The 72089-nt window shown below is 42.1% G+C and overlaps 1 protein-coding gene across 1 annotated transcript; it reads right to left on the reverse strand.

The window, feature by feature from the left end:
• Positions 1 to 4860: 4860 nt before the first annotated feature.
• atp6v1c1b (ATPase H+ transporting V1 subunit C1b) lies at positions 4861 to 54790 on the reverse strand. Its single transcript, XM_060904752.1, has 13 exons — positions 54630 to 54790; positions 46185 to 46345; positions 46014 to 46081; positions 45842 to 45927; positions 40372 to 40466; positions 39084 to 39175; positions 26063 to 26161; positions 19267 to 19335; positions 15036 to 15128; positions 12914 to 13007; positions 5999 to 6096; positions 5795 to 5918; positions 4861 to 5710 (listed from the first exon to the last, which is right to left on the reverse strand). Exons 2-13 carry the CDS (start codon positions 46314 to 46316, stop codon positions 5615 to 5617), a joined length of 1146 nt encoding a protein of 381 aa, XP_060760735.1. The 5' UTR covers positions 46317 to 46345; positions 54630 to 54790; the 3' UTR covers positions 4861 to 5614.
• Between the last annotated feature and the right edge of the window lie 17299 nt (positions 54791 to 72089).

Raw genomic sequence — 72089 nt, forward strand, 5'->3', positions numbered from 1 at the left:
CATCAAAGACAGCATTTCTGATGTCACTCCACAAATTCTCAATCGGATTGGGGTCTGGAGATTGGGCTGGCCACTTCATAACCTCAATCTTGCTGGTCTGGAACCAGGATGTTGCCCGCTTGCTGGTGTGTTTGGGGTCGTTGTCCTGCTGAAACACCCATTTCAAGGGCATTTCTTCTTCAGCATAAGGCAACATGACCTCTTCCAGTATTCTGATCGATTCAAACTGGTCCATGGTGCCTGGTATGCGATAAATGGGCCCGACTCCAAAGTATGAGAAACATCCCCAAACCATTATGTTTGCACCTCCATGTTTTACAGTCTTCACAGTGTACTCTGGCTTGAATTCAGCGTTTACGGGTCGTCTCAAACTGTCCGTGGCCTTCAGACCCAATAAGAACAATCTTGCTCTTATCTGGCCATAGAACGTTGCGCCACTTCTCTTTAGGCCAGTCAATGTGTTCTTTGGCAAACTGTAACCTTTTCAACACGTCTTTTTTTCAGCAATGGTACTTTACGAGGGTTTCTTGCTTCACGTAGGCGTCTTCTGATTGTTGCAGTACTCACAGGTAACGGAAGATCTCCTTTGATTTCCCTGGAGCTGATCGTTGGATGCTTCTTTGCCATTCTGGTTATTCTATGATCTACGCGGATGGTAGGATTTCTTTTCCTACCACGTGTTTCGGGTTTTGTTTGCCATTTTAAAGCATTTGAGATCATTTTCGCTGAGCAGCCAATTATTTTCTGCATGTCTTTACATGTTTTCCCCTCTCCAATCAACTTCTTGATCAAAGTTCTTTCTCCTTCGGTACAATGTCTGGAACGACCCGGTTTACTCACTGAGCAAGGGCTAAAACCAGCAGCTACAACATTTGCTGCCCTCCTTCTTTAAATAAGGGCCATAATTGACACCTGTTTCTTCACAGAATGAATGTCCTCACTAATTGAACTCCACACTGCTATTAATTTGAACACGCCCCTTTCATTAAATGAGTCAATTACACCCAATTAGCAGAGTGTATGTCATGACTGTTGTTGGCCATTACTCGGCTACACCTATTTTTCCCATGCTGTATTACCTTTTCTGCCAAAATCAGTAATTAAAACACATTAGTGATGTTAGACTGCTATTATTTTGCACATAACTGTATACTGTATTGTGATTTCCATCAGTAAATAATAATAAGCTTATATAAACATTTATCTTACTCCAAAGAACGCAAGTGATATCATTTCCACCGATAATCACAATGACAATTAGCTGTATTGTTTTTTGGATCAAAAGTTTCTTCGTCCCTGCATTTTTCTTGTTAGGTAATTCATTTCCAAGTTGTCGGTCTTCAATAGCAAGATCATTCTAAACTGTTAGTTTGTAATAGTATATACAGTGCTCTCCACATTTATTGGCACCCCTTGTAAAGATGAGTAAAAAGGGTTGAAAAAATATCAACATTTTGGTGAAGTTGCTGCAACTCATACTGAAAAAAAATGAGGGGGAAAAGAGGAAATTCAACCTTTAACTGAAATGAACGTATTCAGAGAAAGACAAATCCCTCATCAACGAATATATTTTTCAACAAAAACGCGTGCCACTATTATTGGCATATCTGGCAAGGGCGCAGATAGCAAGGGGGACGGTGGGGGGGGGACATGTCCCCCCCCAGATTTATAGTGACCCCTATCTGTCCCCCCCACCCACCGTCCCTACGTAAAGCACCACACATAGGTAGAAAAAGTGAGGATTAATGTTCCGTTAGTTAGACTAACTTACACTGCAGCACAAAGTTGAAATGGCAGCAGCAGTAGCCTTGTCAGTGATCAATCCACATTACACCGATTCAAGAAGGGGAAAGGCTGGAGTCGATCCTTGCAGAGTTGGGAAAGCAAGGTGTTCATTTTCCACGTAATTCTCGGTTAATAACACTGCACAGCTCATCCATTTGATAGCAGCGGTGTTTCTGCTGCGATTAATGGTGCGTTCAGTTGTACTCGTAAGTTGGAAGTTTGAAGTCGGAAAAGCATTGAAATCCAGCATCTCCCAGCATAAACGTTGGGGTTTTCATTTCATTTCATTAACTGGCCATTTTTTTCGAATTCCATGTTCCATGATGTCCCAGTTTTTAAACTGGGAGGCGCTCAGTTCTGAGGTTATGTTGCTCGGAGCTCCAAGTTCCAACTTCCAATGTAAATGTAACGCACCATCTCGACCCCGGGGTCCTAAGGGGAGCTGGGGACTTTGCCTGTCGCGGTAACCATAGTGATCATAAACAACTGTCTAATGACTGAGCTGGTGATCTTTCTGCCACATTAAGCCAGAGAAGAGGAAAAAAAATCACAGCGTTTGTTTCAAGAACCAAAAGATGTAAATATCCTATGCCTGTTGCCTGTTGCCTTTCCCAGATGTGACAAATACTTGTTTTGTAATGTTGAGTAGCTAGTCTGATAATAATAAGAAGGAATTTGGACTTACCTGAAGTAGGCGAAATGTAAAATAACAGCATGCTAGGCTGTAGGTGAATATCTTTTAATGTTATTTTTATGTATAATGTTATTTTAGTAAGCAGCAACTGTTAACTGAAATTATGAGATTCAAGATGTTAACATTGTCCTCCTGGCCTGCAGGCAATCCCTGGTGGGGTCAACAATGAAAAAACAAAAAACAATTAGCTACAGCGTTTTTTCAAAAACCGAGCAATGTTGACCAGGTAGGCCTTTGTCTACCAATGTTCATTCAGTTAGAAAACTCACAATTCGAATGTATATTGAAGCTTCAGTACACACATACATACATATACGTACATACACATATATATATATATATATATATATATATATATATATATATATATATGCATTTACACAAAATGGAATCATTTGCTGACAGCTCAGTCCCCCCCAGTTGAAAAATCCTATCTGCGCCCCGATGTCCGGAAATTATAGTGAACACAATGTCACTGAAGCATGTTTTCCATTTAAATTGTACAGTATTTTTGAGTTGACTGGAGTGTGTAGGAATTTTCAAGCTGTAATCCATGACTTCCTGATTAACTGGGGGACAAATATGAGGTGACACGGAGGCCAAATTCCCTTAGTCATTCATCAACATGGGAAAGATAAGAGACACACAAACCAAATGAGGGAGAAGGGTGTTGATGTTCATAAGTCAGGGAATAATTATTTTTTTAAGAAAAGTTCTCGCCTGAAAATGTCCATTTCGACTGTTAGGGCGGCAATAATAAAATAAAATAAAAAAGTGGACACCAACTGGAACTGTTACAAACTTACCTGGAACAGGGCCCAAGTTTATTTTGCCCCCAAGTACAGTGAGGAGGAGGGTAAGAGAGGTAATAAATAAATAAATAAAAATCCCCAAGGATCACCGTTGGTGAATTACAAGAAAAAGTAAAATCTTGGGATTTCCTAGTGTCCAAAACCACCATCAGACTCCACCTCCATGCTAACAGATTATTCGGAAGGTTTGCCAGAAGAAGGAAAAGGGAAAAAAGCTTTTTCTGTCAGTTAACGACAAACATAAGTACATGAAGTTTGTGAAAAACACGACTACAACTTTGACTGAAACCATGTTCTATGGTCTGATGAAAATGAATGAATGAATAATAAAAAGGAGATTTTGGGCAATAAGCACTTGAGGTGGGGGGCGTCGTGGCTTGGGTGGATGAGGCGTCATGCCATGGGTCCGGGGACCCGGGTTCGATTCCGGCCCGAGGTCATTTCGCGGTCCCTCCCCGTCTCTCTCTCCCACTCATTTCCTGTCTCTACACTGTCCTATCCAATAATAAAAGGTGAAAAAAGCCCCAAAAAATATTTTTTAAAAAAAATAAGCACTTGAGGTGGGTTTGGTATAAAAAGAAGGATGGCTATAATGAAAAGAACCCGATCCCTACTGTAAAATGTGGTGGAGGTTCTGTGATGATTGTTTTGAGGCTGTTTTTCCTCCAAAGTCCCTGAAACCTTGTTCGGGGCCATGGCATCATGGACTCCATGAAATACCAGGACATTTTAAATCAAAATCTGACTCCTCTGCCAGGAAACTAAAACTGGGTCGCCATTGGATCTTCCTTAACGTGTCTAAATCAAGACAAAAATGGTTAACTGCGCACAGAATTAAGCTGGTTTTACTGACAAAGAAAGGCTGTACAAAGTATTAAATGTAGGAGTACCGCACTTTTATTTTTGTTGTTGTTGAAAATATATTTCTTGATGAGGGATTTGTTTTTCTCTGAATAAATTTTCCAATTAAAGGTTGGAGGGCGGCACGGTGGTGTAGTGGTTAGCGCTGTTGCCTCACAGCAAGAAGGTCCGGGTTCGAGCCCCGTGGCTGGCGAGGGCCTTTCTGTGCGGAGTTTGCATGTTCTCCCCGTGTCCGCGTGGGTTTCCTCCGGGTGCTCCGGTTTCCCCCACAGTCCAAAGACATGCAGGTTAGGTTAACTGGTGACTCTAAATTGACCGTAGGTGTGAATGTGAGTGTGAATGGTTGTCTGTGTCTATGTGTCAGCCCTGTGATGACCTGGCGACTTGTCCAGGGTGTACCCCGCCTTTCACCCGTAGTCAGCTGGGATAGGCTCCAGCTTGCCTGCGACCCTGTAGAAGAATAAAGCGGCTACAGATGATGAGATGAGATGAGATGAGATTAAAGGTTGGATTTTTCTCCTCTTCTTTTTTTTTCCCCCCAGTGCGAGATGAATCGACATTACCAAAAGGTGGATTTTTTTCTAACCCTTTTTACTACGAGTGCCAATAATTATGGAGGGCATTGTATTGTTTAATATAAAAAAATGTTAAGTCTCATCAGGATGTGGTGATATATCAGCCACCTTTGCTATGAAAAAGAACTGAAAATAAGTTTTGAAACATTTATTGGTATTTCACGAAAGCACATAATCAATCACGTTATCATGCAGTGGCAAAGGTCAAAACCGACGAATACAGCAAGTCTTCAGACAACAAAACGAAACACAAACACAATTACTGACACTATAAACAGACATGTGTGTGCGGATAAAGCAGGAATCACAAATGGTCATACGACGACTTAAAGCCTGACCAAAACAGCACCTTTATAGAGAACTGTGGAAGAGACAAAACAGGACAGTCATGCTCACGCTGAGAATGTTCCAGTGTAAAAATGTGCACCATCAAGAAACATATCACACAAGCCAGAACGTCACTAAAACCCTGGATTCTATAATTATCATTTGACATTATCATCTGCGATCTGTGGAAGGAAGGGTACAGTGAACAAAGAGAGAATACGATTCATATACTAATGGAATGGTTGAGTATTTTTGAGCCAGAAGATTTTTTTTTTTAATCCACAGTAATTGCGCTTTTACTACAGTTGAGTCCATTTAATCATTTCTGAAAGCTAAAGGAGGAGGTTTAAAAAAAAAAAAATTCCAACATACAGTTTTAAGACTTTAATAGCTACTAATAACCTCCACTATAAACCTCATACTGTCGTATACAGTTACTAAATTAAACCTCAAATATCAAAGTAATTATTGGGGGGGGGGGGGGGGGGGGGGGGACACGCTTAGCTCAAAAGTTCTGAAACATTCGCCTGAACATGAAATTAAAACACGATGGTGTGGTTTTATTTAGAATCAAGAAGGCTGCAGTCAATCTTGTAATATACGTAGGGGTAATATTCCTGCTGGCTCAGGTTCAGACCCGGTATATCCATGGACGCCTAAAGGGAAAGAGACGTTCGTAAAAATGTAAAAGATGTTCATTTTCGACAATGGGGTCCAAAGTTAAATTGGCGCTGACTCACATCAATAATAGCAGCACTGCTGTCCAGATGTTTGTAAAGCTCATGGAGGACCTCACGCAGCTTTTTCATGTTTTTCTTACTGGGCTGCAAAAGCATGGCCTGGAAGTTGACTGGCAAGCCATACCTATAAGACCACAGGAACTACGATTGAAGTTTTAGATTCAGCAAAACATGATGCATTATGATAAACCCACATGATTTTACCTCAAAACTGATTCGGTAAAAACCCGAAGAGCCTTGATATGAATCCATGCGATGAATGCTTCACTAAAATTCACCTTCAGCCACCGTACCAGTGGGCCCTGTAGAAACACAAAGGCAGGTTTACTCCCTTATCACAACACACTCATAATAACCCTAACCACGTTGTCGCTTGGTTACCGCAATGCATTATGGGTGATACCCAGGGTCAGCGCCGCCGTATTGCTCACGTTCACCTTTGTTAAACACTGCATTGTTACTTCTAAGCGGTTTTAACCGTGCCTAAAGTGAATTGCTGTGTGCTAGGGTGCATCAGTTGCCCTCACTTTCATAAAATCTGATGCGTTTTTGTTCGGGTGTTCCTTTTCACCAATAAAGACATCCTGTGAAATTTTTTGACCATATTCAAAAGTCTAATGGTAGCACCATGAGGTTCATTTTTTTTTTTTGCCAAAAAACACCTATTTTATGTTTTCGCGTAAGGTTTGAATCACAATGTCGGACTCCATTTATTGATTTCTTGTGAGCCAGAGATCATGTTAAGAACCTTTGCAAGGGATTGAGAAGCATTAATGTGATTCATAATACATTTGTATTGTTTAAAAGTAGTTGAACAATGATTCAATGAACAGCTAAAACTCAAACTGTGCTTGATGATATATTTAGAATATGTACTAAAAATGTGGATCTAAGATATTTGGTATACTCTATAAGGTGCCATAATGTTTCATGAAAAGTGATCGAAATTGTCATAAAAGTCATAAAATAGCTGCTTTTTCCATAACTTTGAGCTCCTGGTGCCACCATTAAACTTTTGAATTTTGTCAAAATATTTCACCCAGTGTGTTTTCTTACCAAAAGGAACATAAAAACAAAAATGCAGCATGATCAGAGGAACTTTTCATTTTTAGGGGGCAACTGATGCACCCTAGTATGGATAATGTTCAGTGTACCTCACTAGCGGCGTTTATTGAAGTAAATACATTTATACTGAACATGACACGGCAGATCAGCGGGTTTCCAAAGATTTTTTTTTTGTAACGTTTCCTGATATCAAGTTTTATTTAACTAATCACTCATTTATAAATGTTTTGATAAGACATTCCGAGATTTGATGATGTCGTACAGTGGGCGGCACGGTGGCGTAGTGGTTAGCGCTGTCGCCTCACAGCAAGAAGGTCCGGGTTCGAGCCCCGTGGCTGGCGAGGGCCTTTCTGTGCGGAGTTTGCATGTTCTCCCCGTGTCCGCGTGGGTTTCCTCCGGGTGCTCTGGTTTCCCCCACAGTCCAAAGACATGCAGGTTAGGTTAACTGGTGACTCTAAATTGACCGTAGGTGTGAATGTGAGTGTGAATGGTTGTCTGTGTCTATGTGTCAGCCCTGTGATGACCTGGCGACTTGTCCAGGGTGTACCCCGCCTTTCGCCCGTAGTCAGCTGGGATAGGCTCCAGCTTGCCTGCGACCCTGTAGAACAGGATAAAGCGGCTACAGATAATGAGATGTTGTACAGTGTCGTAGACTCGGTCTGGACTCTTACCTTCTCACCAAGCTTGACTTGGATTCAGATTTTCCTGCTGTAAACCCTTGACATGTTCTCCACCTCTTTAAATCACCAACTTCACTGTCTTCCATGACAGAGCATGGCAAAAATCACTCCTCTCACATAAAATTAAATCTAACATCCGCTATGTTGCCCAACTACCGATCCCGGCTATCCCTCATAATGCATTTCGATAAACAAGTGATGACATAGTTATGCTTGGGGGTTATGTGGTCTGTAAAAAAAAAAAAAAAAAACCACAAGTGTAACCTATTACATTAGACACCAACGCTCCTTAACGGTCATGTGATTTTCACCAGTTCATACAGAGTATGGAAAGACGGAGCTTAGAGGAATCCAGGGGTCAGTATATATGTTCCAAGTACGAGTTCCCAGTAAGAGCAATGTGCAGAACTACAGTTTCAGTTGAGTAACAAGTGCAGAATATAACAGGAGCTCATCAGACTCGATACAGTGGGGAAAATAAGTATTTGATACACCGCCGATTTTGCAAGTTTTTCCACTTACAAAGAATGGAGAGGTCTGTAATTTTTATCGTAGGTACACGTCAACTGTGAGAGACAGAATCTAAAAAAAAAAAAATCCAGAAAATCACTTTGTATGATTTTCAAATAATTAACATGGATTTTATTGCATGAAATAAGTATTTGATACAATAGAAAAACAGAACTTAATATTTGGTACAGAAACCCTTGTTTACAATTACAGAGGTCAGACCTTGCCTATAGTTCTTGACCAGGTTTGCATACACTGCAGCAGGGACTGTGGCCCACTCCTCCATACAGGTCTTCTCCAGATCTTTCAGGTTTCAGGGCTATCGCTGGGCAACACGGAGTTTCAGCTCCCTCCAAAGATTTTCTTTTGGGTTCAGGTCTGGAGACTGGCTAGGCCACTCCAGGACCTTGAAATGCTTCTTATGGAGCCACTCCTTAGTTGCCCTAACTGTGTGTTTCAGGTCATCGTCATGCTGGAAGACCCAGCCATGACCCATCTTCAATGCTCTTACTGAGGGAAGGAGGTTGTTGCCCAAAATTTCACGATACATGACCCCATCCATCCTCTCCTCAATACGGTGCAGTCGTCCTGTCCCATTTGCAGAAAAGCACCCCCAAAGTATGATGTTTCCACTCCTATGCTTCACAGTTGGGATGGTGTTCTTGGGGTTATACTCATCCTTCTTCTTCCTCCAAACATGGCGAGTGGAGTTTATACCAAAAAGCTCTATTTTGGTCTCATCTGACCACATGACCTTCTCCCATGCCTCCTCTGGATCATCCAGATGGTCACTGGCAAACTTCAGACGGGCCTGGACATGTGCTGGCTTGAGCAGGGGGGCCTTGCGCGCGCTGCAGGATTTTCATCCATGATGGCGTAGTGTGTTACTAATGGTAATCTTTGAGACTGTGGTCCCAGCTCTCTTCAGGTCATTGACCAGGTCCTCCCATATCGTTCTAGGCTGATCCCTCACCTTTCTCATGATCATTGATACCCCACGAGGCGAGATCTTGCACGGAGCCCCAGACCGAGGGAGACTGACCGTCATCTTGAGTTTTTTCCATTTTCTAAATAATTGCGCCAACAGTTGTTGCCTTCTCACCAAGCTGCTTGCCTATTGTCCTGTAGTCCATCCCAGCCTTGTGCAGGTCTACAATTTTGTCCCTGCTGTCCTTAGACAGCTCTTTGGTCTTGCCCATGGTGGAGAGGTTGGAGTCTGATTGATTAAGTGTGTGGACAGGTGTCTTTTATAGAGGTAACGAGTTCAAACAGGTGTAATTAATACAGGTAATGAGTGGAGAATAGGAGGGTTTCTTAAAGAAAAACTAACAGGTCTGTGAGAGCCAGAATTCTTGCTTGTTGGTAGGTGATCAAATACTTATTCCATGCAATAAAATGCAAATTAATTATTTTAAAAAAATCATACAATGTGATTTTCTGAATTTTTTTTTTAGATTCTGTCTCTCACAGTTGAAGTGTACCTACGATAAAAATTACAGACCTCTCCATTCTTTGTAAGCTTTATGAGTTAAACCCATAATAATAATTAATCTCGAGGCTGATTCCTTTTTTGAACTTTTATTTCATTTTATTTCTACTATTGTTTAATTCTTATTATTTTTCTTCCCCAATTATTTTATGTAATTTTATTTTCTATTGTTTACTGTTCTGCTTTTACTTCTGTAAAGCACATTGAACTGCCACTGTGTATGAAATGTGCGATATAAATAAACTTGCCTTGCCTAAGTGGGAAAACGTGCAAAATCGGCAGTGTGTCAAATACTTATTTTCCCCAATGTAGATACTTTTATAACCCGAGTCCCAGATACGAAGAACTAACATGGATAAAAATATATTACCATACTGTATACTGCAATACAATCTTTTCAAAAAATGTCGCTATATATTCTACTTTCATACACCCACTGGCCACTTTAATATAAAGTAGTGCTGTCAAAAATGTCGCGTTATTAACGCGTTAACTTGACTCAATTTTAACGGCGATAATTTTTTTATCGCGAGATTAACGCTCTGTGACATGATGCCACGCCCCGCACAGCCAGAGTCCTCTGCCCTCCCCCGAAGAGCCACGGTGCTCGACTTAAGTTTCGTTTTCCCATCGGCGGCTCCAGCCCCACATTGGTACAACCAGTGTTCGAACTATGCCGATATTTTCGGGGGGTCCCTTTTTTTCCCTTGGTGGGGGTGGGGGTGCTTGCGCTTGTCTCAGAGCGCGGATCTCCATTACGCGCTCACTTCGGATACGCAAATTCTTCCCATTACACACGATTGCTATGTCAATAAACATCATTTTGACAATATTTTAGAGACCCCCCAACATTTCCCAAATCATGTTTTCAAGGGATCTCATGTCTGTTTCAGGGGATCTCGGATCCCCCGAGTACCCCCGTAGTTCGAACGGTGAGCAAGCCCATTCACTTTTTTATGCTGATAAGAGAATTACAATGTTTTTTCATGTGACAAAAATGTGCGATTAAATTGCGATTAATCGTGAGTTAACTATGACAGTCGCGACATTAATCGTGATTAAATATTTTAATCGCTTGACAGCACTAATATAAACTTGTTCTTGATTCGAAGATTCCTGTTCTCGGCTGCAGGAGCGGAACCCAGTGTGGTCGTCTGTTTTCTGCTGCATGCAAAGATGCTTTTCTGCTCGGAGTTACTATATCCTTCCTGGCAAAAAAAAAAAAAGCTCGAACCAATCTGGCCATTTTCCTCTGAGCTCAATTATCAACAAGGCGTTTGTTAACACCCACAGAACTGTCGCTCACTCAGTGCTTTTTGTTTTTCGCACCATTCTGTGTAAACTTTAAAGACTGTTATGCATGAAAACCGCAGGAGATCAGCACTTTCTGAAATACTCAAACCAGTCCATCTGGCTCAAACCAACACCCACAAAAAGAAAGTCACACTTTGAGATCACAATTTTTCCCGTTCTGATGTTTGAAGTGAACATTAACTGAAGCTCTTGATTTGTATCTGCGTGACTGTGCGACGATTGAGGGATTCGCCGATTAGATAACTGCATAAAACAGCAGGCGGATGGGTGTTCCTAAGAAAGTGGCAGAGGTGGACAAAGTACCCAACTTCATTCCTTAAGTCAAAGTACAGGTCAAATGTTACTCCGATACAAGTGAAAGTTGTCCAGTCAAATTTTTACTTAAGTTAAAAGTACTGAAGTACTTGCTTTTAAAAATACATTTTCTGTCAACGCATCGTTGTATTATTGCCACAACGCTTACAAAACCTAACGCCATTACTAAAGACAGAAATGTGAATTCACAAAATGAACGCATGCTGTGCATCATGGCGGTTTAACGTTAAGCTAGCTAGTCAGTGAAACTCCACCTGACATGCTAGCAAACTCTTTTTAAACTCGAAATCATATTGGGTAGCTAACGCTACTAGAAAAGAAAGATTTCTACATTCTGTTTATTTGGCAAGATTATGCTAAAACATATTTCTGAAAGGACTTCAGATAAGTTAACGTTATTCATGTTAGCGTAACTCTGTTTTTACATGCTAACTAACAGCGTCCAAGTTAACTAGCTATGTGTAAACATTAGCCGTGGACAAGGCGACGGCAACTTGGTGGGCAAATCCATAGAAAGTCATTTGACTAACCAGACTGCATAGCTATTGCAACGTTATCGCTAGCTCTAAAAGCACAGACAACTTCACTGCAAGCTTTCTCTTGGAATAAAACGTTTATATCCCTCAATATGCTTCCGCAGGTCGGACGGCGAGTTTTTGTAGGCCGTGATGTGGTTCGTTTTCAGCAAACAAAGCAAACATTTAAAACAAAACAACTCTTTATTCCTTTCAGAAAACTGAAACATGGGTTCATGGGCCATGAGTGCGTGCATTCTCCAGAAGAACTGCCTCCTTCCATTCTGCCATCAACTGATCGTGTTAAATAACGCTGCTGAGAAATCACTGAACTTGATTTTATACAGTCTATGGACGTGACGTGACCCTAGTGATTACTGATAGACTGTCTCAGAGTCACCTGCGAAAAAATCATCACGTTTTAGAAAAGAAAAGAAAAAATATCCACTTTCACGCCTGCTTCATAGTAACGAGTAACGAGGAGCTTGATAGAAATGTAGTGGAGTGAAAAGTACGATATTTGCCTTTCAAATGTAGTGAAGTTAAAGTCATAAGTTTCCAAAAAAAATACTCAAGTAAAGTACAGATACTCAAAAAGTGTACTTAAGTACCGTACTCAAGTAAATGTACTTCGTTACTGTCCACCTCTGTAAAGTGGCCGGGGAATGTATACACAATTAGATGACAAATTAAAGGAAAATACTTTTTTGAGAGAGTCACTGTTACACTGTTGTTGGAAATTTCTTCTCGCATGCTTTGGGTCCATTTACAGATGAGCATCACTACAAATCAATACAAAGTTATTCTGAACTCATTACCTTTATTCCGTAATGAAATATTTCTATCCTGATGGGAGTGGTCTCTTGCAGGATGACCCCGCCCCCATCCACAAAATACAAGGGTTCACTGAATGTTTTCCTGATTATGAAAATGATATAAAATTGTACGCTATGGCCTTCAGGGTCACTAGATCTTAACCTGACTGAACATGTGATTTAGATTTAGAGAGCATTCCCAACCACCACCACGTCACCATTTGAGAGAATATCTTTTGGAAGAACAGTATCCAGTACAGATCCAGAGACTCGCAGAATCTATATTAAGGTGAACTGATGCTATTCTGGTGGCTTACTAACACACAATGCTGTTTTTTTCCCCTTTAATTTGTCACCCATTGGTACTGACCTCGTCATACGGACACAAATAAGTAATGAGTAGTACGGCATCATACAAACTGCTTCTTCTTGTCTGTAGAGAGCCGAGTCATCTCCTCTTTGTCGGCCTTCAGCTCATCTTCGTTGTACTGGAAGTCACGCACAATGAATCTGGTGTAAAGAACAGAAAATTATCTTTGACTCTTTCTTGTATCTAGTTGTTGTATTTTTTTTTTTAAATCAAATCTTTCCACTCAGCCTGGTGTAAATGCTTTGTGATCTGGTAGAATGGCATTCAGGTTTAATGCACGAACATGAACGCAAGCTAAAATACGAAGTCACGGAATTCAGTATTGGCTTCGAACCACTGAATCAACAGATCAGTTGGATAATGAAACCGTTGAGCATCTTTACAAATGCTACAGTATCTTGCAAAAAAGTATTCATCCCCCTTGGTGTTTGTCCTGTTTTGTCGCATTGCAAGCTGGAATTAAAATGGATTGCTGGAGGGGTAGCGTCATTTGATTTACACAACATGCCGACCACTTTAAAGGTGAAAATTGTTGTTTTATTGTGACACAAACAATAATTAAAGATGAAAAAACAGAAATCTGGAGTGTACATTGGTATTCACCCCCTTTCGTATGAAACCCCTAAATAAGAGCTGGTCCAACCAGCTGCCGTATACTGCCGTATACTCCACAGAGTGGGCGGGGCTTTATGGAAGAATGGCCAGAAAAAAGCCATTGCTTAAGAAAACACGTTTGGAGTTTGCCCAACAGCATGTGGCAGACTCCCCAAACACATGGAAGAAGATTCAATTAAGTCACATAATTAGTTGATTAAGATCCGCCTGTGTGCAATCAAAGTGTCACATGATGTCTGTATAAATCAACCTGTTCTGGAAGGACCCTGACTCTGCAACACTACTAAGCAAGCAACATGAAAACCAAGGAGCCTCCAAACAGGTCAGAGACAAAGTTGTGGAGAAGTATAGATCAGGGTTGGGTTATAAAAAATATCCCAAACTTTGAATATCCCACAGAGCACCATTAAATCCATTATAGCAAAATGGAAAGAATATGGCACCACTACAAACCTGACAAGAGAAGGCCGCCCACCAAAACTCACAGACCGGGGAAGGAGGGCATTAATCAGAGATGCAACAAAGACACCAAAGATAACACTGAAGGAGCTGCAAAGATCCACAGCGGAGATGGGAGTATCTGTCCATAGGACCACTTTAAGCCGTACACTCCACAGAGTGGGCGGGGCTTTATGGAAGAATGGCCAGAAAAAAGCCATTGCTTAAGAAAACACGTTTGGAGTTTGTCCAACAGCATGTGGCAGACTCCCCAAACACATGGAAGAAGATTCTCTGGTCAAATGAGACTAAAATTGATCTTTTTGGCCATCATGGGAAACACCATGTGTGGCGCAAACCCAACACCCTGAGAACACCATTCCTACAGTGAAGCATGGTGGTGGCGGCATCATGCTGTGGGGATGTTTTTCATCTTCAGGGACAGGAAAGCTGGTCAGGAGTGAAGGAAAGCTGGATGGCACTAAATACAGGGCAATTCTGGAGGAAAACCTGTTTGAGTCGGCCAGAGGTTTGAGACTGGGATGAAGGTTCACGTTCCAGCAGGACAATGACCCTAAACTTACTGCTAAAGCTACACTGGAGTGGTTTAAAGGGAAACATTTAAATGTCTTGGAATGGCCTAGTCAAAGCCCAGACCTCAATCCAATTGAGAATCTGTGGCAGAACTTGAAGATTGCTGGACACCAACGCAACCCATCTAACTTGAAGGAGTTGGAGCAGTTTTGCCTCGAGGAATGGGCAAAAATCCCAGTGGCTAGATGTGCTAAGCTCATATAGACATACCCCAAGAGACTTGCAGCTGGAATTGCAGTAAGAGGTGGCTTTACAAAATACTGACTTCAGGAGGGGGTTTGAATATCTATACACACTCCAGATTTCTGTTTTTTCATCTTATTGTTCGTGTCACAATAAAACAACTTGCACCTTGTAGGCATGTTGTGTAAATCAAATGGTGCTAACCCTCCAAAAATCCATTTTAATTCCAGCTTGTAATGCAACGAAACAGGACAAACACCAAGGGGGATGAATACTTTTGCAAGACAGTGTATATTATAACTTCCGGCCAAATGTAAAATAGCTCTTGAGATACTCACTTATTTTCTCTGGCTTTGAGTCTGAAGTCATCTATTGCCTTTTGAAAGAGGGTGACGCTGAAGAGCCCACTGTCCTGGTCTTCAAAAAGCAGGCTATGAAAGAAGGATGGGGTGAAAATTTGAGATTTTGAGAATTTGCCCGGCAAAACAAGATGTGAAAGGATAACATCAGGTTTATAATTCACGATTACGCCACTGACAAGGCAGTAACTCCAAGAACAGGTGTGTCAATAATGATGGAAAAAAAAACTTGACGAATGTAATAAATATTACATAAAAACTTTAAAAAATGTAAGACGATGGTGAGCAATCAGTGTCAAAAGATAATGTCTGTGATCAATACATCACAAAACCACCACAAAAAAGAGAACACGGCAAAAGTATGGAAAAAGGAATAAAAATATAAAATGTTCAATTGGACAATATTTTCTCAAGGTTTCTTTTCAATTTTTCCCAATAACTGGGTAGATAACGGTGTGTGCATGCACGTGTGAGCATAGGGCTAAGGTCCTTGTTCCTGTGCTTGTCACCAAGACGACACAGAGGGAGGAGTTTAATTGGTTTCCGCAAATCACCCAGGTCAAGGTGTCTGTTTCCAAGTGACGGATGGAGAAGGTACACAAGTACGAGAGATAGCTTGTTTAATTTCAAGCACAGTTTTCCAAGCCACTGGGAGTTGGCTGAGCTCCAAAAGTCTGACTGCACTGTTTTTCTCAAACCATATTACATCATTCTTTACCAATATACATCATAAAGGTTTGATATGAATTACTGAAAGACGTACAGCAGATATAAAAAGTGTACACACCCCGTTAAAATGATTTTTTTTTTTTTTTTACATCAGAAAAACTTATGAGACCATGATAAGTAATTTAAAAACTTTTCCCACCTTTAATGTGACCTGTACAATTCAATTGAAAAACAAATAAATCTGTTGGGGGGGGGGGGGGACATAAAAAATAAAAAACGTACCATAAGCTGGTTGTGCAAGTGTGCGCACCCTTAAACTAATACTTTGTTGAAGCACCTTTTGATTTAATTACAGCATTCGGTCTTTTTGGGTCGGAGTCTATCAGCCTGCCACATCTAGACTTGGCAGTATTTGCCCACTCTTCCTTGTAAAAGCGCTGCAAATCTGTCAGATTGCGAAGGCGTGTCTTGTGCGCAGCCCTCTTCAGGTCACCGTACAGATTTTCAATTGGATTTAGGTCTGGGCTCTGGCTGGGCCGTTCCTAAACTGTTTTGGAAAGTTTCATTGCCATGCTGAAAGATGAAATTCCTCTTCATCTTCAGCTTCCTAGCAGACACCTGAAGGTTTTGGGCCAAAATGGACTGGTGTTTAGAACTGTTCACAATTCCCTCCACCTTGACTAAAGCCCCTGTTCCAGCTGAAGAAAAACAACCCCACAGCATGATGCTGCCACCACCATGCTTCACCGTGGGGATGGTGTTCTTTTGGTGTTGCATGTTTGGCGCAAAAACCTTTTGGAACTGTGGCCAAAAAGTTCAACCTTGGTTTCATCAGACCAGAACACATTTTCCCACATGCTTTTGGGAGAGTTGATGTATTTTTTTGCAAAATTTAGCCAGGCCTGGATGTTTTTCTTTGACCCTACATCATAGTCCAGACATATGGAGAATACGGGAGATTGTTATCACATGTAATACACAACCAGTACTTGGCAGAAATCCCTGCAGCTCCTTCAGTGTTGCTGTAGGCCTCTCGGCAGCCTCCCTGACCAGTTTTCATCTTGTCTTTTCATCAATTTTGGAGGGATGTCCAGTTCTCAGTAATGTCACTGTTGTCCCATAGTTTCTCCACTTCTTGACTGTCTTCACTGTGCTCCATGGTATATCTAATGCCGTGGAAATGTTTTTGTCCCCTTCTCCTGACTGACACCTTTCAACAATGAGATCCCTTTGATGCTTTGTAAGCTCTCTGTGAACCCTGGCTTTTGCTGGAGGAGGCAACTGAGGAAATGTCTGAACTTAATTTGGGGTTAATCAGAGTCATTTTAATTGATGGCCGATGTGAATCCAGAAAGACTGAATGCTGTAATTAAATCAAAAGGTGCTTCAACAAAGTATTAGTTTAAGGGTGTGCACACTTATGCAACCAGCTTAGTGTACATTTTTTATGTTTTTCCCCCTAACAGATTTGTTTGTTTTTCAGTTGAATTGTACAGGTTATAGGTCACATCAAAAGGTGGGAAAAGTTTTGAAATTATTTATCGTGGTTTAATTTTTTTTACATCAGAAAAATCTATAATTTTAACGGGGCGTGTAGACTTGTGTGTGTGTGTGTGTGTGTGTGTGTGTGTGTGTGTGTATATATATATATATAAACAAACACATACACAGTGGTGCTATATACACAGTGGTGCTTGAAAGTTTGTAAACCCTTTAAAATTTTCTATATTTCTGCATAAATATGACCTAAAACATCATCAGATTTTCACACAAGTCCGAAAAGTAGATAAAGAGAACCCAGTTAAACAAATGAGACAAAAATATTATACTTGGTCATTTATTTATTGAGGAAAATGATCCAATATTACATATCTGTGAGTGGCAAAAGTATGTGAACCCTCTAGGATTAGCAGTTAATTTGAAGGTGAAATTAGAGTCAATCAATGGGATGACAATCAGGTGTGAGTGGGCACCCTGTTTTATTTAAAGAACAGGGATCTATCAAAGTCTGATCTTCACAACACATGTTTATGGAAGTGTATCATGGCACGAACAAAGGAGATTTCTGAGGACCTCAGAAAAAGCGTTGTTGATGCTCATCAGGCTGGAAAAGGTTACAAAACCATCTCTAAAGAGTTGTTGATGCTCATCAGGCTGGAAAAGGTTACAAAACCATCTCTAAAGAGTTTGGACTCCACCAATCCACAGTCAGAGAGATTGTGTACAAATGGAGGAAGTTCAAGACCATTGTTACCCTCCCCAGGAGTGGTCGACCAACAAAGATCACTCCAAGAGCAAGGCGTGTAATAGTCGGCGAGGTCACAAAGGACCCCAGGGTAACTTCTAAGCAACTGAAGGCCTCTCGTACATTGGCTAATGTTCATGAGTCCACCATCAGGAGAACACTGAACAACAATGGTGTTCATGGCAGGGTTGCAAGGAGAAAGCCACTGCTCTCCAAAAAGAACATTGCTACTCGTCTGCAGTTTGCTAAAGATCACGTGGACAAGCCAGAAGGCTATTGGAAAAATGTTTTGTGGACGGATGAGACCAAAATAGAACTTTTCGGTTTAAATGAGAAGCATTATGTTTGGAGAAAGGAAAACACTGCATTCCAGCATAAGACCCTTATCCCATCTGTGAAACATGGTGGTGGTAGTATCATGGTTTGGGCCTGTTTTGCTGCATCTGGGCCAGGACGGCTTGCCATCATTGATGGAACAATGAATTCTGAATTATACCAGCGAATTCTAAAGGAAAATGTCAGGACATCTGTCCATGAACTGAATCTCAAGACAAGGTGGGTCATGCAGCAAGACAACGACCCCAAGTACACAAGTCGTTCTACCAAAGGATGGTTAAAGAAGAATAAAAGTTAATGTTTTGGAATGGCCAAGTCAAAGTCCTGACCTTAATCCAATGGAAATGTTGTGGAAGGACCTGAAGTGAGCAGTTCATGTGAGGAAACCCACCAACATCCCAGAGTTGAAGCTGTTCTGTACGGAGGAATGGGCTAAAATTCCTCCAAGCCGGTGTGCAGGACTGATCAACAGTTACCGCAAACGTTTAGTTGCAGTTATTGCTGCACAAGGGGGCCACACCACATACTGAAAGCAAAGGTTCACATACTTTTGCCACTCACAGATATGTAATATTGGATCATTTTCCTCAATAAATAAATGACCGAGTATAATATTTTTGTCTCATTTGTTTAACTGGGTTCTCTTTATCTACTTTTAGGACTTGGGTGAAAATCTGTTGTTGTTTTAGGTCATATTTATGCAGAAATATAGAAAATTCTAAAGGGTTCACAAACTTTCAAGCACCACTGTGTGTACGTGTGTGCACTGTGTGTACACACACAAAAGTTTGTTACAATTTCATATGGTTTTCCTGAAAATGTGCATGACATATCAAAGGCTTTCAAACCTCTACTTCAGTAGTTTTTGTTCTCATGGGTTAGTTTCATATCTCCTTGAGATATTACCCATGTTTTAAAGGATCCATTTTGAACATTCATTCATCCTCGGATATTACTTACTGTGAAGAGCGTGGAACCACCATCTCCGAGAGGGTTTCATACGACTTCTCCCAGTCCGTAAAACCTGTTCTGTGTGAGTGAACGTTTACAATATTAGAACGTTCAGATCCGCTGCATAGAACATTTCAATTTTGGTGTCTTTAGCAATATCAAGACTGTCTCGATCTAGAATGACTAAATACTAAGTCGTCTTTTTTTTTTTTTGACTGAAAAGTAACATGGATAAAAACATTAACATACTTCCATGTCAGTACCTCAATGCCTGAGAAGCCACGCCTGGTTTGTGTTCTTTCATTTCGAAATAAAATATTACATGATGTTCAAAATGGTTTTTGGCTTTAATATAATATTTACAATATTCACAAGAACCTCTCTAATTTCTCATGCGCCTTTTAGTTCACCATTTCAGATTCATTTTCAACAAACTTTCATTTCAGTGATAAAATTAAGAAATTATCCTGGCAAGGAACACTCACAATGCTAAACTGATTGGAATACTCTTGGACATAGCAAGGAAGACTATTCTCAATTTCTGGATCTCTAAGGACACCCCTGCACTGGACAATTGGGATACGGAAGTACTAAGGGCCCGTTTACACGAGGACGCTGTCGGGTAAAAACGACTAAATATTTTATCGGAAGTGCCTTTCGTCTACACGGGGACGGCGTTTCCGAGGCTGAAAAACGGAAAAAATTGAAAACGCCTTCCAGAGTGGATAAGTTAAAAACAGCCCCCGTTGCATATCCGTCTAAACTACCCAATACGCGAAACTCTGCTCGGATCTGCTCACGTCGGGTACGCGTTTACGTCATACGTATGTCATATACTGTACATGCCAGCCCGGGAAGTAAGAAAGTAAGTAAAAAAGTAAGAGCATGTCTGATTACATCGATCCAACGGACCTTCAAGCTGCTCTGGCAGCTTTAATAAACGTCCAGGACTCCTTCGAACATCTATACCGAATCTGCACATATACCGTTAATGAACAGAAGCGGGTATAGTATGCTCTTACTTTCTTACTTACCATAGCCAGAGTAGTCAAAGTTTTCGCGGCGCAGATGTGCAGATCAGACAAGACGGAAGACGTTGCGGATGCGTGCAGACATAGCGGAGGTCTTTCACAGCACCACCTAGCCGCCTGGCATGCACATCCAATTGAATTCCACACATTTATGCGTCACCGTATAGACGCAGATTTCCTCCTTGAAAACGGTCGTGTAGACGCGGAAAAAAGTGAGAACGAAAACGGACTTTTGCGTTTTTGTTTCAGACCGTCCCCGTGTAAAGTGGGCCTAAGAGTACTTCCGCTGGAAAAACTGACTTACACCCTTCATGACAACGTCGAGGGTTTTACCAAGACATGGCAACCAGTTTTGGACACAGTGGACCCTGCTGGACTGAACTTTGTCTTACCCAATTACGAACATGGGACCTGACTACAGCATGTCTGAGTAATTTAGATGTAATTACGTCAGCCTGGTGGTGTGTGCGTGTTGTCTTGTCTTGATTAGATTTTTTTTGGTCTGTCTTATGCCATGTACACACGTAGCCGGGTATTTTTAAAACCGAACATTTTCCCCCCCCTCCGTTTATAAAAATGTTTTATCCACACCACCTCGTCTTCGAAAAAAATCCCTTCCACACATAACCGAACATCTGCGTTTTCAATCACATTCATAAGCATTCCAAACCTGTAGATGGCTATTTCCCCAAATCCTACCCCCTAATCACATCGCCTGTGCTCTTGGAGCAGTAGTTGGGCTTCTAAAATTAAACATGTAAATAGCACCTGCACAATAATTAACACTTTCAAGGCACTACTCCGATCCATTACTCTTTAGCTAGCTGCACACTACGCCGATTTTCAGCGTACCGAGCCAACTGAAGTCGCGAGTCAGGCGTAAAGACTAGTTTTCGATGGTACCGACTCATCTCACAGCCGATTCGAAAAACTAATCGGGAGCCAGACTGATCGGCGAGAGTCGCTAGCAATAGCCAATCATATCTTTCGCATATAACACGTGACATCATTAAACAATTTCTAGTGCGAGAAATGCGTGTTGGTAGCACCTAATGCAGGTATATACTGTAATTCCATAGACTGAAGCTTTATCCATAGACACAGTGGGCTGGAAAGCCACTCTGCTCAAGTTGTGTGGCTGAATTCCAAATCGCTTTAAGTCCCCTATATAAGTGCACTATTTAAGGTTGGGAATAATAGCTCATGCAGCCTAGATAGTGCGCTACATATTCCATGTTGTGTCATTTGTAATTCAGCCTGTAGCATCTTCAAGTGTTGGATTTAACAGTAACTATATCCAATAGCCAATCACAAAGCTATTAAGTTGTCACGTGTCGCTTCAATCGCGACTGCACTCGTCAACAGTCGGGGGATATGTGCGTGCCCTGTCGGGAGTCGGCTCTGAAATGGGTCGGTTCGGTACCGCGTGGATCGCCGTGGTGTGCGGCTAGCTTAAGTCCATACTTAATCTGGCTTCTGCAGTAAACAAAGGTCGCATGTTTGACGTCAGGGCAGATTTGTTGTCATTTTTTTGGCGCAGATTGTGACGTTCTAAAACGCAAAACTCCGGTTATCTCTGTCTACACGAAAAGGCATACACGGAGTTTTCAAAAATCTTCACTTTGCCCGGAGTTTTTTTAAATATTCGTTTTTGATGTGTTTTCATGTGGATGACAGGCCAAAACAGAGAAAAATATCTTCGATTTAGCAGATACCCGGCTACGTGTGGACGGGGTCTTACTCTTCTTTAGTATTATGTATGTATAGGGAGAGCCCTGATGTGTTTTTTTTCTCTTTTGTTAAATATGTTCAGTTTGGAGGGGGATGACGACAAAAAAAATCAAGTGGTTCTATGCATAGCTTGGACTGAAGTATGTGTATTGACTGTTAGAACCCCAATAAAAAGAAGTAATTAATAAATAAATAAATGAAGCGAGTTTAAAAATAAAAAAAAAAAAAAGAAATTTTCCTGGATGTCTATCAGCAATTACTGTATAACTAGTATCAAGAAGGACAAATTAAAAATTAGCATTACAGCCTAATGTACAGAGTCATCTTTTACTTTTCTAGTGCGTTTACTTATTTGCATATGTTGTTTTTTATTTATGTATTTATTTATTTTAGTGCTGTCAAAAATGTCGCGTTATTAACGCGTTAACTTGACTCAATTTTAACGGCGATAATTTTTTTATCGCGAGATTAACGCTCTGTGACATGATGTAGGTTTTTCATAAGCTTTTGAAACTGCCAGGAACTTGGAACAGAGACTTTGCTTAGAAAACCGATAGCAGCTAGACTGTAATGCCACGCCCCGCACAGCCAGAGTCCTCTGCCCTCCTCCCAAAGAACCAGCGCGGGCGGGGCGCGATAGTAGAGATGGGATTTATGGCTCTTTGATGGGATCCGCATCTTTGTGATCCGTTCTTTGAAAAGAGCCGTTCAAAAGACTGGCTCATTTGGCTCTTTTTAAATATTTATTCAGTTTTAAGAAGACAGCGTCTAAAGAAGCCAGATCCCTCTGCACTGTAAACTCAATGCTATCCCAGAAATCCTTCCTGTAATATGCAAATTTGGCCGCCTCTGATTGGACAGCGCGACGCATCAACAGGCAGAAAGTGTAAAAGTACAAAATGTGTTAAGTGAGCTGAAACAGTAAAGATCAGATTCAATGCAATATTTATCAACGAACAATGGAGATTAAAAAAAAAAAAAAAGATGGATAATTCAACAGTAGATCATTTCACTCATGGTTCTCTTGCTAGCCCCGCACCGGTGCTCAGCTTAGGTTTCACTTTGCAGTGGCTGTGTGAAGACGTGTTATGCTTTGCAATAAAAAAAAAAAAAACATTGGTACAAAGCAAGCCCATTCACTTTTTTATGCTGATAAGAGAATTACAATGTTTTTTTATGTGACAAAAATGTGCGATTAAATTGCGATTAATTGCGAGTTAACTATGACTGTCGCGACATTAATCACGATTAAATATTTTAATCGCTTGACAGCACTAATTTATTTATATATATATATATATATATATATATATATATATATATATATATATATGCTGAGCTGATGACCCCTTCAACATTTCACGACATGTAAAATGTATGTGACAAATAAAAGCATTTGACTTGACTTGACGTGCTTTTTAAAAGTAGCAAGGTAACGAAAAGGTGACATCCTGGCTGAAAAATCAGCAGGATTTTCCAGGTGATGCAATTTAAGAATATATATATATATAAAAAATATTTTTGGGGCCTTTTTCCTTTTTTCACCTTTATTATTGGATAGGACAGTGTAGAGACAGGAAATGAGCGGGAGAGAGAGACGGGGAGGGATCGGGAAATGACTTCGGGCCGGAATCAAACCCAGGTCCCCGGATTTATGGTATGGCGCCTTATCCACCTGAGCCACGACGCCCCCAACAATTTAAGAATAATTTAACCACCCAAAATTTATTTTAGGGTAAAATTATAAAGTATACAACCCAGCCTGCACAATATTCAACTCGTACTTCCAGGCGACGTGTTTGAGCCAAGATGTATTGCACCAGGCTCTTGGTCACATCCGTACTCGTGAATATTTGATCGATTATGTGTCATAAAACAAGTAGAAACAATCAGAAAGGCCTTTTTTTTTTGGGTACAGAGTCAAGAAAAATGATATATAAAAAGCGCTTCCGAATTTTCACATTTTAATTTTGAAAAACAAACAAAACGCAACTTACACAGTTGCATCAGTCATTTTAATAAACTAAAATCCACTGATGAAAAACGTATGATTCTCCCTGTGTCCGAAATCACTCGCCACTCACTGTATAGTGGACTATATAGTGAGTTCGCCATTTTGTAGTGCTGTCCGAATGTATAGTGAGAATTATTACACCCTATACAGTATAGTGCACTCATAGTATCCCACAATGCATCGTGAAAAGTAGTGTACAACCGACGGTCACTAACCAAGCAATACATCCCATCATGCATTGCGGTCGCGCTGAAAGAAAAGCTGTTTCATAAAAACCGTTATGTATTTTAGATTGAGTATAGCAGTAGTTTGTTTTTTGTTTTTTTTCCCCCCTTCTGACAACGTGCACGAGACAAATTTATAAGTTGTGGTGTGAAAATGGCAATAATATTGTCGTGTCTTGGGGGTGAACGGATGGAGGAAGAAACACATTATAAACGGACATTCGAGTACAATTAAAAATAGTAAGAGAATAGAAAATACGCTAAAACAGAATAAGACATAAAATGCAAGAATAAAAGTTATAGTTCAGAGCAAGGAATTAAATCAATCAAAAAATTTGATTTAATAAAAGGCAGCAGCAAAGAAGAACGAAAGGATTCAGCCTCGATTTAAAAGAACTGAAAGACGCAACCGACACACAGTACTTTGTATTGATTAATGCAGGAAATACGCTCAGTATAATATGGATTTATCACCAAAACACATGCGTGTATTTTATTTTGAAAACCCACCAGCCGACTGATCTGGCACGTTTTAATTGTGCGACAGTAATGACGTAAATAACGGCGTAGCGGAGTAGTGTCCGAAAGTGTCCCCCCCCCCCCCCCCATTTTACCAATGAGCTCACTATATAGTCCTCTATATAGTAATTCCCTATATAGTGAGTAGGGAGTAGTGAACGAGTGAGTGATTTCAGACACAGCTTTGGTCTTGGTGCTTAAAGGAGAACTGAAAGCAATTTTTAAAAAAATCAAAATTCTGTTTCTCATTTTATTAAATATCGGAATGCATTTTTGATCGCTATTTTGTCGCTGCTATAGCAAGTTATGAGTGTTTGAAATATGCTCTGTAATATATCAGTCCATATGTCAAAGCGATGGCTGTAAACGAGATTCGTTGAGACCTGTGCGAGACATCGTAGGACGGAAGTAAAACGTACAGCGGAAATCAAAGCGACCGACATCTGCCGACGTTGTCAAAAGACGTGCGCGCTCTCTTTCGAACGCTGACGTGATCAAGCCGGAAGAAGTTTTGTTTTGATAGCAATCAGGAAAGTTTGAAAAAAAAAAAAGTAGGCAGTAATCGTCATTTAAACTCGTTTTTGTGCAATATTTCGTTTGGAAAACAGTTTTCAAAAATGGCGGCACTGACACCTGGCTGACACTTCACGTTTCGAAGTCTCGCACCAGTCTCGTGAAGATCGCGCGGATAAGCGACGCCTGCCGTGGACCAAACGAACTAAATTCAACACGGCTAAAAACCGAATAGGCCGATAAGTATAATATTTAATTGCAGTTAGTTCCCATTACGAGTCACGATATAAGGTTACTAAAACCGAAAACGTAACTGAATAACACGTTAATTAAGAAATAAAGCAAGTTTAAAAACGACTTCAGTTCTCCTTTAAGAAATGGTGTCTAACTCCTATAATACACTTCAAACATATCAAATGCAACACTGAGAAACGGCTGCAAGCAACTACGGTCAACTCATGTGTTCCATTAGCTGCGAGTGTGATTATCTGTGACATAACACTTATCAGCATCACCGATTCTCGAGGCGTGTTGTATCTCCTGCACCGTCAGGTTCAGCTCAGCGTGGTGATTTCATCAACTTATTACTGCTTGCTATTGATGAGATTTGCTTTCCTTCTGACTCGTTATGTCTCTCAGTATCCATGGATACTGTTCCACATGAAATCTATTCAAATCAGAATCTGCTCCATGTCTTTTAAACACCAGCGTTTACGATACAATATTGCTTAGTAAAAGACACCAAACACTGATTTACAAGCCATAAAACTTACTTTGGAACGACGACAAGCAGAGTTATAAGATATTCCGAGTCCAGGACGAAATCCTCTTTCTTCACAAGGTCAGCTAGACTTCTGGTCAGAAGACTCCCCCTAGTGAATACAAAACGTTCATCAGATCAGGGATGAAAAGTGGGAAATACACCTCCTCGGCTCCATCAGAGACACGCCTCACGTGTTTGTATGGATTATCCGTATTCATGAACTACAAAGTCTGAGATACGACACAAAATGGTACATTACTGCGCAGCTTACGGCTGCAATAACAATTTAACTGACAGTAGTCGATCATTTCATTCTTTTCCGAGAAGTAAAAGACTTCAGGAGGGAAGAAATTATTACATTTACCAAACAAACAAACAACCAACGCAAATTTGTTTGTAGTTGCGTGCGCTGTAGCAGTGAAACCTTCGTCTTGCTGAGCCAGTTAAATTTGTATTTCTTTTAGATTTGGATGACAAGAAGTAAAAGAAAAGATTTCAAGCTGTCTATCTACTTCGATAAACGCGTCTTCGGTACATTTTAGCGAGGAGGATTTTACTAACACCGAACGCAAAGTAAGGAGATTAAAACCTGACGCTCAACACAAGATTACAAGAGAAAGGTCACTTCCCGCAAAGCTCGAGGAAATCCACAGACATACACTACCGTTCAAAAGTTTGGCGTCACCCAGACAATTTTGTGTTTTCCATGAAAAGTCACACTTTTATTTCCCACCATAAGTTGTAAAATGAATAGAAAATATAGTCAAGACATTTTTCTGGCCATTTTGAGCATTTAATCGACCCCACAAATGTGATGCTCCAGAAACTCAATCTGCTCAAAGGAAGGTCAGTTTTATGGAGCACTTGCATGTGACGTCACAGCCGATCCAGATTGTGACAGACGCCATCTTGTCGGTCAAACGCCATATTCCGCCTTCTACTTCTGGTTCTACTTCTGCTTTTACTTCTACCTTTTCTTCTGGAAAACCCTACTATATACAATTCTACTACAACGGCTGCGGCTACAAGCTCTCCCTACCTGTGCACGTTTTTTATGTTTTTCATGTGTATTTTTGCGTGTTGTTCGTCTGTACCGGACTTCAATATCCACTACAACCGTATGGACTTACTGGACATTGGTTTCCAGCAGAAAATGACGGTTTGTAGCGATTTCCATCGCATGCACAACATTCCGGACGAGAAAAAAAAAAAACATTCCGAACGAGATAGCGAGACCAGCGGGATCTCCGTGGATGGTTATCGGAAGCAAAGTGAAGGAGGCGGCGCCGGGAGCGGAAGCAAAAGCGAGGCTGCAGAGCCGGCCTGTTGACTAAGCTCAGAAAACAGCTACTCAAATCTCCACTGCTAAGCCTCTATCTCTCCAACGCCAGATCCAGGTAAACAACACGGACGATTTGGAATTACCTTATTCTATTCTATAATCGGCTGGTCAGTGCTATACTCAATACTTAAGTGACTTACCCATCCAATGAGGATTCTTGTTTACAAGATGCCACATCTGAGTCGCTGACAAATCCTGAATTTCTGTAAAGATAACTGTCCAGAGATTTATAAGCACGTAGTGCTTCACCACTGAACAGCGAGGGAAAGTTAATGAGGTAATTATACACGTCCGGGTATTCCGCTGGCAGTTCAAAATCCGGTCGTGAAAACTCCGTCCGGTAAGCCATAAGGGTCACTAATCTGTAGATCGTTTATTTTAGACGTATATCTAGTTATCTGTTCATTAGAAAAATGAGCCGTGTAGTCCGTCGGTTGAAATTGATCCATTCTGTACACGAGTGCAGCAGTATTCAGCGTTGTTTTTGACCGACAAGATGGCGGTTGTGTACTTTCCGGTCACGTGACTGCAAGATCTCTATAGCTTCTCTAAAGAGCTAAACTGTTTTCAGCTGTGCTAACATGATTGTACAAGGCTTTTCTAATCATCCATTAGCCTTCTGAGGCAATGAGCAAACACATTGTACCATTAGAACACTGGAGTGAGAGTTGCTGGAAATGGGCCTCTATACACCTATGGAGATATTGCACCAAAAACCAGACATTTGCAGCTAGAATAGTCATTTACCACATTAGCAATGTATAGAGTGGATTTCTGATTAGTTTAAAGTGATCTTCATTGAAAAGAACAGTGCTTTTCTTTCAAAAATAAGGACATTTCAAAGTGACCCCAAACTTTTGAACGGTAGTCTAAGTGCTTGTACAGCCTTTGGGTAAAGCTCAGAATAATGTGTCAGGGAGACAGCTTACTTTGTAGCTAGAAATTTGTATGAATTAACAAGAAAGTGCTAATAAACCTAGTAAGCTACTGGGTAAGTAATAAGTTAGCTAGCCAGTTAACGTTAATGCTAGTTCAAGCGGACTCTCTCGCCGCGCCGTAAACGACTTGCACCTGCACAGGATTAAGGCACAATCAGCGCGCCGATATAAAAACTATGAAAACGCACTTACTTTGCGAAGTATTGAGTTGCATCGCTGATACATTACCAAGCCTTATTTCCTTGGTTGGTTTCCTGATCCTTGATTTCCTGTTTTTCGCCTTTGATTCTGCCGAGTCTACGAAAGCCTGTTTGTGCCTCGCTCGACCTATTGCCTGTTTCACCATTTTACGATTCTGCCTGCCGTTCTGGATTGTTTATGCTTTCACTTGTATTAATAAACACACCTTCTGCACTTATATGCTTTCAAGATCGTCCTTAGCGAATATTCCGCAGCCATGTGGATTTGTGTTTACCCATTTCGGATCGCGTGATCTTGAGTCCAACGTGGTGTATTAAATTTTTTTTTTAAAAAGCGTTATAATTAGCGAGATTCCACACACTTGCAACTTTTAAAAAAAATTACACTTGTAATCATTTTTCTCAGCTGAATCTTGTTATTAAAGGAAACGCGTGTTCAAAAATGTGTTCATTCATTTCACGCAAAAATCTCACTTTTTACGTTTCTATGTTGACATGGGCTGCATTTTGCTGTTCAGTAACAGCGTTGAGGTTTTTTATGCATTGAATTAGCAAATATAAGAAAGTGAAAAAAAAAATTATATACATGTCCGATCGTCCGAGACAACTAAAGTCTGTGCAAGGGTGAGTAAAACTTTAATGGTAATCATCCGATCGGATGATAAAAGTTAGTGCTGGCAACCTAAGCAACAGGCACACAGGCGCTAAGAGGGCAGGGAACCAGTCTAAAGTAGCTCGTCTCGTTTCACGGCAAATGCATCAAGTTTGATTCATCAACACGACAATACACAAAAGTACAAAAAAAAAATGAGGAAATCATTCAAATTTCCTTGTTTTTGGTTATAATTCGTCCAAGTATGCGTGTGTTCGAGTGTACTGGAAAAGCTTGACTCAGAGGGGTCCACGTAATGATATAATTATACCGATTGGCTCAGGGCGACGAGGGTCAAGGACATAGTGTGCCAGCAGCACGGTTGAAGCGGGCAGGTGTCAAACTTGGAACTTTTATATCATCACGATTGGTGTTAATAATAAACAATAATCACTGAATAATGTTCCTTACCTCTAACCAGTATATTAAATAATTACGATTTTTTTTTCATTGTTTTTAATGGTTTCATAAATTTCGTAATGATAGTTTTATTTTCTCAATATTTATCAACATACCGCCATTGTGGCACGGGAGCCTGTGATTGGTGGACAGCCGACAAAGGGTGTCTCCCACTGGTTGTAAATCGTGACATAAAAATCGTAAACACACACGGGACCCGCTGATTGGCTGTTCACGTACTGAAGCCAAGCGGATATGTCCAGCGTCTGCTGCTGTTGTCCGAAGAAAACTACAGCTACAGCTTGACTACCGGATTACTTGGACAATCTTAGTCAGAAAGAAGCGCAAGATAGATATACATGGAAATTAGAGTTTATTAGGGGTTCTGATCCGTGCAAAATTCCTCAAAATGACTGGAGTGACGGTGCAGATTTGTGGCCTAGCATCAGCATTAGCTACATGTTGGAATATATTTTCGTTTTCCTGAAAAGTCCCGACACGAAAGAATAGTTTAAAAAAAAAAAAAACACTACAGAAGCAAGAAAACCTCCTTTGTGTAAAGACTTTTTCCCCGACATCAGCTTTTGGGAACAGAATGTTGCGAAACTTAAAGCATTTACTCTCAAAGGACTCTGACCTGAACTGTGGGCTGGATGGTATCCCCACCCCTCCATGTCTCATCAACCCCAAGGACATGAAGTTACACAGCTATCTGCACTCTATCATTTATATAGTGATGCTTATTATTGTTAAAACAATATCTGAAGTGTTATTTGTAAAATAGTAAAATATCTTGCTCTAGACTTTCAAACAATATTGTAAGATTTTATTTTAATTGTATCTAATAGTGGATGGAACAATAATTACGAACACTAGCAGATCGGCACATTTCAGTTGTAGCTGTAGTCATATAGTAACTATAATCACCTTTGTAATAATAATTTTAAGAAATGTTAATGTTCAGTTCCCTTTTCATTTATTCTCGATTCAAAGGCACAGCTGAGTCACACGGGGTGATCAGTGTGTAACTGACAATAACAATTTTATCCAAAATAGTTTTTCCTGCCGGGGCGGCACGGTGGTGTAGTGGTTAGCGCTGTCGCCTCATAGCAAGAAGGTCTGGGTTCAAGCCCCGTGGCCGGCGAGGGCCTTTCTGTGTGGAGTTTGCATGTTCTCCCCGTGTCCGCGTGGGTTTCCTCCGGGTGCTCCGGTTTCCCCCACAGTCCAAAGACATGCAGGTTAGGTTAACTGGTGACTCTAAATTGACTGTAGGTGTGAATGTGAGTGTGAATGGTTGTCTGTGTCTATGTGTCAGCCCTGTGATGACCTGGCGACTTGTCCAGGGTGTACCCCGCCTTTCGCCCGTAGTCAGCTGGGATAGGCTCCAGCTTGCCTGCGACCCTGTAGAACAGGATAAAGCGGCTAGAGATAATGAGATGAGATGAGTTTTTCCTGCCTTAGTCGATTTATTTCCATTTCACATGCGTGCAGCTGTTGTAAAGTTCAGTGTGTTTGTGTAGAACTCTCTCGAACTGTAGGTTCATTTCTACACTCTGGTTTTGCACAGGACTGGGTTCCTTTGATAACAGAAACAAAGCTCCAGCATTATTATTATTATTATTATTATTATAATACTCGTTCAAAACTCTCCAAAGCTTTTAATAAACCCTGAATTATTAATTCCTCTGCTACTAGAACTTCTTTCTTTCTGAATGTGTGTGCATAGATTGGTGTTATGGTTTTGTGGCTTTATGATAATTATGCTGCTTCGCCTATTAAAAAAAAAAAACTGCATTCTGTCCTTTCCATAATAAAATAAAGCTCTGGGCAAGTGGAATTGTTTTTTGGGTGAGCATGTTTCGGGTGCTGCTCGCCTATTGGGCAAGTAAGGCTGGGAGATTTTTTCGAGGACTGTAGATGGATAGATTTATTATTATTATTATTATTATTATTATTGACTACTACTTTAGGATCTTCAAAGTGCATATTCTGGAGCAATTTTGTTTTTTTATATGAAAGCATGTCCCTTTACACACTCATCCAGAAGGGTAATTTTGCACAAGGCCATCTGTCTACAGCAGAAAAAAATAAAATAAAACACGTCTGGAAAAATCCCAAGGGAGTCTGGTGCCAGATTCGTGACGTTACCTGCGGAAGCGCCAGCAGGCTGCGAGAGCTTTGCACGGTTTCAGTGCACAGCCTGTGTAGCCCAAGCGCTCCCATTTCTCTCTCATTGTCCGGTCTTTTGGAAAACGATGAGTACTAATCCCATCAAGATTGGTGTTGCTACACCCTCTTACGATACATCTGTTAACCATTTTAATAATTACGCGATAACGTTGAAGAAATTTGCAGAAAACCACCAGGTCGTTTTCTCATAAACAAACCAGCGCTGACGTAGGATTCAGAGGGAGGCGTCCCGCACGCGACGTCACGAAAATCAATGTTTCCCGGGAAATCCAAATGCCAAGTTTTTTCAGAGGCGGACCAATTCGCCTCAAATGGCTTGATTTCAACTGAATTTCTCTGGTATTGCGCAAGGGAAAAAAATTGCACAAAATGCAGAATGTGACAGATATTTGACCAAAATTTAAAATAAAATAGGAGAATTATATTGATCTTGCTCCTGAATTTACCCATGATATGCACTTTAAAGTGTATGTAATGCCTTAAAATGAATATCATTAGTAACGACCAAAATGAATTAATAAAGCAGGGGAAAAAAATTTATATAAAATAATTTATTTTATTATCAAGCACAAAATTAATCGATAAATCGCGGCATCCGGATCCCGGAAAAAGGCAGCCTTGCCTCAGGGCTAATCTCGCATGACATCCCATGTAGAACCCCTGTTATTTGGGTCATTTCAGTTCATCTGACTCCGTGCTTGTTTACTCACTGAAATTGGATATTGTTGATGGAATCTTACAAAAATAATAATGGGAAAGCGCCGAGTTGTGTTTGGATGTTCAAATCCATATACAACAGGACATTCAGTTCATGAATTTCCAAGAAAAAAAAAAAAGACTAATCTAAATCGACAGTGGGTGAGGTTTGTGCAAACGAAGCGGGCAGATTGTGTGTCACCTACTAATAATAAATCTGATTCATCAAGTGTTCATCACCACCAGAACGACCACATGGGAATTACTGGAGCAAAAAAGAAACCCATTTATTGAATAAAATCACATTTGAGCTGACGTTTGGACAGTTCGTCGATTCCCCCTATTATCACACACTCACGAAGTGCACCAGACGCAGGATTACGAGCAACATTTATACGCTCGCGACATCCGATTTTAATCACATCTGATGCACTTGAACAGGAAGAAAAAATGATCATGAATTATTAACTGAAACGTGTTAAATGCTCTCAGATTGCAATATTGCAAGACTCGATTTGTTAGTTTTGTTCATGAAAACATGATGAAAGGTAACCACCGTGTTCTGCACATCTCTCTCTCTCCATCTATCGACCTAACTCTCCATCTCACACACGCTACAGAGGAAGACTGTTGTGAACTGGCATCTGTTTCTCGTCTTGGGGGCTTGAAAATATAATCATTTACTCCGGAATATCTTTGATAATCATCTGCTCCTTCGTCCGACATATAAGAATCCCAATCACTATCAGAATTCTTTCCAAAACGTGATTCCATATCGAGACTGGTCTAACTACTGCTGCGCACGGGAACGAATCGATACCTGGATTGTTAGACGTGTGACGTCACGCACCTCTTCGGGATCTTCCGGTTCAGTCTCGGCAGATTCCGTGAAAAGCGGCTGATTTTATTGATTTTCCATTAATTTAAGGCCTTTTGGATCAGCTATGGTTTGAAAACATATGGTCAATCAACATAAATGATTGTTCTTTGTACAACCCCGATTCCAAAAAAGTTAGGACAAAGTACAAATTGTAAATAAAAACGGAATGCAATGATGTGGAAGTTTCAAAATTCCATATTTTATTCAGAATAGAACATAGATGACATATCAAATGTTTAAACTGAGAAAATGTATCATTTAAAGAGAAAAATTAGGTGATTTTAAATTTCATGACAACAACACATCTCAAAAAAGTTGGGACAAGGCCATGTTTACCACTGTGAGACATCCCCTTTTCTCTTTACAACAGTCTGTAAACGTCTGGGGACTGAGGAGACAAGTTGCTCAAGTTTAGGGAGAGGAATGTTAACCCATTCTTGTCTAATGTAGGATTCTAGTTGCTCAACTGTCTTAGGTCTTTTTTATCGTATCTTCCGTTTTATGATGCGCCAAATGTTTTCTATGGGTGAAAGATCTGGACTGCAGGCTGGCCAGTTCAGTACCCGGACCCTTCTTCTACGCAGCCATGATGCTGTAATTGATGCAGTATGTGGTTTGGCATTGTCATGTTGGAAAACGCAAGGTCTTCCCTGAAAGAGACGTCGTCTGGATGGGAGCATATGTTGCTCTAGAACCTGGATATACCTTTCAGCATTGATGGTGTCTTTCCAGATGTGTAAGCTGCCCATGCCACACGCACTAATGCAACCCCATACCATCAGAGATGCAGGCTTCTGAATGGAGCGCTGATAACAACTTGGGTCGTCCTTCTCCTCTTTAGTCCGAATGACACGGCGTCCCTGATTTCCATAAAAAGCTTCAAATTTTGATTCGTCTGACCACAGAACAGTTTTCCCACTTTGCCACAGTCCATTTTAAATGAGCCTTGGCCCAGAGAAGACGTCTGCGCTTCTGGATCATGTTTAGATACGGCTTCTTCTTTGAACTATAGAGTTTTAGCTGGCAACGGTGGATGGCACGGTGAATTGTGTTCACAGATAATGTTCTCTGGAAATATTCCTGAGCCCATTTTGTGATTTCCAATACAGAAGCATGCCTGTATGTGATGCAGTGGCGTCTAAGGGCCCGAAGATCACGGGCACCCAGTATGGTTTTCCGGCCTTGACCCTTACGCACAGAGATTCTTCCAGATTCTCTGAATCTTTTGATGATATTATGCACTGTAGATGATATGTTCAAACTCTTTGCAATTTTACACTGTCGAACTCCTTTCTGATATTGCTCCACTATTTGTCGGCGCAGAATTAGGGGGATTGGTGATCCTCTTCCCATCTTTACTTCTGAGAGCCGCTGCCACTCCAAGATACTCTTTTTATACCCAGTCATGTTAATGACCTATTGCCAATTGACCTAATGAGTTGCAATTTGGTCCTCCAGCTGTTCCTTTTTTGTACCTTTAACTTTTCCAGCCTCTTATTGCCCCGTCCCAACTTTTTTGAGATGTGTTGCTGTCATGAAATTTCAAATGAGCGAATATTTGGCATGAAATTTCAAAATGTCTCACTTTCGACATTTGATATGTTGTCTATGTTCTATTGTGAATACAATATCAGTTTTTGAAATTTGTAAATTATTGCATTCTGTTTTTATTTATAATTTGTACTTTGTCCCAACTTTTTTGGAATTGGGGTTGTACTGGCTAATGTTCGGAGTAGGATTCGGTATTCGGTTTCGGATTCGGCCAAATCTTAAGCAGTGGATTCGGTATTCGGCAGAACCTTAAAAATCAGGATTCGGTACATCCCTAGTTTCTCGTCTTGAGGGCTTGAAAATATAACCATTTACTCCGGAATATATTGATTTTCCATTAATTTAAGGCCTTTTGGATCAGCTATGGTTTGAAAACATATGGTCAATCAACATAAATGATTGTTGCTTTGTACAAGGAAAAAAAAAATAATAAAGTGTGGTTTAGGGACATTAAATTCACTTTAATTTGGTAACAGCGTTGTACGTTCAAAGTGACCTCATCATTCAATATCGTTGGGAACAAAGAAAACGGAATGAGAACGCACTTTTCTTCTTCCCGTTATCTTTCGGAAATTTGACTTGTGGAATTTTCCAAATATTTCAGAACAGTGAATGTGTTCAAACGGTTGAGTGAACGCTGTGGGAAGAAAACGTACGGTACATTTTTCAATCGCCTATAACCAAAGCCTAAGATGTTAAATGGTTTCATACATTAATGCTGCATATGTACTCTAGATAAAGCTTAATAAAAAAAAGTTATGTACATCGGTTGTTTACCCATTTTTAAATGTCTTTTCTCTTTGCTTTAAAGGGGACATATACAGTACATTTAGGTATCTGGAGTGTCTACCAGCTCACAAACTCTGAAATAAAAGACATTCCAGTCAGATCCTTTTGAGCTGTCTATTTCAGAAAACATGAGCTTCAACGAGCCGTTCAGATTCGGTTCCTCTTTCTATTGCTGGGTTTCAGTCACGTGACTTTTCTTAGCGGTTTGAAGTGAAATAGCTGGTGGTCTAAAACGGCTGCCGTAGTGCAAACAACTAGCTATCAGAGTACGCTCGTAATCTAGAAGCCACTGCTGGCTTTAGATATATTCAGAAGATTGCTGTGTGCAATGGAATCGACCCCGACAGTCTGGGAAAGAAGGATTTGTCATACGATCTCAAAAACGACCCTTCAGTCGAGTTCCCCGACATCTCCAACTATCTGGTGTTGCAGACGTCCTTCTACACCGCAAAACAGATGAGAGTATGGAGGCTTACAACTTCTTTTTTGTACACGGCTGGGTAAAGGACCTCGAGATCAAGTCGCTGCCAAATGAATCCTGGATTGTTCTTGCCCGTGTAAGAATGCTGGGGTTTTTTCCAAGCTTTTCGTTCGCGTCTTTACAACAAAGCACTGCAAGCTGAAGTGTAAACAAACACTTGGTTTGATTCTGACTTGTCTTGGCTCTTATCTCTCAGCTAAATCATTCACAAAGATCATCAGAAACCCCTTTAAAGACCTGGATCTTAGTTAAACAAGACGGAGAAGACGTGATCACGGCGCATTGTAACTGTACGGCTGGGGAAGAATTTTGTCGCGACCTTCATGCATATGGACTTTGTGAGGAGGAAACAAAGAAACAGCTGGAGAATCAGCTTTAGCGCTTCGTGGCTAAAAAAAGTAGCGTAAAATAACGACACATAGCAAGAAAAGTCCTTGGAAAACACTAAGGCCAGAGCTGAGAAGGAAATACGGTATAAACCTTTCACCAAGTGATCACTGCAAACTCGAGCATGCTTCAACTCGCCTCCCTTCGATTTCACTGAAAAGCCACCTTTCTCGACAGCTTTTTGTGAAATTAGTTTTTTATTAGTTCACGAGGAACCCTGAAGAAACTTTTATCAGTTTCATGATTTGATCGATTCGAACAACCTAAAACAAAACAACGCAAGCGTAAGGCGTTTCTCATGCGAGCGAGCAATGCACCTTCTCCGTACAAACGCTTTGTCAACTCAGCTTTGTTAGACCACCAGCTAAAGATTTAAATAACTAATGAGGCGGCTCTGACGTCATGTAAAACCCAGGAATATCATGAGGGGAGCTCATTAGAATGATCCCGCCCCCTCGTCCGAGTATCTCCACTCACGATTTGAGAACTGCTTTTGTGAATAAACAGTCATGAGGAAACCTGATTGGCTGGTGGAAGATGAGGGTGGGGTGAGCAGTGGTTTATTAATCATTGAAAGGAACAAGGACTCAAATCAGCCATTTTGAGCAGCGTTGTTTAGACAGGGTGAGAAGGGAGCTGTGGTGTCTTATCCTTGTAGTATTTTGACCAAAGCACATCACAGACATTTCATAAAGACCTCAGGGAACTGTGTCAACTTGTGGAAAAGGGGTACATGATGTCACCTTTATCAGTGGGATCCAAACGACACCTAATCATTGCATCACCTAAAAGCTTTATGTTACACAATGCCCGCGATAAACATTTGTGATATTACAACAGCAGTGTTCTCCACTACCTGAAGTTATAGCTCGGCGGTAGTATTGAGCGGCCGTCGCCGAGGGATTCGTGAGGGGGTGTCCCCCCCTTGCATCAGAAAATTTTTAAATAAGAAACCCCTCAGATGCCGTTTCCTGGCGTCTAAGTTGCATGTTATTTATTTCGCAAGTAGCTGCTTTTGTGCAAAATCTTCTGACACTGGGAGCCGACTTTACATTTATTTTGTCACTCCGTTACTGAAATTTTTATTGAATAGAATATCTTTGTTTTTAGTTGAATTCTACACAAAATTACCTTTCATTTGATGTGCAGCATGTGTCTTTTCTTTCCACCGTACTCCTCTCGGAGGTCAGAGGCAATCGGAGCCACTTAACTGAGGCCCTGTCCACACGGCAACGGATTCAGGTGAATCTGATAAAATCGTTTATCGTTTCGGCCTGGCGTCCACACGGCACCGGCGTTTTGGGGCACCCAAAACGAAATCTTTTGAGAACGGGTTCCAGAGTGGAAAAATCTGGCAACGGTGCCGTTGCAAAGTCGTCTGGATGAGTAGAACGGATTTGTTTACGATGACATCACAACCACATGACTGTCAGTGCTTCACGCCGGGTAGAAGTGGAACGAACTCGATGCGAGTTGTCAACAAATCCTATAACTTGGTTCATGAAACGCGCTTACAAAATATTTTCACTGTGAATATTTATTGTGTAATGGTGCAAAGTGAGAGAGAGAGAGAGAGAGTGAGAGAATAGCCCTTAGGGCAGAGTCTTTAGTCCAAACACTGCGGAAGCAGTACCAAACCGCGCACCGCCCGTGCGCTTTCCAAAAACAAAAACAATCCCGCCAGCAAAAATAGGAAAAAAAAAAAGGAGCGATCTCACCTCTTCAGATGTTGGTTTAAGTCCGACAATACATTCCTCAAAAAGGGCGTAGAAGAACAAAGTAATCCATCAACGTGTAGCATTCAATTTATTCCAGACCATTAAAGAATTCTGGAGGATATCAGAATGTTGGCGTACCGGCTTCCATCTACCCCCATTCATTCCTCTTTCCGCGTCTTTCGTTTTACGCTACTGATTAATAATCAAAACTTTATGTGGCTGATGCTACAGAAGAAGGGGTTTATGCGCATGCGTCTACTTCTTCTATTGTTCTGGTGTCTCCGATGGGACCGTCTTATAGCGCACGTAGAGGTGTGGCATGTGTATTGCATCGTTTTCAGCAAGCGCTGCGTTGCCATATGAACCTGATATTTTACTGATCCGTTGCCCATGTGGACGCAATATTTTTTTTTAAAAAATCTCGCTGCCGTTGTCGTGTGGATGTAGCCTGACACACACTCCTCTGTCGCCGCACTACACATGCGTAGTGACAAGTGAGCGAGCAAGCGTTAAGGGCCTCTGTTGAACCTATTGTAAAATAAAGCACATCAACAATCTGTGATCAGAGAATTACTTTGGTGTTTGTATTTGGCGTTTGTACTGGCGTGGTTTTTTTACTTTTCTTTGAAGTAAACTTTTTTTTTTTTGACTGGGCAGCCAAAAATTAAGGCTCGGCGGCGCATTTATGAGTCGGCGGCGCATTTATGAGTCGGCAGTAATAGCTCTTCTAGCCGTTATGACTCGGCGGGCCACCGAGTCATTAACGATAGTGGAGAACACTGCAACAGTGTTAAAAAGTTTCACTTACGCATTTTTTCTCTCCAGGTTCTGCAGGTTGCCTTTTATACTGTTGTAAGCTGAAGCTCTGGCTTTCAGATCGTAATCTATCTGAGTCACTTGCTGCAAAAGAGAAAGGAATATGTTAAACGTGCTCTCTTATGATAAAAATGTAACAAACCACAATAGGAATAAACCTTTTTTTTTTTAAATTTACCTTTAAACGGCGCTAATACACTGTCGTATAAAAGTGCAGGAACTCGTTGTGATTTATATGATATGAAGCCGATCAACTCTTCTACATAAATTTACACACACACACACACACACACACACACACTCAGGAACACGAGTGGGATACGAACGTCTTTTTCCTCCTGAATTTACAGGATTTTCATGAATACCAAATTTCTTGTGGAACAAAATTGATGAATAAATCTGTTCATATCCAGCTTGATAAATGAGGCCCAATATGAGTGTGCTATTTGCACATTTAAAGTGCGTATCACGGGTAAATTCAGGAGCGAGATCAATGTAATTCTCCCATTTTATATTAAACTTTGGTCAAATATCGGTCACATTTTGTGCAATTTTTTTACCTTGCGCAATACCAGAAAAATTCAGTTGAAATCAAGCCATTTGAGGCGAATTGGTCCGCCTCTGAAAAAACTTGCCATTTGGATTTCCTGGGAAATGTTGATTTTCGTGACGTCGCGTGCGGGACGCCTCCTTCTGAATCCTACGTCAGCGCTGGTTTGTTTATGAGAAAACGACCTGGTGGTTTTCTGCAAATTTCTTCAACGTTATCACGTAATTATTAAAATGGTTAACAGATGTATCGTAGGAGGGTGTAGCAACACCAATCATGATGGGATTAGTACTCATCGTTTTCCAAAAGACCGGACAACGAGAGAGAAATGGGAGCGCTTGGTCTACACAGGCTGTGCACTGAAACCGTGCAAAGCTCTCGCAGCCTGCTGGCGCTTCCGCAGGTAACGTCACGAATCTGGCTCCAGACTCCCTTGGGATTTTTCCAGACGCGTTTTGTTATTTTATTTTTTTCTGCTGTAGACAGATGGCCTTGTGCAAAATTACCCTTCTGGATGAGTGTGTAAAGGGACATACTTTCATATATATATAAAAAAAAAAGAATTTGGTCCAGGATATGCACTTTAAGCCATAACACACACACACACACACACACACACACTATACACTTGGTTTCAATCATTACTTTTAGCCAGGTAAGACAAAATGCCTTTTTTTTTTTTTTCACAAGTAGGACTATCCGGTAGTAAAAAGTTGGCCTATGACCTCACCTTCGAGATGATTTCGGAGATGTTCTTCAGGGACTGTTTGATCGGATACTTGGCCATATCCCACTGGAACCTTGTGATGTAGGTCATTAAATCAACTACATAAAAATAAAAATAAAAATCAATAAGTTCTGACACAGTCATTGTGTAGATGAGATGTAAAAGATGTTATACAACTTTTTTTTTTAAATGAGTCTACCACTAAGTCTAATTAAAAACAAACAGTTGACTAGTAGATTACTATTAGGAGCTGATCTCCTGGGATTTACACACACACACACACACACCAGTTTCTCGAGTTTACACAGAATGGTGCGAAAAACAAAAAACACTGAGTGAGTGACAGTTCTGTGGGTGGAAATGCTTCATTGATCAGAGAGGTCAGAGGAAAATGGCCAGATAGGTTTGAGCTTTTTGGCCAGGAAGCATATAGTAACTCATGGCAACTCTTTACAACCGTGGTGAGCAGAAAAGCATCTCAGCATGCAATGGCAGAAGACCACATTGGGTTCTAAATCAGCCAAGAACAAGAATCTGAGGCCATCAAGAGCACAAGCTCAGACATTTGAAGACAAGAAAGACCACGGTTATTGGGTTTTTTTTCCCCCCAATCTTCAACTGTCCATTTTCTGAGAGTTTGTACTCAGAACAGCCTTAGATTCTTGTTTTTGGCTGACAGAAGTGCAACCTGATGTGGTCTTCTACTGTTGGACTTCAGCCACCTGAAGGTTTGCTGTGCTGTGCATGCTGAGATGCTTTTCTGCTCACCACGGCTGTAAAGACTTGCTATATCCTTCCTGGCAGCTCGAACCAATCTGTGGTAGGTTTCCCAAAAGCTTCTTAAAGGAACAGTCCACCGTATTTCCATAATGAAATATGCTCTTATCTGAATTGAGACGAGCTGCTCCGTACCTCTCCGAGCTTTGCGCGACCTCCCAGTCAGTCAGACGCGCTGTCACTCCTGTTAGCAATGTAGCTAGGCTCAGTATGGCCAACGGTATTTTTTGGGGCTGTAGTTAGATGCGACCAAACTCTTCCACGTTTTTCCTGTTTACATAGGTTTATATAACCAGTGATATGAAACAAGTTCAGTTACACAAATTGAAACGTAGCGATTTTCTATGCTATGGAAAGTCCGCACTATAATGACAGGCGTACTAACACCTTCTGCGCGCTTCGGCAGCGCATTGATATCTGAGCTCCGTATCAATGCGCTGCCGAAGCGCGCAGAAGGTGTCAGTACGCCTGTCATTATAGTGCGGACTTTCCATAGCATAGAAAATCGCTACGTTTCAATTTGTGTAACTGAACTTGTTTCATATCACTGGTCATATAAACCTATGTAAACAGGAAAAACGCGGAAGAGTTTGGTCGCATCTAACTACAGCCCCAAAAAATACCATTGGCCATACTGAGCCTAGCTACATTGCTAACAGGAGTGACAGCGCGTCTGACTGCGTCTGACTGACTGGGAGGTCGCGCAAAGCTCGGAGAGGTACGGAGCAGCTCGTCTCAATTCAGATAAGAGCATATTTCATTATGGAAGTATGGTGGACTGTTCCTTTAAGGCCAAGAGGGTCTTTAATTACCTTCTAAGATCCATCGTCAAGCTAACATGGTTTTCCCAAACAACACCGTAGCCCAAGTGGTCCTCAAGTTTGCTCTGAATTTACGATGGACCCGGACCACTCGTTCAAAACAAAGAGCGACTCGCTCACAGTCAACGGGGGAAACGTGTTCAATCTGCTGATGGAGTTCAATTATTTTTCTAGTACATCGAGTTAATTATTAAATAAATATACACAAAACATTATGAATATATTTCAATATGTCATGGAATTACGTTTGGATATCGGAATGTCACATTGATATCGCTCCATTTTTAATAACATTTTAACTCCATTAGGCGAGTGATTATCTAATTTGCTGTCATAAATGAGCACCTGTAACATTTTGCGTGTATGTGTGCACACATTATATCGGAGGTCAATTCAACCTCCTTAGGTAGAGACAGATCAAAACCTCCCTCCCTCTGTTACCCCTTTTCCACCAAATCAGTTCCAGGGCTGGTTCGGGGCCAGTGCTGGTTCACAACTCGTTCAACTTCTGAGCCAGCTGAGAACCAGTTTGCTTTTCCATCGCTCGCGGTGCCACGTCATTACGTTGCTGTATACGTCATTACGTCGCTACGTTTGCATAAACCTTGGCGCGAATATCAAAGCAAAAACAACACGGAAGAAGCAGCAGCAGCAGCAACAACAACAATAATAATAATAATAATGGATGACTTCGCGTTTGTACAGCTGCTGCTTCTCGCCGCTTAAAAATGGCGATCTTTCGCGGTCTTGTTATTGTTGTTGGTCTTAACAACTCCGCCCCCCCGCTGACGTAAGCGGTTCTTTCCTCTGGCCCAGCAGAGAGCTGGTGCTAGCCTGGAACCGGTTTTTCTGGCCCCAGAGCCAGTTCTTTGTCAGTGGAAACAGAAAACCCGGTTCCAAACTAAGCACTGGCCCCGAACCAGCCCTGGAACTGCTTTGGTGGAAAAGGGGCATCAGTGTGTACACATATAAGGAAGAACATTGCCAGCTCACAGCATTGCAGAGAACAGTTGAAATAATCCTGACTGCATGTTTCGGTAACAGTGAAACAAGCAAGCCAGACTCTTAACCTGGGTTAAAAAAAATTTTTAATCTAGTTCATAATTTCCAACCTAGGCAAAATTTTGCATTATCTAAGATTCTTAAAGGTGAATTTTATTGTGGGGACTCATTAATAAAACAAAGGGTAGGATTTTTAGGGGGTTCTCAAAAGAACAATAAATCTATTTTTCATCATTTCTTTTCTCTCTCTCTCTCTCTCTCTCTCTTCCATCCAGTCCCCCTCCGTCTACACCTTCCTTGTATTTCCTCTCGCCTGTCTGTCTACCTGTTCCTATCTACCTAAGGGTAGTATCTCACTGGGCTGCGACAGCCTGCGCCTAGTTGGAGACACGACAACTGCGATAAAATATGCGAATTAGCGACAATTTTCACTTGGAAATCACACTGAATTGATATTCGCATATTTTATCGCAATTGTCGGGTCTCCAACTAGGCGAAGGCTGTCGCAGCCCAGTGAGATACACTCTCGCTTCCTGTCTCACGGAAACTGACTTGAGAAGGGTTCGTGACGGCTTTGCGACACCAGCGACACATTTGCGGCTATTTTGAGTGAAATTTTGTCGCACGAATTTTTTGAACATGTTCAAAATTTCAGCGACGAAGGAGCGACACTTTGCGCCGAAATTGAGAAGCCCCGCGAATGTTTCAAGACGCTTTTGAAACTCTCTCTCGCAAATGATGTTCGCAATTTGTTGCAGCCCAGTGAGATACTGGCTTAATTAGGATTTTTTAAATAAATAGCTTTTTTCATACTTAACCAGGACTCGAACTCAGAACCTCCTGATTCTTAACCCAACACCTTAAACACTAAACCAATGGAAGAAGTCATCTATATTTTGAATTTATTAACGAGTCCAGTCTTATTATATCAGCAAGTAGTTTAAGGGCGGCACAGTGGTGTAGTGGTTAGCGCTGTCGCCTCACAGCAAGAAGGTTCGGGGTTCGAGCCCAGTGCCTGACGGAGGCCTTTCTGTGTGGAGTTTGCATGTTCTCCCCGTGTCTGCATGGGTTTCCTCCACAGTCCAAAGACATGCAGGTTAGGCTAATTGGTGGCTCTAAATTGACCGTGAGCGCGAATGGTTGTTTGTGTCCGTGTCAACCTGCCCCCGTCAGCCACTGGGCTCGAACGCAGAATCTTCTTGCTGTGAAGCGACAGTGCTAACCACAACACCACCGTGCCGCCCTTAAACCACGACACTTGCACGGGGAACAAGTTTACTTAATTATTTCGTTTATTATTTGCTCATTCTTCCGTGTGAACGTTTAATTTAAAAAAAAAAAAAAAAAAAACACTTGGAATAAAATAAATATTGCCCAAAAATGTAAAAGAGTTTCAATTATTAATTACCACATTATATATGTAATGCTTAATGACGATACAATATATTAACATTTTAAACACTATATTTCATTGTTTTTTGGTAAAAAACAAACACCATGTGACCTCATCGACTGAATTTAGCAATGCCTTATATCGAGGGCACGCACTGCAAAGAAGCTCTCCGTCATGTTGCTCTTCAGACTCCTTCTGACGAGTGAGTTCGGGAAAACCACGTCCAGAGACAACGTTCATAGCTTCAGAGCGTCTCTAACTCACTCTTTAGCCCGAAAGGGCAACGTTATTGGGAAACCTACCCCTGACCATTTTCCTCTGACCTCTCTTATCAACAAGGTGTTTGTTTCCACCCACAGAATGTTTTTGGCACCAGTCTGTGTGAACTCTGGAGACCGCGGTGTGTGAAAACCCCAGGAGATCAGCAGTTTCTGAAAGACTCAAACATTTGGTTCCAACAACCATGCCGCAGTGAAAGTCCCCATTTCCCCAGCTTTCAAAGCCAAAGTTACTGGTGTTCAATGATTGAAGAGATGCATTTAATATATTTTAAAAATATATATCAGCTTAGTTTATGGTGCTTCAAAGGTTCACAAAAATATAGATGTGACCTGAACAGAATTTGAGTGTTACCATACCATAACCCTTGTTATCACTACGTTCAGACTGCACCCTGAAACGACCCATATCCGATTTTTTTGCCCATATGCGACCTGTATCCGATTTGTTATTGACAATCTGAACGACACAGATCCGATTTTTTTCACATGCGACCCAGGCCGCTTGGATATGTGGTCCTAATTCCGATGCATATCCGTTATTTTCACATGCGACTGCAGTCTGACCGGACAGGTCGCATTCATGCGACCTACACGTCATCAACAAGAGACAAACGTCACTATTCTGCGTTGGCTAATCCCGCCTCTTTGGTGGAAAACAACAACATTTGTACAGTTTTCAGAATTTAAATAGACTTTTATAGAATTGATCAAGCTAATGGTGGATTTGGTAGGGACCTGGATGTTGATCTGTTCGCCTGATTAAATAAAACAGTTTCTATAACTGATTTATAACTTAAACCATCCTGTATTACAAGATTATAAGATTGTTCTGGAAATTTCCAGTAATTTGACACCTTCGGTCTCATTAGTCTGCTGCCCACATTAATCAGATTACTGTGTGAGTTCCACCGGCGCCACAAAAACCACATCGCCAGGTCTCGCCTCATCTCCATGCTTTACTTGCAAACTTGAAGCGTGCGCTTTTTTTTGTTTACGTATTACGTAGATGTGCTTATTACGTGTCAATTTGCGCATGCGGGACACTTTTGGGTCGTTTTCCGTTCATATTGGAGATCGCATACAAGTCTCATATAATTGGTAATGTGAACGGCCTAACAAAAAAATCGGATTTCACAACAAATCGGATATGGGTCGTTTCAGGTTGCAGTCTGAACGTAGTGTATGGTGCATGCCCTTACCTCCATTGGCCAAAAGATTTTCCAGGACTTTATCTCTGCTATCCTCTAAAACATCAGCCATGTAGTGGGCTACTTTCTTCACCACACTAAGAGAAAACACACACCAAGCCTGGTGTCTTAAAGTGATAGAATTTGTATGCTTTTTCTCTGCAGATGTAAATAAAAGTCAAACCTTTCCACAAACGAGTCCAGTTTGGCGAGCTCATCGGACAAACCTACGAGCACATCCAGCGTTCCGACCTGTTCAGAAGCACACAAGTTTAGCCTGATGCATCACTGTGCGCAAGCTCCAGCCCTCGACATATTCCAACCGCAACAAGACATAAAACAGAAACTGCGTCACCTTGAGGTCTGGAATAGTGAACTTGGTGTTGGTGGACAGATTGTTGGCGCGAGTGGTGGCTGCATTCATTCTCTCCCATGTCTGCTGACAGGTCTTCTCACCAGGAGCAGAGATCAACCAGAATTCTGCCATGACTCCACTTCAGACAATACACCAAACCACTGGACATTCACATGAACACAGAACGAAGATATTTTGTAGAAGCAAAGCAGAACTTCATGAATGTGGCTTATAGCTTTCATGGAAGTTACCACACAACATCAAAAAGTTCATATAACAGCACTGTTGAATTGTCATATTCGATTGGTCAGAAGGTGTTGGTTAAATTTTCTACAACAGCAGCTCTTGCTGTACTCTCAGAACAAAGTGCATTATTGTACCTTTAGAGAAACGATGACTTGTCACTGGGGCAGTACCCTCTAAGGTACTTATCTATACCCTTTATATACACTGCTCAGGAACATACATGTACCTTTTTGGCCCTAAAAAGGTACACATCGTTACCTTGAGATCCAATAATGAGCCAGAGGAGGTACATTAGTGTAGACTGTACCTTGGGAGACAGAAATGGACTCCAATTGTACCCCTATTTCTGACAGTGTAGTGTTGTACAGAGATTGAGACCGGTCTCAAGACCACTTTTTGAAGATCTTGGCCTTGTCAGAATCAACCACATTTTTACTCGGTCTTGTCTTTTCCACCAAATCAGTTCCAGGGCTGGTTCGGGGCCAGTGCTGGTTCACAACTCGTTCAACTTGCGAGCCAGCTGAGAACCAGTTTGCTTTTCCATAGCTCGCGGTGCTAAGGGAAGCCACGTCATTACGTCGCTGTATACGTCAGTTACGTCGCTACATTTGCATAAACCTTGGCACGAATATCGAAGCAGAAACAACACGGAAGAAGCAGCAGCAGCAACAACAACAACAATAATAATGGATGACTTCGCGTTTGTACAGCTGCTGCTTTTCGTCGTTTAAAAATGGCGATCTTTCACGGTCTTGTTATTGTTGTTGGTCTTAACAACTCCGCCCCCCCGCTGACGTAAGCGGTTCTTTCCTCCGGCCCAGCAGAGAGTTGGTGCTAGCCTGGAACTGGTTTTTCTGGCTCCAGAGCCAGTTCTTTGTCAGTGGAAACAGAAAACCCGGTTCCAAACTAAGCACTGGCCCCGAACCAGCCCTGGAACTGCTTTGGTGGAAAAGGGGCAATAGAGGACTCTGGACTTTATTTCAAGACAGGTCAAGACCACAACTGCGGGGATTTCACTAAATTGCCTGTGGACAGTTTGATTTATTTGTTAACATTGTTACTGTGATTGGATATAAAATTTCCTGCTTCAAATGCAACCAATAATGTGGCTCACTGCTAATTTTAAATTTCCGTTACTGTTTATGGCCGTCACCCCTCCCCCACCCCCTTTACATACACTGGTCCTGGTCTTGACTCAGTCTCACCTTGCTTTGGTCTTGGTCTAGACTTGGTCTCAAACCCTCAAAGTCTTGGTCTTGTCTCAGTCCAGTGTTGTAGTCGAGTCACGAAACCTCAAGTCTGAGCGTGCAATTATGCATTCAGAAAAGACTATTCATATGGTAACGTTATGATAATCACTTTCACTCTTTCGGTTTTGATTGGTTTCTCTCAGCAATGCCCACTATAAACAGGATAAAATCAGTCAGACAAAGTTCAGGCTATTTGGAGGTAAAACTTGTTGCGAGATGGCACACAGGTTTTCTATGCTTCGGATGATTCAGGACAGCGATTCAATTCATGATTCATTTTACGATTCAGGACAGCGATTCAATTTCAGGACAGTGAATCAATTCATCATTCAGTTCTTGATTCAGGACAGCGATTCAGTTCAATCTTGAGAACTGCGACACTGATGATGAGCAGTGCCTTTTTTTTTTTTTTTAAAACTTCAACTCGATCCAGCCCAAGATAAACTCGAGTAAGTGTAAATATTTCTTCTATTTCTGATGAGCAGATCGGTTGATATGCATGCGCTGTAGTGCAAACACAGGAAAAATGACTAAACTGTTTACCAGAGTTAAAAGTATTTTCCTCAAAACAGTTAATTTTGCTCTATTTTGAGTTTAGAGAGTAAAATTTGGAGTTGGAGTGGGAGCAAAATTACAGAGTAATTGTGTAAGAGAGTAACAGAGTAGGTTGTGGCTCTGAACTGAGTAAAATAGTACAAGAGTTAATTTCAAGACACACTGAATAGAGTCAAATACCAAAATAAAGTCAAATACCAGATAAATGAAGATGCTGTAAAAATAAGTTTTAGAACTGTGTTGGAATATGTGAAAAAAAACAAACAAACCATGACCTTACCCATTGGGACTTGACCTGACAGGACTGAGTGTTAATCTGTTGGGATTAAGAGTTGGCAGTGGGAGGGGTTTTCACTCTTTTCATTGAATGGAATGGAAATTTTTACCCTTCTCATTGAATACCCCTCCCACTGCCAGCCCTTTATCCCAAAACAATAGGACAATTTTTTGATGGCAAGTTAATTGTCCAAATCAATGGAGCAGGTTTAAAATTTTTGTGCTTGATCCATTCCTAAGACTGAACAGAATCACCTCAAGTGATCAAAACAGTTCAACACGATGGGTAAGGTCATGTTTTTTTTCCCCCACACGTTCCAACACAGTTCTAAAACTGCTTTGTACATCTTCATTTATCTGTACTTTACCAAAAAAAAAACTATCATGATATACAAAGTACAGAGATATTACTGTAGCTGAACTTGTGCTGAATACAAAAAAAAAGTCATATGACTTTGAAAATACTGCTTAGATTTCTTGAAATTGACAACAAAATCAGAGCACGCCAAAATCATTAGAGTGCCAGAAAACACCCGCAGACCCCAGAGGGTTAAAGAAAAGTTTGAGTTGAGTCTAAGAACAAGACTCCACCCGCACCATTTGACGGTGGCTGTTGCTGCGTTTATGTGAAAGCGTCTCTGCTACTGTGTTGGACTAATGTTCCTGCTCGACCGCCCCGTTTTAGTTAACAGACTACAGATAAAAAGCTTGCTCATCGCTCAGCAAGCCCCGCCCACTATCAACAGAGCAAATAACATGAGAAAGGGTTAACACTAGCTAGTTCATCACTCAGCAAGCAAGCCCCGCCCACTATCAACAGAGCAATGAACACAGTGCGTCACTTCCTTCTCTGGGTGGAGTCTTACCAAATGGCGATTGAAGTTCGAGGTTGTCCCTGTCGTCTCCTCGATAGTTCTTCTACATATGGAACACACAGCAGTGCATTTTTTCCGACTGCACGAGAAGTCTGTATAAGCAAAGCGGACAATCCTAGCAGCGTTCTCTCCATGCGCCATTAACGTTAGTTTGTTCCTGAACATGACGTATGAACAGGTGAATGTGCATTCTCTTACATAAAATTAGGATAAAAGTTAATGTAGATATAAAATATCTTATGCCAAATTATTATGGCATGTTACAAAGAATAAAGAAAAAATCTGAGTCCTCGTCTCCGATTTACGAGTCCAAGTCATCAGTGCTCAAGTCAAGTCACGAGTCCTTAAAATTAGGGTACGAGTCAGACTCTAGTACTACAAGTCTGTCCCAGTCTCAATACATTCTGGTCTTGGTTTAGGTGGTCGTGACTACAACACTCGCTCTCGCAGTAGTGACATGTACTTCACAGGGACACAGAATCTAAACCTAATTTTAAAAAAAAATCAAAACAGGCTGTGCAATATGGCGAAGTTTAGAGGTGTTTATTTCGCATTTGTAGAAGGACTCTCCAGTATTAGTGAAGAACGGAGACCTTTTTGCATTTTCTCGGTCACTGTGACATGACAAGATGCCTTTTTATTATTAATTCCGAGAGAGAGAGAGGATGGTGAGCCAGCAGCTGTTTGCAACCCAAGTGATAACAGGAACTAACTTGTTTCACAGACATTAACACTAAATATAACTAGAAATGGAAACGAAAACTAGAATATGAATAAATCAGAAACCAGAATTGTTGGCAAATCAAGATGAATAAAATACTTTCAAACATGTTATTCTTGGAAAATAATCATCTTCGTGGTGGTAATGGATCATACATGCGTTCTTCATTGTTTATTTTCCTCCAACACCACATCCTGAAGTGTTTTATTTACATACTTAATTACAGAGGAAAGAAACAAATTTTAGTCCAACCCAATTTAAACCTGCAAGATGATGGTGGGGAGGAAAAAAAAAGAGTAAATGAATGAAGCAGAATTGTTCCTTCTTAAATCATCATCTTTTCATAACCTCTATTGTCCCTTTTCAACCAAAAGGGAATGGGTTCTTGAACCGGTTCCATTCAGGATCTTTTGAACCTTTGTGCCAAGCAACCCGGCCCACATGTTCACCAGTTTTGAGCACAACCATTGTATTCAAGGATGCATCATGAACGGAGTAAACAGTAGGGGCAAGATGGCGGTGTGTACTGATGACCTCAGAGCTTTTGTTCTGTTTTTGCCGATATTTGTTTTCGGTCCTTTTTTTTTCCTGAAGATGTCCTTTTCTATTGCGTTCTCATTAGTTGCTGCACTTTGTTTCCTCTCCAAACTAGGAATGTTAACCGATGACTGTTTGACCGGTGGTTGACCGAATCAACGTCAACCGGTTCATTTTTTTTTGGTTGTCGGTTAAAAAAAAAAATCAATCATTTTGAAGCTGCCAATTTTGGAGCGGAGAACCTGGAATTCTGTGTTGTAAACGCTTGGGGCATGCCATGCGGTGTAAGGACGACAGCTGACAAATCAGAAACACCCATTCAGTCATGTCCCGCCCTCCCACCCCAGTTGAAGACAGCTGACAAATCAGAAACACCCATTCAGTCATGTCCCGCCCCAGTTGAAGACAGCTGACAAATCAGAAACACCCATTCAGTCATGTCCCGCCCCAGTTGAAAACAGCTGCCACTCGGCGAGAGAAAAAAGTGTAGACACAGGCTGTTTAGCTTACAAATTACTATTCTGTTTTTTTTTTATTATTATTAGAAGGCACATGGAGTTTAGTCCTGCCTTGGCCAGTGCATTCTGAAAGTATGTTTCGGTCTGTAGCCAACAATGCATGTTATTGCAGATCATATCTCTCCACACAAACTAAAGGCGCAGATGCCGACTTTTCCACGGCTGAATCATGCAGATCCGATTTTTTTTTTAGGGGGGGGCGTTGGAGTGTCTGAATAATTTCATCAGAGTAAATTCTGTATTAAAATTACTAAATAAGCAAATGCCGTTGAAATTATTCAGACACTCCAACGCCCCCCCCCCCCCCCAAAAAAAATAGGATCTGCACGATTCAGCCGTGAAAAAGGCGGCATCCGCCAAAAGGCGCGCCGTTTGCATCCCTGTTAAACTCATAGGTTAACCGACTTTAACCGGCTAATGAGGCTCTGTGGTCGGTCAAGATTTTTTTTAGTTTTCGCCATCCCTACTCCAAACTAATGACACGCCCATTTATGTTATCACGGTTCACAATGGAAAAACCAGCTATATTTTGTTAAGTTTGTAGGTATCGAAATCAGAGGGCAGAAGCATAGTGTGGAGAAAGGTAAACCAACAGTGGGACCAGCTGTGGGATAACGAAACAAAAGGGAGACATTTGCACTCAATCCAAAAGAAAATAGGTATGTTGAGAAGCAAGGGATCAAACCGTAAAGGGGAAATAATAATCAGTAGGCTGAGGATTGGACACAGCAATCTTAACAGCATACTTAACATCATGGGAAAATATCCAACAGGTTTCTGTGATCAATGCCATGAAGTTGAGACAGTTGAGCATATCTTTACATCATGCAAGAAATCTAGGTACAAGAGGAAGAAATGATGACAGAACTACAGAAAATAGGACGGGTAGAGGACAGTATTAAAAGTATATTAAAATATGGAGACACTGCTAAGGGGAGGCAATGGTTATTTAAATTTTTAAGAACAACTGGACTGGAAAGACGGCTTTAAGACGAAGTGACAAGGACATAGGAAAAAAACCTGTAGATGACAATAATGCAACATTGTGGATGCCAGCTGCTGTAAAACCTCAATGAAGAAGTTGTTTTTAGGTTCCGAATTCATTTGTTTTTGGTGTCAGGTCAGAGTCCTGGAGGACCTTGCGACTGGTAACACTGTAACCCAGTAGTACCTGCCACATGGATGGGTGGTCAGCATCTAAACCAGCTCCCCCGCTGGCGCAATACCAGTGAGGAAGGCAGCATGACACCCAGCAGGATGAAAAACAAAGACCTGTCAAAGGGTGGATGAGCTCATCCAGAGCCAACAGCCATCACATCATGCAAACCCTGGGTTGGGTAGGAATGGCGACCCCCATCCAACACTAACTACATAAAGTCAACATGGTTCAAATCCACAAGACAAATCCTATATGCCTGCCAGCTCCGGGAGTGAGCAGGAGCATAGTGATGAGATCAAGTGCATGCCCCAACAGGCTGGATGACGCCTTACCCCCAATCAGTGTGGGCGAGCTAATGCCAATCAATGTAGAAGTCCCAGAACAAACCTTTTGAAAAGCAAGAGGAAGGTAATAATTTCCACAATGAACAGCAGATTGATTAGAGAGCCACAAAGACAACTAGAATTGGCCGGGGAAACCCGAAATAATGATGATTTTTGGTCGAAATGCTGTGAACGGTTCAAAATCTGGTGCGCAAACAAGAACAGAACCCATTCCCTCTTGGTTGAAAAGAGGAATACATGGATTGCCAATGTGCCACCCAACCCGATCAGCTCAGATGGGGTTGGGGGACCCAGTGGTGGCACACTGGCAATGCCGGGGCTTGAGCCGGCTCAGATAGGGTTGGGGGACCCAGTAGTGGCACCCAAAATAATGATGATAATGATGATGATGATGATGATGATGATTTTTGGTCGAAATGCTGTGAACGGTTCAAAATCTGGTGCGCAAACAAGAACAGAACCCATTCCCTCTTGGTTGAAAAGAAGAATACATGGATTGCCAATGTGTCACCCAACTCAATCAGCTCAGATGGGGTTGGGGGACCCAGTGGTGGCACACTGGCAATGCCGGGGCTTGAGCCGGGTCAGATAGGGTTGGGGGACCCAGTAGTGGCATCCAAAATAATAATGATGATGATTTTTGGTCGAAATGCTGTGAACGGTTCAAAATCTCGTGCGCAAACAAGAACAGAACCCATTCCCTCTTGGTTGAAAAGAAGAATACATGGATTGCCAATGTGCCACCCAACCCGATCAGCTCAGATGGGGTTGGGGGACCCAGTGGTGGCACACTGGCAATGCCGGGGCTTGAGCCGGCTCAGATAGGGTTGGGGGACCCAGTAGTGGCACCCAAAATAATAATGATGATGATGATGATGATGATTTTTGGTCGAAATGCTGCGAACGGTTTAAAATCTGGTGTGCAAACAAGAACAGAACCCATTCCCTCTTGGTTGAAAAGAAGAATACATGGATTGCCAATGTGCCACCCAACCCAATCAGCTCAGATGGGGTTGGGGAACCAGTGGCGGCACATTAGCAATGCCGGGGCTTGAGCTGGGTCAGATAGGATTGGGGGACCCAGTAGTGGCACCCAAAATAATAATGATGATGATTTTTGGTCGAAATGCTGTGAACGGTTCAAAATCTGGTGTGCAAACAAGAACAGAACCCATTCCCTCTTGGTTGAAAAGAAGAATACATGGATTGCCAATGTGCCACCCAACCCAATCAGCTCAGATGGGGTTGGGGGACCCAGTGGTGGCACACTGGCAATGCCGGGGCTTGAGCCGGCTCAGATAGGGTTGGGGGACCCAGTAGTGGCACCCAAAATAATGATGATGATGATTTTTGGTCGAAATGCTGTGAACGGTTCAAAATCTCGTGCGCAAACAAGAACAGAACCCATTCCCTCTTGGTTGAAAATAAGAATACATGGATTGTCAATGTGCCACCCAACCCGATCAGCTCAGATGGGGTTGGGGGACCCAGTGGTGGCACATTGGCAATGCCAGGGCTTGAACCATTGATCCTCTGATCAGTAGCCCAGAGCCTTTACCTGGTGAGCCTAAATGGTAACTAAATGGTTTAAATGTCCCTGGAGAGGGGTTACAGTGGACGGATGGTTGATGTTTTACACCACTGTGTCCCTGTTGCTGTTTAAAAGTATTTAGGAGTGTCTATGAGCCTGTATTTATAATCACATTTCCCTATTTAATTCCTCAAACTGTAGCAGTCACGAGTTTCCTGAGCACCAGGACTGCATGTGTGCTAACTGTAGGCGCAATTGCAATTCTATTCAACTCAATTCCCAGCAGCAGAGACTGGAACATGCCCAGTGTTCAGTTACACCGAATCCACACTCAGGAAGAGCTCAAACAAATATCAACACTGAACCCAACCTTCCTCAAACCCCCCTTTACCTGCACACAGCTGAGTTTGGATATTTCTTTAGACATACATACCGTTACAGAGATCAGCAGCGTGACTTTAATAAACCATACCGCGTTGTGTTAATAATAATAATAATAATAATAACTTCTGCTATTTAACATAAGGCGCTCGTGCTGTTCTTCATGAGGTTGCTGTTCACAGGCGCTTCTTCCCTGCAGCGACACTCACAGTCAGCTGATCCCTGGAGGTGTGTTCACTCGGGGAAAGGGCTGCGCAGATTTACTACCCTTTATTATCAGGATCAGAATCAGGTTTATTGCCAAGTCCATTCTCACATCACATCACACATCACATTATCTCTAGCCGCTTTATCCTTCTACAGGGTCGCAGGCAAGCTGGAGCCTATCCCAGCTGACTACGGGTGAAAGGTGGGGTACACCCTGGACAAGTCGCCAGGTCATCACAGGGCTGACACATAGACACAGACAACCATTCACACTCACATTCACACCTACGCTCAATTTAGAGTCACCAGTTAACCTAACCTGCATGTCTTTGGACTGTGGGGGAAACCGGAGCACCCGGAGGAAACCCACGCGGACACGGGGAGAACATGCAAACTCCGCACAGAAAGGCCCTCGCCGGCCCCGGGGCTCGAACCCAGGACCTTCTTGCTGTGAGGCGACAGCGCTAACCACTACACCACCGTGCCGCCCCAGTCCATTCTCACATACAAGGAATTTGCTTTGGTGGTTGGTGCTTGAGGGGTGGTACGGTGGTGTAGTGGTTAGCACTGTTGCCTAGGTTAATTGGTGGCTCTAAATTGACCGTAGGTGTGAATGTGAGCATGTGTCTGTGTTAGCCCTGCGATAACCTGGCGACTTGTCCAGGGTGTACCCCGCCTCTCGCTCATAGTCAGCTGGGATAGGCTCCAGCTTGCCTGCAACCCTGTAGGACAGGATAAGCAGCTACAGATGATGGATGGATGGATACAAGGAATTTGCTTAGGTGGTTGGTGCTTGAGGGGTGGCACGGTGGTGTAATGGTTAGCACTGACGCCTCACAGCAAGAAGGTCCTGTGTTCGAGCCCAGTGGGCCTTTCTGTGCGGAGTTTGCATGTTCTCCCTGTGTCCGCGTGGGTTTCCTCCGGGTGCTGTGGTTTCCCCCAAAGACATGCAGGTTAGGTTAATTGGTGGCTCTAAATTGACCATAGGTGTGAATGTGAGCGTGTGTCTATGTGTTAGCCCTGCGATAACCTGGCGACTTGTCCAGGGTGTACCCCGCCTCTCGCTCATAGTTGGCTGGGATAGGCTCCAATTTGCCTGCAACCCTATAGAACAGGATAAGCAGCTACAGATAATGGATGGATGGAGAATCAGGTTTATTGCCAAGTCCATTCTCACATACAAGGAATTTGCTTTGGTGGTTGGTGCTTGAGGGGTGGTACGGTGGTGTAATGGTTAGCACTGTCGCCTCACGGCAAGAAGGTCCTGGGTTCGAGCCCAGCGGCTGGCGACGGCCTTTCTGTGCAGAGTTTGCATGTTCTCCCCGTGTCCGCGTGGGTTTCCTCCAGGTGTTCCGATTTCCCCCAAAGACATGCAGGTTAGGTTAATTGGTGGCTCTAAATTGACCGTAGGTGTGAATGTGAGTGTGTGTCTATGTGTTAGCCCTGCGATAACCTGGCGATTTGTCCAGGGTGTACCCCGCCTCTCACTCATAGTCAGCTGGGATAGGCTCCAGCTTGCCTGCAACCCTGTAGGACAGGATATGTAGCTACAGATGATGGATGGATAATCAGGCTTATTGCCAAGTCCATTCTCACATACAAGGAATTTGCTTTGGTGGTTGGTGCTTGAGGGGTGGCATGGTGGTGTAATGGTTAGCACTGTTGCCTCACAACAAGAAGGTTCTGGGTTTGAGCCCAGCGGCCGACGAGGGCCTTTCTGTGTGGAGTTTGCATGTTCTCCCCATGTCCACGTGGGTTTCCTCCGGGTGCTCCAGTTTCCCCCACAGTCCAAAGACATGCAGGTTAGGTTAACTGGGGACTCTAAATTGACCGTGAGTGTGAATGGTTGTCTGTGTCTATGTGTCAGGCCTGCGATGACCTGCGATGATGGGTGTACCCCGCCTCTCATCCATAGTCAGCTGGGATAGGCTCCAGCTTGCCTGTAGGACAGGATAAGCGGCTACAGATAATGGGTGGATGGATAGTTATATACATAGAATAAAAAAGAAGAATCTGAAATGTACAAATTTGAAAAGTGGACATATTTAAGGGGGTGTGCATGAGTTGTTGGAGTCTGAGCTGTATTTGCAAAAATAGGTCACATGATGATGATAAAGAGCCATGATAAAAGTGCGTGAAAGGCAGAGAATATGTATAATGGGCTAAGTCAATAACCAAGCTGTACAGTGTGTGCTGAAATGTGCAATTGTCAACTGTCCATCGCTAGCGATGATGAGTGCTTCATTAGGATGCATAGAAACGCATATGGGCTGCGAGGCCCGCACCAGATTTATTTTCCTTTCCAAATGAAGCACCTTGCACAGTAAGGTAAGACAAACGACGTTGTGCCCCCATCGTATTGTCTTTCTGGACCTCCAGACCTGATGCCAAATGGTGCACAAAAGTGCCACAGACCTGACGGGTATGGAAGTTGCCCCGCAGTGACAACTGACTTGCCGAGTGATGCCGTTCTTTGACCATTTGAGCGGCTCTTCCACATGCCATCAGGTGGTGTGCCATTGACCCTGTTGGGTTCATCTGCCACATTGCACTGAAAGTGCCCTACTGCTAGCACATTATTGGTGATGTACTATTTAACCCATAGCTGGAACCCAGGCAGGTGCAACCACTCTGGGTCAGAGCAGACCTGGGAGCAATAGTGATTAAGGGGTAACTCCACTTTCACCAATACTCAAGTCCTCCTGGACCTGAGACTCACCACCAGTTGTAGTTTAAAGTCATACCCAGGACTAGGAACATGCAATAAAGGTTCACAGAATGGAGATTTATGGCATGACCATAAGATGTGCAAAATCGCAGTTCAGAGACAAAGTGTATTAATGTCACAGATTGAGAGTGTGAGGTTAGAGTCAGTGGGGGTCTCTGACCTTATTGATGAGGCCAACTGCAGTGGGGAAAAAGCTGGCTTTATGGAGTGAGGTTTTGGTTCTAATGGATTACAACCTCCTCCAAGAGGGGAGTGATTCAAAAAGTTTGTGTCCGGGGTGAGGGGGTCAGCCACAATCCTTTCTGCTCTCCTCAGGGTCCTGGACTCGTACAGGTCCTAAAGAGACAGAAGGTTGCAGCCAATCGTCCTCTCTGCAGAGCAAATGATGTGCTACAGTCTGCCCTTGTCCCTGGCAGTGGCAGCAGCATACCAGACGATGATGGAGGAGGTGAGGATGGACTCAGTGATGGTGGTGTATAAGTGCGCCATCGTTGTCTTTGGCAGATCAAACTTCTTCAACTTCTGCAGGAAGTACATTCTCTGCTGTGCTTTCTTGGTGAGAGAGCAGGTATGCGTCTCCCACTTGAGGTCCTGGGTGATTATAGTACCCAGGAAGCGGAAACAGAGGTTACTGGGGAGTCAAACAGGGTGAAGGGGAGGGTGTGGCAGAGCTCCTCCTGAAGTCCACAATCACTGTCTTTAGAGAATTGAGCTCCAAGTTGTTCTGCCTGCACCAGAACACCAGATGGTCAATCTCCCACCTGTAGACAGACTCATCCTCATCAGAGATTATTATTATTATTATTATTATTATTTGGAATGTTTTTTTTTTGTTTTGTTTTGTTTATTTAGTTTGTTGTACTTCCGTGTCAGTTCGGCAACATGGAAACAGTGCTGGTGTGGAGGCTAAACGCACTTAAACAGCATTTGCACCCCTCCTGTATGATTGAAATAACATGCACAGCTCTAAATAGTGTTTAAGCGACTTTAAAATTTTCGAGCGTTAAAGTTTCCTATTGTTTTACCAACACCAGCTGTAGTACATTCAAAACCATGCTGCATTATCAGCATTCATGGTGTCTAGACTGTATCACCAATCACATCGTTTCCTACTAGAGAGTATGAATGTGATCTCGCCTCATGCGGACGTCACTGTGGTTACACCCACTGAGTGACAGCATTAGCATTCAGCCTGAATACCATGAAATCCATTGACAAAACGGATTTAATGTCTTTATATTTGAAGCCAATCTCAAAATTCTGTGAACCTCCCCAACTGGTGTGTGTGTGTGTGTGCTCCATTGTTATGGTTTCATTGTGAAGTACACTGACCTAATTGAAAACCTTTGCGAGATCTTACAAAAGTACATCTTTTTTTCCTCCATGTCTCTTCCAGGGCTCTGTGAATTACTTTGTGGGAACAAGTTATTATCTTGTGCGCCCAAGATTTTTTTTTAACTTATGTGTACAAGTTCATTATCTTGTGGGAACAAGTTATGCACAAGTTATTTGTCTTGTGGGAATTAGTGATTATCTGTATGATAGGGTCTATGCTTTGAAGACCACATGTTGCAAGTATAGCTTTTAAGAGTTTGTTGATTTATCAAGTATATTTGAAACATGGCGTGTTCATTGCTTTATTTGGACAGCTAGAGATGTATATTAATTTATAGTAAATTATCTTGTGTGTACAAATTAAAAAATATCACTTACAAGACTTCAGGAGCTCTGTATTATTATTATTATTATTATTATTATTGATGAAGAAGAAATATTTTACAAACAGCATGACAAAACAGCATCTTCATAACAAAAAGCATAAAGTCCATGAACCAGGCACTGCAGCATTTATATCTCATCTCATCTCATTATCTGTAGCCACTTTATCCTTCTACAGGGTCGCAGGCAAGCTGGAGCCTATCCCAGCTGACTACGGGCGAAAGGCGGGGTACACCCTGGACAAGTCGCCAGATCATCACAGGGCTGACACATAGACACAGACAACCATTCACACCTACGGTCAATTTAGAGTCACCAGTTAACCTAACCTGCATGTCTTTGGACTGTGGGGGAAACCAGAGCACCCGGAGGAAACCCACGCGGACACGGGGAGAACATGCAAACTCCGCACAGAAAGGCCCTCGCCGGCCACGGGGCTCGAACCCGGACCTTCTTGCAGCATTTATATGTTTAAAAAAATTTAAAAGGTTTCAAAGGGGGCTTCAAAAATAGTAAATTCATAAAACAAAACTCTGGGGAGTTTTTTTTTTTATTATTACTCTGAGTGATTAACTAAACTATTGATTTATCTATCTTCTTCTTCTTCTTTTGGCTGCTCCCAATTAGGGGTCGCCACAGCAGATCTTTCGTCTCCGTTGCTCCCTGTCTTTCGCATCCTTCTCTACCACACCTGCCACTTTCATGTCCTCTCTCACCACATCCATATATCTCTTCGTTTTCGTGTGCCTGGCAGCTCCATCCTCAACATTCTCCTTCCAACATGTTCTGCATCTCTTCTCAGGATGTGCCCGTTCCATCTCAGTCTCATCTCTCTTAGCTTCATTCCCAAGCTCTCCACATGTGCTGTCCCTCTGATGTGCTCGTTCCTTATCCTGTCCAACCTCCCATCGCAAACCTTAACATCCTCAACTCCGCCACCTCCGACTTTGCCTCCTGTCTCTTCGTTAAGGGTACGGTCTCCAATCCATACATCACAGCTGGCCTCACTATTGTCTTATACATCTTTTGCTGGGACTTTCCAGTCACAAATGACTCCCGAAATCCTTCTCCAACTGCTCCACCCTGCCTGCATTCTCTTTCTCAAAACTATTTATTTATCTATCAATAAACCAGAATTTCACATATTTCAACTTGTGTGTTTAATTTAGAAAGAAAAAAGAAAGAAAGCACAACTTTATTCATCACACACTTGTGAAATTTCCTCTCTGCATTTAACCCATCTGAAGCAGTGAACACACACATGAGCAATAAGCACACACACACACACATACCCAGAGCAGTGGGCAGCCATGCTAACAGTGCCCGGGAAGCAGTTAGGAGTTAAGTGCCTCACTCAAGGGCACCCCAGCCCAAGGCCGTCCCATATTAACCTAACCGCATGCCTTTAGACTGCGGGGGAAACCAGAGCACCCGGAGGAAACCCACGCAGACACGGGGAGAACATGCAAACTCCACACAGAAAGGCCCTCGCCGGCCACTGGGTTCAAACCCAGAACCTTCTTGCTGTGAGGCGACCGTGCTAACCACTACACCACCGTGCCGTTTATTTTTATTTTATTTAAAAAATAAAATACAATAAAAATAAACTTACATGGAAATAATAAATTGTGAACACGGCATTTTGTCTTTCATTAACATACCAAAAACAACATGATTACTTTTTGTTTCAGTTTTTTTAAAGATACATTTTACGTCCAGACATTTACAACACAAAAGTCCCCCTCCAAAAAAAAAAGTTTAAACAAAACTACACTGAGAGAATTGATGGTTAGATATTTCTATATGCTCCTCACAAAAGTTACAGCTGTTAAAGCTCTTATCAAAACACGAACCCTCTTTTTGAACAAATTATTTGTAGGACGCACATTGTTCAAGACGTAACTTTTGAGCGAACAGGAAAGCTGATGTTGTCTGTTCACCATTTCTGACATTCGTGTTCATTAAATTATTGCAAAATTAATTTTCTGTTATCCAAGACAGGATATAAAACTTACAGGACATTAATTAATGACCTGTTTGAGACTTCTTTTTTGCAGAAAGACTTCCTCGACACCCAAAACCCAGCTTCACACACCAACTGGATATCTCATCTCATTATCTCTAGCCGCTTTATCCTGTTCTACAGGGTCGCAGGCAAGCTGGAGCCTATCCCAGCTGACTACGGGCGAAAGGCGGGGTACACCCTGGACAAGTCGCCAGGTCATCACAGGGCTGACACATAGACACAGACAACCATTCACACTCACATTCACACCTACGCTCAATTTAGAGTCACCAGTTAACCTAACCTGCATGTCTTTGGACTGTGGGGGAAACCAGAGCACCCAGAGGAAACCCACGGGGAGAACATGCAAACTCCACACAGAAAGGCCCTCGCCGGCCACGGGGCTCGAACCCGGACCTTCTTGCTGTGAGGCGACAGCGCTAACCACTACACCACCGTGCCGCCCCACCAACTGAATATATTCAGATTTATTATAAAAAGAAAGAAAGAAAGAAAGAAACAAACAGTGATGTGTTGCATGGATAGAGGTTAATAGCTGTTTTAGAAAAAGAAAGAAAGAAAGAAAGGTCACTCAAATATGCGCCAACTATATATCAAAGTGAACACACCTATTCCTGAGAGTTTACTGCCAATTAAAGTGCACAACATTTAATGTGAAGTTATATGGTATACACACTACCTATTGCACTATACACACACACACACACACAATAATAAACCATTTATAAGGTTTTTTTTAATTCAGCTTTTTTAAATGATTTTCTGTTCATGTTTCAGTATTAGGGCAGCAGGCTGTACAATACCGCCACCTATCGGTGTGGAGGTAAACTCCCAGCTACAGAGGATTATACTGAAGAAGAAGATAAATCACACATCCACTTAAAGTACCATTCCACCTTTGGATGTATTCTTTGGCATAAAATACAATATATTTTATGACAACATGACTAGACAGAGAAATCTTTTAGCTTCAAAATGATATATCAAACATAATTTTTTGACAACGACAAGTATATTAATTTTGCGACCAAAGTCACCTACCCTTTTAATTTCCGCGCGGTAGTGAAACGTGATGTCATCGGCAGGTTCCCCTTCTTGTGTGACGTGGCACAGATTATCGGCAATGGCGGATAGAACGCGATTTCCACTTGTCGATTGCTGTGCCGATATTCACCATCGACCGTCTCCTTTGGGCATCACTTGCTATTTTCCTTCGCTTCTTTTCCGAAGCTGACAATCGCGTTCTATCCGCCATTGCTGATAATTTGTGCCACGTCACACGTGACGTGGTACACAAGAAGGGGAACCTGCCGATGACATCACGTTTCACTACCGCACGGAAATTAAAAGGGTAGGTGACTTTGGTCGCAAAATTAATATACTTGTCGTTGTCAAAAAATTATGTTTGATATATCATTTTGAAGCTAAAAGATTTCTCTGTCTAGTCATGTTGTCATAAAATATATTGTATTTTATGCCAAAAAAATACATCCAATGGTGGAATGGCACTTTAAGCACAGTGAAATTCCTCTCTGCTTTTAACCCATCTGAAGCAGTGAACACACACATGCGAGCAAAGATGGACAAAGTACCCAACTTCATGACTTAAGTCAAAGTACAGATCCCGCTGGTCAAATGTTACTCCGATACAAGTGAAAGTTGTCCAGTCAAATTTTTACTTAAGTATTAAAAGTGCATTTTCTGGGGGCGTCGTGGCTCGGGTGGTTGGGGCGCCGTGCCGTGAATGCGGGCGACCCGGGTTCGATTCCGGCCCGGGGTCGTTTCCCGATCCCTTCCCGTCTCTCTCTCTCTCTCCCCCTCATTTCCTGTCTCTACACTGTCCTATCCAATAAAGGTGCAAAAAGCCCAAAAAAATATCTTTAAAAAAAAAAGTGCATTTTCTGTCAATGCATCATTGTATTATTGCCACAACACTTACAAAACCTAACGCCGTTACCAAAGGTGAACAGTAACGAAGTACATTTACTTGAGTAATGTACTTAAGTACACTTTTTGAGTATCTGTACTTTACTTGAGTATTTTTTTTTGGAAACTTATGGCTTTAACTTCACTACATTTGAAAGGCAAATATCGTACTTTTCACTCCACTACATTTCTATCAAGCTCCTCGTTACTCGTTACTATGAAGCAGCTTTGAAAGTGGATGTTTTTTCTTTTCTTTCTAAAACGTGATGGTTTTTTCGCAGGTGACACTGAGACAGTCTATCAGTAATCACTAGGGTCACGTCACGTCCATAGACTGTATAAAATCAAGTTGAGTGATTTCTCAGCAGCGTTATTTAACACGATCAGTTGATGGCAGAATGGAAGGAGGCGGTTCTTCTGGAGAATGCACGCACTCATGGACCATGAACCCATGTTTCAGTTTTCTGAAAGGATTAAAGATCAGTTTTCTTTGAAATGTTTGCTTTGGGGCGGCACGGTGGTGTAGTGGTTAGCGCTGTCGCCTCACAGCAAGAAGGTCCAGGTTCGAGCCCCGTGGCCGGCGAGGGCCTTTCTGTGTGGAGTTTGCATGTTCTCCCCGTGTCCGCGTGGGTTTCCTCCGGGTGCTTCGGTTTCCCCCACAGTCCAAAGACATGCAGGTTAGGTTAACTGGTGACTCTAAATTGACCGTAGGTGTGAATGTGAATGGTTGTCTGTGTCTATGTGTCAGCCCTGTGATGACCTGGCGACTTGTCTAGGGTGTACCCCGCCTTTCGCCCGTAGTCAGCTGGGATAGGCTCCAGCTTGCCTGCGACCCTGTAGAACAGGATAAAGCGGCTACAGATAATGAGATGAGAGATGAGAGATGTTTGCTTTGTTTGCCGAAAACGAACCACATCACGGCCTAAAAAAACTCGCCGTCCAACCTGCGAAAGCATATTGAGGTATATAAACGTTTTATTCCAAAAGAAAGCCTGTAACAGAGTTGTCTGTGCTTTTAGAGCTAGCGATAACGTTGCAATAGCTATGCAGTCTGGTTAGTCAAATGACTTTCTATGGATTTGCCCGCCAAGTTGCCGTAGCCTTGTCCACAGCTAACGTTTACACATAGCTAGTTAACTTGGACACTGTTAGTTAGCATGTAAAAACGGAGTTACGCTAACATGAATAACGTTAACTTATCTGAAGTCCTTTCAGAAATGTGTTTTAGCATAATCTAGCCAAATAAACAGAATGTAGAAATCTTTCTTTTCTAGTAGCATTAGCTACCCAATATGATTTCGAGTTTGAAGAGAGTTTGCTAGCATGTCAGGTGGAGTTTCACTGACTAGCTAGCTTAACATTAAACCACCATGATGGCACAGCATGCGTTCATTTTGTGAATTCACATTTCTGTCTTTGGTAACGGCTTTAGGTTTTGTAAGCGTTGTGGAAATAATACAACGATGCATTGACAGAAAATGTACTTTTAATACTTCAGTATTTTTAAAAGCGAGTACTTCAGCACTTTAACTTAAGTAGAAATTTGACCAGACAACTTTCACTTGTATCGAAGTAACATTTGACCAGTGAGATCTGTACTTTGACTTAAGTAATGAAGTTGGGTACTTTGTCCTTCTCTGGCCGTTACCAAAGACAGAAATGTGAATTCAGAAAATAGACGCATGCTGTGCCATCATGGTGGTTTAACATTAAGCTAGCTAGTCAGTGAAACTCCACCTGACATGCTAGCAAACTCTTTTCAAACTCAAAATCATACTGGATAGCTAACACTACTAGAAAAGAAAGATTTCTACATTCTGTTTATTTGGCACGATTATGTTAAAACATATTTCTGAAAGGACTTCAGATAGGTTAACGTTATTCATGTTAGCGTAACTCCGTTTTTACATGCTAACTAACAGTGTCCAAGTTAACTAGCTATGTGTGAATGTTAGCCGTGGACAAGGCGATGGCAACTTGGTGGGCAAATCCATAGAAAGTCATTTGACTAACCAGACTGCATAGCTATTGTAACATTATCGCTAGCTCTAAAAGCACAGGCAACTTCATTGCAAGCTTTCTCTTGGAATAAAACGTTTATATCCCTCAATATCCTTCCGCAGGTTGGACGGTGAGTTTTTGTAGGCCGTGATGTGGTTCATTTTCGGCAAACAAAGCAAACATTTTAAACGAAATGAATCTTTAATCCTTTCAGAAAACTGAAACATGGGTTCATGGGCCATGAGTGCGTGCATTCCCCAGAAGAACCGCCTCCTTCCATTCTGCCATCAACTGATCGTGTTAAATAACGCTGCTGAGAAATCACTGAACTTGATTTTATACAGTTTATCGATGTGACGTGACCATAGTGATTACTGATAGGCTGTCTCAGTGTCACCTGTGAAAAAATCAATTACGTTTTAGAAAAGAAAAGAAAAAAACATTCACTTTCAAAGCTCTTTCATAGTAACAAGTAATGAGGAGCTTGAGAGAAATATAATAGAGTAAGAAGTATGATATTTGCCTTTCTTTTTTTTAAACTTTAATTTTTATTGGATTTTTTCATTCAAATACAATAATACACAAAAAACAAACAACAAAGAAAAAAACCTTCCATTAACAGCTTATAGGTCTTTCCATTCGATCACAATGCAACAATTCTGTCTTGTTCAGTTGTCATGACTATAATTTCTCGTGGTATCATCCTTACCCCTTCTGTAATAATTCCATTTCTCCCATTTCCTTTCAAACTGTTCCTCCCTCATTCTCAAGGTATGTGTGAACCTCTCCATATCATAAATCTCCTCCACAATGCCCAGCCACTGATCTCTAGTTGGGGGGTCTACCTTATACCAGGCCCTTGTAATTGCCTTCCTGCTAGCCACCAATAATACTTTCACCAGGTATTTATCTTCTCCTTGTCCCCCCTCTTGTGGGATGTTCCCCAGATATAATACCAAACAAGTCTTAGGTATCTCATATCCCAGAATCTCCCTCAGCACACTCCAGACTCCCTCCCAGTATCCCTCCATCTTTTGAGATTTCCAAAACACATGTGTATGGTCTGCCTCCACTTGACCACACAACCTCCAACATGATTTCTGATCTGGTGTGTATCTCCCCTTAATCTTTGGTGTTATGAAAAACCTTATAATGTTCTTCCACCCAAATTCTCGCCATACCCTGGAGCTAGTGGCTGAGTGTTGAACCTTGCATACTTTATACCAGTCATCTTCTATTATTTCTATTCCAAGCTCTTTTTCCCATTTTTCTTTAATATAGACAGTTGAATTACCCCCACTGGCACCTATAGCTTGGTATAGAGCTGAGATTACTCTACATTTTCTCTCTTCATATGCATTTATCATTATTTTAATAATTATGTTCTGTTCTTTGGGTTCTTCTAACTTTATTTCCTTTAAATAATAATCCCTCACCTGAAAATATATAAAAAGTTCGTTTGCCTCCAAATAAAATTTCTCCCTTAAAGCCTGAAAACTCTGCATTTCCTCCCTCTCAACTAGTGTGCATATTGCTGTAATACCCCTATGTGCCCATCTCTCAAAGCCCCAATCATTAATTCCTGGTTTGAATCTCTTGTCACGGGTTATCCACCTCAGAATCTTTGCTTCAGTCTGTAGTCCATACTTTCTCACTACCAAGTACCAAATCCCCAATGTGAATTTAGTTATTGGGTCCAACAATCCCTCTTCCCTCTTAAACAATTCCCTATCAGTTATTAATATTTGTACTGGGCTAGCCTCTACCTTCATTTCTATATCCTTCCATCTAGCTACATATTCTCTATTACACCAACAATTTACAGCCCTAAGCTGTGCAGCATAGAAGTAGTCTTGCAGATTCGGTACCGCCATGCCCCCTTTGTCCTTGGGGAGCTGCATGATATTTGCCTTTCAAATGTAGTGAAGTTGAGTATTATTTTGTTTTCCAAAAAAAAAATACTCATGTAAAGTACAGATATTCAAAAAGTGTAGTTAAGTACAGTACTCAAGTAAACGTACTTTGTTACTGTCCACCTCTGCATGCAAGCAATGAGCACACACACATACCCAGAGCAGTGGGCAGCTTTGCTACAGCACCCGGGTAGCAGTTGGGGTTAGGCACCTTGCTCAAGGGCACTTCAGCCCAAGGCCACCCCATGTTAACCTAACCTGTATGTCTTTGAACTGTGGGGGAAACTGGAGCACACCCATGCAGACATGGGGAGAACATGCAAACTCCACACTAAAATCTTTTGATCTTGCAATCAATCTTTGGTTAACATTTCTTCCTTAAGAGGTGGATTTTCTTTGGTTGAAGCCTTATCATTGACATAATGAGTGAGTGGTCAGTGTCACAGTCAGCGCTGTGGTATGCCCTTGTGTTCCTCACGCTGTTGAGGGAGGTGCACTTAGTTATGACCAAATCCAGCTGATGCCAGTGGCCTGACCTTGAATGTCTCCAGGATACTTTGTGGCAAGTCTTGTTTTGGAAGAAAGTGTTGGTAATGCACAGTCCACAATAGCAGCACAGTTCTAAGAGTCTCTGGCCATTCTCATTCATCTTCCCAATGCAGTGGTGACCAAGCACAGTCGGCCAAGACTCGCGACTCGGGCATTAAAATCTCCTAGGAGATAGAGGTGTTCATACAAGGGGATCTGGTGCACTATGTGGTCTAGCAGCTCATAGAACTGGTCTTTCACTTCAGGAGTAGCTTGCATCATTGGTGCATTAGACGCATATGAGGTTTACAGGACCAGCCATCGTAGACAAGCACAAGGTGAGTGTACGCTCGCAGCCATCTGTAGGGGGTTCAATCATCCGATGTACAGAGTTTTTGACTGCAAAGCCAACTCCATGCTCTCTTGGCTCCTCTGCGCCTTTCCCTTGCCAGAAAAACATGTAGTGATCTTCCTTGAGCGATCCGTTCTCAGGGAGACGCGTTTCTTGAAGGGCTACAATGTCAACTTTTAATCTGTGCAACTCCATGTCAATGTTGTTGATTTCTTGTAGGTCGTCTGATAGTCCAGTGCGCAGGGTACGCACATTCCAGCTTGCAATTCTTAGAGCTGGAGTCTTCGTTGTGTGTCTGTGGTGATTGTGTGGTGCGGGTTTGACAATCTGCTTGTCGAGCACATGCTCTAAGCTCAAGGCACCCACTCGAGCAGGCAGACAATGGTGGGTCAGCACCTTACTGTCCAGTGGAACGCGATGATTCCTCCCACCGACAAAGACAACCTGTGGCGTCCAACTCTACACCAATCGAGCGTGAACCCAAGGGGATGTGGGGCATTACACTTGGAGCCGGCTTGGCTGCAGGAGTTGCCGGAAGAACATCTCTGTTTATATTGGACTGCCTTTGGGACTCCAGCTCCAGATTTTTCCTCAGAGTTGACCCCTGAAGCTTTTCCTCATGAAGGTGTAGCCACAAGGCAGTGGAGGGTTGTGGTCAGAGTTTCCCTCTCCTAGATAAGCTGCCATCCCTGACTGATGAGTCTCGCCTGCTCTTTGGTTTGATTTCGGAGTGCCCTTCTCCTAGCCTTTGCCTGAAGAGGCCTACCCTACAAGGCAGCAAGGGGCTGAATGGCAAGTGCCAGGGCGTGTCCACACACCGGTGGGCCTTTGCACAGCACCTCTGGGGCTCAGACCTGCTCCTAGATCCCTCACAGTTCAGCGTTACCCGTGGTGTGCCAGCGAGGAGGCACTGTGAGAGTCTTGGTGTGGCAGCCGGAAAACCACTGGGAGAGGGCTTACACACTCTGCCTCTCTTTTCGCTCATGGAGCTAGATAGTGGCTGCAGCTGGAAGCAGCACTACAGCACACACACACCCTGTGCATAACCACACCCACAAAGTCAATCATTCTTTTCTTCATCCGTTAAATCGAAATCTTTAACATAATTAATGAAGGGTGTCCATATACCCTCAAATGCCTGTTGTTTACCCTTTAATATGTAAGTTATCCTTTCTAATGGTAAAGTTCACAGCATTTGTTTTATCCATTGGTTCATACTTGGTCTGTGAGTTGATTTCCATAACAACACAATACATTTTTTTTGCATTAATCAAGCTAAGGTCGATAAATGCTTGCTCATTTTTACTATAAGTATGTTTTCCTGGGGGCGGCACAGTGGTGTAGTGGTTAGCACTGTCACCTCACAGCAAGAAGGTCCTGGGTTCAAGCCCAGTGGCTGATGGGGGCCTTTCCGTGTGGAGTTTGCATGTTCTCCCCGTGTCCGTGTGGGTTTCCTCTGGGTGCTCCGGTTTCCCCCACAGTCCAAAGACATGCAGGTTAGGCTAACTGGTGGCTCTAAATTGACTGTAGGTGTGAATGTGAGTGTGAATGGTTGTCTGTGTCTATGTGTCAGCCCTGCGATGATCTGGCGACTTGTCCAGGGTGTACCCCACCTCTCACCCATAGTCAGCTGGGATAGGCTCCAGCTTGTCTGTGACACTGTAGAACAGGATAAGCGGCTACAGATAATGGATGGATGGATGGATGGATGGATGTTTTCCTGGATGTAAACCCAACAAGGAAAAGTTTGGGATCCAATAAAATTTGTTTTGAGAGAATTTTTTCAATGACCACTCTTACCTCTTCCCAGAATGTTTTAATTTCCTGACACTGCCACATACAACGAGAAAGTGTTCCTTTGGGTTCTGTACATTTTGTGCATATATCTGGTATGTTTTTGTTGTATTTATGCAATTCTGCTGGCGTTACATAAATCCACATTAGCCATTTGTACTGGGTTAATTTAAGGCATACTTGATAAATTTAGTGTGAGCTTTGGTATGTAATGGAAACTTCTAATAAACACTTCAGAATGCTTAGCAGTTGTCTTTTCAGTTATTTATTATCGTAGATCATATAAAACAGACATATAAAATAGGAAAGGAAAAAGAAGAAGAAGAAGAAAAGAAGAGAAGACACCACTTCTGATGATGCCGAGAGTATGCGCACTCTGAGTTGTGTTTTAGTGGCTGTTATCTATTATACTCTAAAAGCATTCGCTTACTGCTTGCATTTTCACGTGATTGACTCAAGATTTTCTATGAAGCTTTGTTAAAGCATGCACCTGCCATGCTCTGGTATGTGCAGGCAGATGTGTAGTTATGGAGAACTCAGACACCCTGCTTATCACCACCAAGGCCACAGAAAGGTGATTACAACATGGGAAAAACATCTTTCTCAGTACACTAGGCCACTTGAGCTCAACACACAGAAACACAGAGAATAGGAATGTTCATCCACTAAATTTCCCTCACATTTCCCCCCTTTTTGTCCTACAGGATAATAATTGCTAAAGAAATAAATGTACACAATTTCAGTGGTAAGAGTTCCCAGAGAGATTTGACTTAACACTTCATTGAGTGTACAGGGATAATGCTAAGGCTGTTTTGTAAGACATAGACGTCTTAAGTTAATGCTAGCAAGCTATATACATAGATCAGGAAACAATAGAATGGGAAACAACCACAAATGAAAGTGTTTTAAGTTAGGGCTAATTTCATGTCAGCTGTGCTGATGTCATCGAATGGTGGGTTATAGTCTTCGCTTGGGTTTGGAGGCCAGTCAGGCAAGTTGTCTGGGTCTCTTTTCACCATCTGGTAACCAATATTTGTCAGCTGCCTCTGAAACACAGACATACAACATTGACAGAAAACAGGGAGCAAACATAGCATCACAATCACTAAGCCCAGGACCAGTATGGTGGATGGAATCAGAGTCTTCCATCCACTAAACCAACGCCACCAGTTGTCTTTGACTCCTCCATGTTCATCTGCTCGTAATTGTTCAGCAACCTTGCGCATCTTGTTCAGTGCCTCAGTGATGTTACCGAGTTAACCCTCGTCCTTCTTGATGTTTGTTGGTGCTCAGAGGGTGCACACCCTATCAGCCCTCGTCCCACCTCACCGGGACTTGGAGGAAACTCGAAACCCAAAGACTTATCTATCGGCTAGACACTGAAATACTCTTCCCTATTGAGGGTGTGTGCGTGATTGATGTGATACTCACACTGTTCCATGCAGTGATGCCTTTCTTCCTCGCGAGCTTTAGTCAGTGTCTGGGTCACTTAGGCCTTCTTTTCCTCCTGCTCAGCCGGTTCAGGAACCCTCCTGCAGTGGCTAGCGTGGATCCACGTCACTCTGCCCGTGACCTTCACTGCCGTTGGGGTTGCGAGCAGGACCTGGAATGGGCCATTCCACCGTAGCTTGTTCCACTTGGTTCGTCGGAAGTCCTTCACCACTATCCAATCCCCTGGTTGTAGATTGTGCGGAGGTCCCTCAGCAGGTTTGGGAAGTGCTTCTTTTACCTGTTTGTGGATAGATTTCAAAGCAGAGGACAACGTTGCACAGTAATTCAACATTGCATCATCACACAGTGTGGTGTCCGGCAGTGTTCCTTGAACTGGCCCTATCCCCGTGTTGGGTACTCGTCCAAACAGAATTTCAAGTGGGCTTAACCCATGTTTAAGCCTAGTTTGCATCTTCATTTGTGTGAGTACTACAGGGAGGACCTTTGTCCATCCTAGCCCTGTTTCTGCACAAGCTTTGCTTAGTTTATTTTTTAAGGGACCCATTTTCCCTCTCTACTGCTCCTGCACTGGCAGGATGGTAGGCACAATGTTGTTTCAGGTCTATCCCTAGGAATGCTCCTATTTTCTTTAGGGCTGCATTAACAAAGGGTGTTCCATTGTCACTTGAGATTTTGCTAGGTATACCCCACCTAGGAATTAGATCTCTCAGGAGTGCTTTGACTACCGCCTCTGAGTCTTGTTTAACTGTGGGGAATACTTCAACCCATTTTGAAAACATGTCAACTATTACCAGGCAATACCTTTTCCCTTCACTAGGTGTCAGTTCAGTGAAGTCCATTTGGAGATGATCAAATGGTTTGTCTGG

This window comes from Neoarius graeffei, chromosome 22, assembly GCF_027579695.1.
Source record: "Neoarius graeffei isolate fNeoGra1 chromosome 22, fNeoGra1.pri, whole genome shotgun sequence".
Lineage (NCBI taxonomy): Eukaryota > Metazoa > Chordata > Actinopteri > Siluriformes > Ariidae > Neoarius > Neoarius graeffei.

Excerpts from the sequence above, each read along its gene's own strand:
- atp6v1c1b (XM_060904752.1), bottom strand. The coding sequence starts at position 46,316 with ATGGCAGAATTCTGGTTGATCTCTGCTCCTGGTGAGAAGACCTGTCAG. Across the intron at positions 6,097-12,913 it reads CAGACAAGAAGAAGCAGTTT|GGCCCACTGGTACGGTGGCT; the intron begins GTATGATGCCGT and ends GTGTTTCTACAG. Across the intron at positions 5,919-5,998 it reads TTTACCGAATCAGTTTTGAG|GTATGGCTTGCCAGTCAACT; the intron begins GTAAAATCATGT and ends GTGGTCTTATAG.